This window comes from Malania oleifera, chromosome 7 (genome assembly GCF_029873635.1).
Source record: "Malania oleifera isolate guangnan ecotype guangnan chromosome 7, ASM2987363v1, whole genome shotgun sequence".
Lineage (NCBI taxonomy): Eukaryota > Viridiplantae > Streptophyta > Magnoliopsida > Santalales > Ximeniaceae > Malania > Malania oleifera.
In genome coordinates, this window is record NC_080423.1 from 93,312,837 (window position 1) to 93,364,394 (window position 51,558).

General features: G+C 36.4%; 1 protein-coding gene across 3 annotated transcripts; it reads left to right on the forward strand.

Moving 5' to 3' along the window:
- Positions 1 to 34,159: 34,159 nt before the first annotated feature.
- Positions 34,160 to 51,134, forward strand: LOC131160200 (histone acetyltransferase TAP1). 3 transcript variants are annotated; one of them, XM_058115604.1, is made up of 8 exons: positions 34,160 to 34,240; positions 34,491 to 34,576; positions 40,389 to 40,449; positions 46,988 to 47,171; positions 47,754 to 47,853; positions 48,010 to 48,110; positions 50,285 to 50,378; positions 50,481 to 51,134. In XM_058115604.1, exons 1-8 carry the CDS (start codon positions 34,206 to 34,208, stop codon positions 50,531 to 50,533), a joined length of 714 nt encoding a protein of 237 aa, XP_057971587.1. In that variant the 5' UTR covers positions 34,160 to 34,205; the 3' UTR covers positions 50,534 to 51,134. The 3 variants fall into 3 exon arrangements, with proteins under 3 accessions (XP_057971587.1, XP_057971586.1, XP_057971588.1); XM_058115603.1 differs by having other exon boundaries at positions 50,766 to 51,134; XM_058115605.1 differs by having other exon boundaries at positions 50,782 to 51,134.
- The last annotated feature ends 424 nt before the right edge of the window (positions 51,135 to 51,558 follow it).

The window sequence follows — 51,558 nt, forward strand, 5'->3', positions numbered from 1 at the left end:
TCGCCACTAACCTTTAGTGTGGTTAGAACACATAATTACTACCCCGTTAGGGGTAGAATGGGTTTATGTTACCAGAGTTAGGCTCGGGAGTTCGGTTACGCGAGGGGAAGGTACAAGCACCCCCTACGCGCCCGTTCTTACGAACGGTACCTAATTAATTTGAAATTATCCCTAAGTTAATCTAATAAGTCTTTAAATTACTCCTTTTTATGAATTTATAAATACATATGAAAAATAAATAAATAAATAAATAAATAAATAAATATAATATAATATATATATTCCCTCAGAGCTTGAGGTACGTGAAGCCCGAAGGCTAATACCCTAGCATTAAAATCATAGGGATAAAAAAAATCAATAAAATATTTAAGAAAAATACTCCCAAATTTTGAAATTGTATAAAAAATTTATAGAAAGATACTAATATGGGAGGTTTTAATATATGGTAATAGAGTAATAAGCAACTTACACTTACTAAAATATCATAAATGTCAAAATAAGTAATTAGATACCATATTACTATATATATATATATATATATATATATATATATTAATATACTAAGGATACTATAATAAATCACATGTAAACATAATAGAAATACTATAATACTATCACTATATATATCAAAATACTAAAAATACCATATATGCTTAGATCCTAAAAATTCTAAAAATACCATAAACAATATGAATTAATCAAAATCTTAAGATATATACGCAATTAACATAGCAATAGGGAAAAACCCAAGGTATACGGTAGTAATGCAACAATACTAATAATCCAAAAGATACCATATTAACCAAATCATAATAATAGTTCAAAACATACAATATTAACATGAAGTAACCGAAGCCCTAATATATTATAATAATAATACACTACTTGTAACAATAATACTACTATAATAATAACACAACCAATATATATATATGTATATATATCATAGCACATAATTACCAATGATAAATGCTACTAGAATAATAAGGTGTATACATCATAATATTAATAACAATATAAGCCCTATACAACTTTAATCTGATCATAAACAATAATATCCAATAATAGGGAAGTAATCAAACCCTAAAAAAGAAATCAATGTGTAACAATATGGAAACAATAAATACACATATAGAAATAGTCAAACTATGGAAATCAATACGTGATAAAATGGAAACCCTAAAAATCCAAATAAGGAAACCCTAAAAATGAATATGAAATTTAATACATGCCCTAAATACAACAAAAGTATAAACTTGAAGATTAAAACAAATTTTAATTGTAACGCTTCTACAACAATAATAATGTTCATTAAATAATATGCACAACCAAAATACAAACAAGAATATCAACTAACAAACGTTAAGAACCCTATAACAATATTATAAATACTTTAATGTGTAAAAGAAGAGTTTAAATATGAAACTAAATATATATTACACTAAGTAAAACATTATAAGAAAAAAAACTCAAAATATTAAATATACCTGTATAAAAAAAAACAAATATTTTGTATCAATATAAACCAAAATCAGCAACAGAAGAAAGAAATAAAATAAAATAAAATCGCATATCTGTGTGTGCGTGTTTGTGTGGTGCATCTGAAGCAGAGGATGTACAGAGGGCAGCAGGTTGGCAGCAGGGTGTTCGGGTCCTGGAGTTGTTGCAGACAATGGGAGAGTTGTCGGAGCGTGTCTGTGCTGGTCGGAGTGGTGGTCGGCTGCTTGTAGACAACAACTGTGGAGCAGAGGAGCTCTGGTGGTGCTGTGCTGGGCTTGAGGCAGCAGAGAGGGGGTACTCGGGTGGCTGTGTTCGGCTACTGCTGGAACTCGAGAGGCTATGCTGTGGTGTCGTATCTCGTCGTGGTTGCTCACGGATGTGGCTGCTGGTTGCTTTGGTGGTGGCTTGGCAGCCAGACTGAGATGGCTCGGTGGTGGCTGCTGTGTTGCAGGAGGGGATCGGGTGCTACTGGCTTGTGCGTGGCTGGCTGGAAGATGGAGCGAGAGGTGTCTCGTGGTTGTTGTGGATGTTGGCCATGATGGAGAGATGGGAGAATGAAGGAGATGATTGAGGGTAAGGCCGTGAGGGGGCTGCCGGGGCTGTGCAGAGAGGGTGATGGGAGAATGAGGGAGACGGCTGGGGACCTATAGGTTTTCTTTTTTTTCTTTGGTCTCTAACCTATGCCCCCTGCGCTGCTGTGCGCTGCCTCCCTGTTATATAAAAAAAAAAATTTTGAAAACCCTAAGAAACTTTCCTTTCTTGATTTTATTTTTTCTTTTTCTCTTTTTTTTTATGCTTTTATTCTTATGGTAATAATGAAAAAGGAAATAATAATAATAATAATAATCATAATAATATAAATATTAATAAGGTAATAATAATAATAGTACTACTAAATAGTAAATAGTAATAAATAATTATAGTAAAAATAAAAATAATAAAGATAAAATAATAATAATAATGATAATAATAAATAAATAATAGTGATAATAATAAATTACTTATAATAATATAGGAAAATAAATAATAATAATAATAATAATAATAATAATAATAAACAAATAAAAATAAAAATAATAATAATAAAGTATCAATTTTGAATAAAATAATAATAATAATAATAATAATAAGGTAATATTAATAATTATAGTAAATTAATAATAACAATAATAATAAATAAATAAATAATTATAAGAACGTAATAATAAAAATACTAATAATAATAATAAAATAATAATAAAAAGGGAACCCCTTGTTCTATTTGGCTAGGGCAAAAATAGGGTGTCTACAGCTGCCCTCTTTGTAGGCTTAGTTGTTTCAATGTAACGGTAGGAACTCTCCTACGTTTTTTGTAGTAACAAGCCTACAAAGATAAAAGACACCTATTTTAGCCAGGCCACGCAACTGTCTAGGCTTTTAAATCAGGTGTTGTTTGCTTTTGCCAATCAGGAATAATTTGCACTGAATGTAAGAATCCAAACGCCAAAGTATGTGAGAATGACTTGCACTGGGTTTGAGAACCCGAGCGCCAAAGTACAATGATACTAACTTGCACTGGGTTCGAGAACCCGAGCGCCAAAGTATATGAGAATGACTTGCACTGGGTTTGAGAACCCGAGCGCCAAAGTACGTGAGACTAACTTGCACTAGGTTTGAGAACCCGAGCGCCAAAGTATATGAGAATGACTTGCACTGGGTTTGAGAACCCGAGCGCCAAAGTACAATGATGGCTTGCTTCAAATGTAAGAATCCGAGCAGTAGAGATATGATGATCCAGCCATGGGACACAATGATGGCTTGCTTTGAATGTAAGAATCCGAGCCGTAGGGACACGATGATCCAGCCATGGGACACTGATTACACGCTTAAATTGTGTAATTAGGTGCTTTAATTCATGCATTGCAAATGATATTTTGTATTTAAATGCCTAATTACTCTCAATATTCTAACATTGTGTTCTATTTATAAAATTTGGGTTTTATTGAGTAATGTATGAAATTTTGGTGTTTTTTTATTGCAGAGCAACTGTTGGAAGCTAAAAAAAACCGACAGTACTTTGCAATCTGTGCGTAACTCTCTCATCCAACCTCTGATTCAGATGATTCAAGATGCCATAGAAAGATAAGAAAACAATCTACAATTTTTGTGTTTTGCGTTTTGCAAAATACTGGCAGCATCAAGGCAGAAATCAGACGTGAAGTTAGCATACGCCGTTTTATGGATTTTTTCAACAATTCTTCATAATCTTGACATAACTTTCTCATACAAGCTCCGATTGAGATGATTCAAAATTCTGGGAAAATATGAAAAAGAGCTCTACATCTTTTATGTTTTAAGATTTGAGAGTTATGAGCTGTAAGAGGGTCGAAAGTGGGCTTGAAAGAGGAGGGCAGTTCATGTACCTTTGAAAAAAAAAAAGAAAATCAAAAAATCAAAAAATAAGATGTGACCCAGCCATGCAGCCGGGTCATCTCATAAGGGCAGTGTGAGCTGGGTACATCCAAAGGAAAGACAAAAGAATGGAAAGAAAAGCAAAGAAAGAAAGGACAAAAGGAAATGATGGAAAAGTCAACAAGGGAGGGTTTCCTTGTGGGGGGAGTGCCGTGTGCAAGAGGAGATTTGGAGAGAGCAGCGTGCGCTGGGGGCTGGAGGAAGAGAGGCCGCACCATAGGAAGAAAAAAAAGGATTTTTCTTGGGGAGAAAGAGGAGGGAGGCAAAAGCACATAGGGTTTCTTGGAAAAATTATTTTTTGGAGAGCTTTCTTGTGGTTTTCTTTTGGGGGTGCTGTGAAGATACATACACAGCTAGCAAAGGAGAGTTGGAAGCACGCAAAAATACTATCTTTTCATAATTGAAAGGCGGCGAACAACGGCGGTGTTCGGGGTGTTCGTGACGCGCGACGGCGGTGCGGCGAGTGTTGATCTTTTCTGTACGCTCCAAATTGAAGAAAATATGGTGAAATCTGTTATGTTAGATTTTATTTTTGGAATGAACTAAAATTTTGAATTCTAGGAAAACGATGTAGCCAGTTTCGAACTATACTTGCTCTTTGATGCTAATCTGAAATAGTTTTCATTAACGTTTGTTTGAGTTATTCTGTGCCTAATGCTTTTAATTAACTGGTCATTAATTAAATGATTTTAGTCTTGTGATTTGCTACCGAAAGGGGGGATTATAGGATAGATCTTGGATAATTCAGCGTAGGTAAATATAGAGATCGAAAGACTTGTATGAACCTACGTAGCATAAAAAATCGAGGGTCTTACTGCGTTCTTGCGTTATTAATTTGCATACTCTTATGTTAAATAATAAACAAGAATAGGTTCCGATTGACTATCAAAAGAGGCTTTTGGAAAAATTGACGATTTGCTAACAAATAGAGAAAACGAAGTTAAATTAACTAAATGAGTAAAGCATAGTGAGAAACTAGGTGAAATCGGTTTCCTAGAAGTTTTCACCATCATCAATTTGACACGCGGTATCCAGTTTTAAATTCTTCTCAATAGTTTATTTAAAGTAGCTTTGTTTAAATTTTGCAGTCTAAAATTATTAATTTTTCTAAATAAAATCAAGGTCAGTAAAATTTCGGTACTTGGTAAAATTAAGACATCAATCCCTGAGGACGATACTCTACACATCATTATATTATAAAACTACGATACTGTGCACTTGCAGTTTGCACCGGTCAGACACAATGATGGTTTGCTTCAAATGTAAGAATCCGAGCCGTAAGGACACGATGATCCAGCCATGGGACACAATGATGCCTTGCTTCGAATGTAAGAATCCGAGTCGTAGGGACACAATGATCCAGCCATGGGACACAATGATGGCTTGCTTCGAATGTAAGAATCCGAGCCGTAGGGACACGATGATCCAGCCATGGGACACAATGATGGCTTGCTTCGAATGTAAGAATCCGAGCCGTAGGGACACGATGATCCAGCCATGGGACAAAATGATGGCTTGCTTCGATTGTAAGAATCCGAACCGTAGGGACACGATGATCCAGTCATGGGACACAATGATGGCTTGCTTCGAATGTAAGAATCCAAGTCATAGCGGATACGATGATCTGAGCCGCCTCAACCAGTAACAAGGTGTGAAAGCAAAGCTTGGAAAGTTGTTACTCTATTTGGAAAATGCACTTAGGGTAAAGGCCGAATGTCAATGAATGAATCCCCTTGTCTTTGGGATCTATTGCCCTAATTCAAAATAAATCAATGTGTGTTTGGGGTCAACTTGCCCCAGTTTTCCAAGTAAATCAATGTGCGCTTGGGGTCAGTTACCCCAGCTCATAATTAAACACAACAGGATTCTCTCCATCAAGGATGTCAAATAATCATTCAAAAGCTCAAGAAAAGCATGAAGGATGCTCTATTGCTGCTTGTGATGCTAGAATGCAATGATATGTTGCTATATGTATGCATGTTGCTAACTTATAATGCAGTGATATGTGGCTATTAATATGCATGTTACCAACTTGTGATCATATGTATGCATTTTTTATTTTTTATGTTTTTATTTTTTTGGGTAATGTACGAAATGCACAATGGTGATGCATGAGATGTATTGGTAATACATAGAATGTAGGTAATGCATGCAATGCATGGCGATGCATAAAATGTATGATAATGCGTGAAATGCAGGACAATGCATAAGATGCATGGTAATACATGAAATGCATGATAATGCATGAGATGTGTAGTAATGTGTGAAATATAGGGTAATGCATGAAATGCATGGCGATGCATAAGATGTATGGTAATGCATAAGATGTATGGCAATGCGTGAAATGCAAGGCATTGCATAAAATGTATGGTAATACGTGAAATGCATGTCAATGCATAAGATGTATGGTAATACATGAAATGTAGGTAATGCATGCAATGGATGATAATGCATGAAATGTAGATAATGCATGAAATGCATGACAATGCATGAGATGAATGGTAATGCATGGAATGCATAGCAATATATGAAATCTAGGTAATGCATGAAATGTATGACAATGCATGAAATTTGGGGTAATGCATGACAATGCATGAATCTTTTCTCCCAATGCACTCGTGATCAATGTCCTTATCTTTGGTTTCCACATGAAACTCGTCATATTTGAATGGATCTGTAACTGATCTTGGCTTAATCTTCTTTATTCATCCAGTCATGAAAGTGATTGACTCAGCTCAAAATCCACAAAATCTGCCCCAGTTGAATGGACCTACAGCTGATCTTGATTCTGATTTCCTATTCCAATCCGATAAGAAAGTGCTTGAATGGGACCTATTAGAGACTCAACTCGGAATTTGCCCCAGTTAAATTCATCTACCACCGATCTTGACTCTATTATTAGATTCCTTTTGAACTTGACATAACATTTGCCCCAGTTTGACTGCTCTTTCTCCACAAGGATCTTCTTTATAGAAAATTCTGGTGATTCTGAAACTCTTTGACTATCCATCCTCTTTTAATGCTCTAAAGAATAAGAAGGGTTCCTTTTTTTTTTTTGTGATTTTAAGGAACGAGACATGATTATGCAACTATGACATCAACTTGCTAAATCAAAAGACCATCCGTACAAAATAAATGTTTTACCATGTTTCAATGCTATCATAGGGAAAAATTCATACCAATATTCAAAAGTCATGTAACGTTAATTTCCCAACCTAGATGACTGTCCTTCTCGTCAACTGCCCCAGTTTCATCAACCCATGCTTTGATCTCAAGATGGTCTTTAAGACTCGGGACGAAACGTAGGCTTAGGAATGTAGGATTTCAGAATAAAAGGAAAACTAAGGCTCAACAATACCACCTCAAATAATGTTTTATGCCCCTAGTTCGAGTTGAGGCGTTTTTGCAAGATGTTGACCGAACTTGTTATTTAAACAAGCTGCCTACGTACCTTTTCAGGATCAGGTCATTACATAGTTCAGACTCAGCATTGAGTCTGACAAATCATTTAAGACAACAATGTATACCAATCTGGTCAGGACTTTCATTTGGACTGTAATGTAGGCTAAGGGTATGGGTTGAAGAAAGAAAGATTTAAATAAGGCTCAAAATTTATCGATTTCATTGAGGGTAATTAGGTCAAAGATCACATATGTAGTATGTCCCATATTTTTCTTTCTTCTCCCTTTTCTTCTTCTTTCTCTTTCCTTTCATTATTCAATCTTCTTTTCCTTCTTTTACTGCAACTTTCATTTTTCCTTTTAGAAAGGAATCTAGACTTCATTTTCATTTGGACTTCATTTGGGACTGATTTTTTTTTAAAACTGCCCCAGTGTGGGGTATGATCCTTTGACAGGTTAATCAAGAAATGAATCTTTCAGGCTCAAAAAGGGTTTGCAAGGGATTTCTTCTTTGACTTTCTTTTGGGTAGCAGAACAATGGTCTGCCATCATTTTTGTAATGACTATTGTCTTAAATGATTCGTCAAACGCTAAGGGACCCAAACCCAGGTTAGATTTCTGGTGATCGGACTTTTAAGAAAAAATTGGTTTAACATTCAGGCTCAATTTGGTTAACAAATGGTAAATCATTGTTTGGGTTCTTTTAGGGATAACTAGTCGGCCAAAGAGGGCCATCCATCATTTTATCAAAACATGGGTGATGAATTGACAGGAAATTATCAGAACAACGCACCGCTTCGTTAAATTCCTTGGAAAGTGATATACTTCTCCATAACATTTGAATTTGATGATTCTTTCATCCTTCTCTATTTTCTCCTCTTGGGTTGAATTTTCAAAATTAACAACTCTTTCCAGCTTGTGAATACTGGCAATATTACTTTCCCTATTCCCGCATGAAACATAAGCAAACAATATTTGGCAACTGGACTCATGATGCAAATGAGATAACTAAATGCATAATTCATTTTTATTGAAGATAGAAAATCTTCCGAGACACAGGCGTCCACGGATTACAAAAGGCAAATAAGTTGAAAACAAAAGAACATCAACTGAAAAAGATTAGATAGTCAAAAGTTCGCTACTCCATCACTTTAGCCTCGGTGGATAACGACTGAAACCATTGATTTGAGAACCTCTCTGATATGTTAACCACTTCCTTCCTCGTGTTTGGGCAAAGGACTCCTCTGGATTCCCGGTTGCTTGTCGTCGAATGCTAACCATCCAGCATCTCTTAATGATTGCACCTTATGCTTGAAGGCCCAACATCGGTCAATAGTATGGCCGGGAGAGTTAGCATGGTACTCACAACGAACCCCAGGATCATATCACTGTGGAGGAGGGTTCACAACGGGCGTCCTAGGGATTGCAGATACCATCCCCCTTTCCCGCAGTTGAGGAAATAATTCGGCATATGTCATGGGAATGGGGTCCACCCTTCGGAAGTTTCTAGTCACATTCCTATCTTGTGCTTGTTGATTCGGTGGACCAGAGTGAACAATCTGGGGCCTTGTACCTGTATGCGCCGTTTGATTTACCATGGGCTCAAAACCAAAGTTTCTCTTGGGCCATTGGTTCCCACCTTTGGTGTACTGATTCTTCCAATTAAACTGCTCCTGTATCATTTGCGCCTCTTCCTCCTTCTTCCTATTAGTCCACCTTTTGCCCTAAACCAGTTTCCGAGCCACTATCCTTGACTAGGCCTGCCTTGATATCGCCTTCAATTCTTCCTCCCGCAGCCACAATATCCATAAAATCATGGGGAGTTGCTCCCCGAAGGTACGTACGGTAGAGGTCTTTTAATGTGCTCACGAACAAGGAGATGGCCTCTCGGTCACTCACCGGGGGGTCCACTTGGATCGACATATCCCTCCACCTATAAGCATATTCTCTGAATGTTTCGGTGGATTTCTTCTCTATCTCTTGTAGAGTCATTCGATCAGGCGCCATTTCCGTCACATGGCGGTAGTAAGTAACAAAGGCGTTGGCCAAGTCCTTCCAAGTGCGGATCCGAGCCTTATCTTGCTGAATGTACCAACGGATGGTAGACCCGGTCAAACTGCTTTGAAGCAATGCATCATTAGTTTTTCATCGTCTAAGTACGCAGCCATTGCTTGGCAGTACATCACTAAATGTGTTCGAGGGCACCGGGTCCCGTCAAACTTTTCAAAGTCTGGCATTTTGAACTTTGGCGGCAGGGTGACTTTAGGCACCAAGAAAAGGTCATTTGGATTAACTGAATTGAAAGTATTAGAACCTTCCATTACTTTTAAGCGCTCTTCTAATACGTCACAGCGACGCTCAGCCTCAGATTTGCTGATCCCCATATCAGAAGGTATTAATGGAGGAGTTCCTACTACTGGGAACCCCTGTGCTGGCATAGTAGGGATGAAAGGAGGCATATTTGGCGGTGGACCCCCCATGACACCAGGCGGTGGAATTGATGTTTGTCCATGATCTGGGGTGAACCCTGGGGGATGAGCGGGGTCCACATCTACTTCAGGATCAACATGCACTGCCTTTCCCTTGTTCATCAGTAACTCCAGAACCTTACTTATTTTGTCATTTATCTCTTCTTGTCCTTGTTCTAGACCCAGGACTCTATTTTCCATTTGTTCACTCATTTCTCTCGCTCTTCGCCTGGTATTGTATTGATGCGCGGTGGTCTCAATTATTGCTTTATATTACTCAAACCACCTCTTTGATTAGGAACTGAAAACCAACAAACTTCCTTTTAGAATCATGAATGCATAATTATGTACTACATGAGTGAATGTGTTTTGATGCATGATCAGGATATGTAATAGGTGTTTATGTATGGATGCAATTAATGTACTTATACATATAAACAAAGACATGAGCGTGCATACAGCCTATCATGCATGACTATGTATGAAATGAAGTGCATGAATATAATGTAACCTAAATGACAACTTAGCCAGGATTCTAGAAAAATTCCACTAATGAGAGATTTCAAGATTAACATGACCACTGATGGGTCGTGATTTCAATTCAAATCTTCCCTTAACCATTCCTTTCCTAATTAACGGTCCATGAACCTCAGGTTCTATGAAGGGTCAGATTATGTTCTGAGGTTGGGGTTGACCTAGGCTAGTCAACCTGTTGGATTTATTCAATGTGGACTTGTGGACTTTAGTGTGCACTTGGACCTCAAGTATTTTAAAATATGGGCTTCGACCTATTTAATGATGGGCTAAGGCCCTAGTTGAAAAGGAATTGGGCTTGGATTACTTGAAAAAATGTTGGCCTGAATTTTTAGGTGATAGAGCTGAAGCCCATTTTTGGAAATCTGGGTTTGACCCTCTTTGGAAATCATGTCTGGGCCAAGTTTTTACTTAGGAAAATGTCGGGCCTAGGCTTGTTTTTAAAAAATTGGGCCCGATTTATTTGAAAAGGGTTGGGTCGACCCATATTTCATGATGGGCTGAGGCCCTAGTTGAAAAGGAATTGGACTTGGATTACTTGAAAAAATGTTGGCCCGAATTTTTAGGCAATGGGGTTGAAGCCCTCTTTTGAAATCTGGGTTTGACCCTTTTTGAAAATAAGGCATGGGCCAAGTTTTTGCTTAGAAAAAGGTCGGGCCCAAGTTTGTTTTTAAAGAATTGGGCCCGAGTTATTTGAAAAGGGTTGGGCCGACCCATATTTTAAAATGCTTGGGCCAAGTGCTTCATTTTTTGAAAGGATGGGCTATGGTCTCATTATTGGGCTTTTTCAGAATACCGGCTAAGTAGTATGTAAGTCTAAAATGGATGCAAAATGCATGGTATAATACAAGGTATCTCACAACATATATACAATAGACGGTATGGGGATAAGGATGTCCCAACCCAGGGTAGGTATGTATATACAGGGTTCTTCATGGCTCTATCCTAGTTAGGGAAAACTATAGACAAGTATGTGTGGGTAAGCTCTAATCCCTATATACAAAGGTTCCCAATCTAACCTCCATCCTCACCCAAAAGGGTGTTTGGACGAAGTTTAAATTGAGCGGAGTCATTCGAGGGTCCCCACAAGCCCTGCCACGTGGGGACAAACGCTATTACACCCCTATCTAATCTTAGCAGGTAAAGCCTGGGTATAGAGCATGAGAGTGTGTGAATTTAAATTTAACCTAATCCCGCTATCCCCACATTTATTCACATGCTATAAACAATATGGAAACAAGATATCTACAATTAATATATATATTCAAAAGATAAGAAAACACAATATATGCAATTAATATGTTTATTCACAAAAAATTTGGAAACAAAAATAAGGAAACAAAATATTTACGATTAGTATACAAAATATCGGTAATTAATATGCTTATTCAAAATATTTACAATTAATATGCTTATTCAGAATATTTGGAAACAAAATATCTACAATTAATATTCAAAAAAAATAGGAAACAAAATATTTTTAATTAATTAAGGTTATTTATAAATTATGGAAGTAAAATATTTACAATTAATCAAAGTTATTTACAAATTACAATATTCACAAAATATAGAGTAATTAAAAGATTTATTAAATTTGAACTTGGGATAATTTCTAATTAATTAATGGTTCGACTCTCTAAAGTCCCCAGCGGAGTCGCCAGGCTGTCGCGACGTCCCGGGAGCGCGTGTGCCTCGGGCGGCGAAATTAAAAATCAATTTTAATTTTCAAAGAAAAATCAGGAATGTCGGAGTCGCCACTAACCTTTAGTGTGGTTAGAACACATAATTACTACCCCGTTAGGGGTAGAATGGGTCTTTGTTATCAGAGTTAGGTTCGGGAGTTTGGTTATGCGAGGGGAAGGTACAAGCGCCCCCTACACGCCCGTTCTTACGAACGGTACCTAATTAATTTGAAATTATCCCTAAGTTAATCTAATAAGTCTTTAAATTACTCCTTTTTATGAATTTATAAATACATATGAAAAATAAATAAATAAATAAATAAATATAATATAATATATATATTCCCTCAAAGCTTGAGGTACGTGAAGCCCGAAGCCTAATACCCTAGCATTAAAATCATAGGGATAAAAAAAATCAACAAAATATTTAAGAAAAATACTCCCAAATTTTGAAATTGTATAAAAAATTTATAGAAAGATACTAATATGGGAGGTTTTAATATATGGTAATAGAGTAATAAGCAACTTACACTTACTAAAATATCATGAATGTCAAAATAAGTAATTAGATACCATATTACTATATATATATATATATATATATATTAATATACTAAGGATACTATAATAAATCACACGTAAACATAATAGAAATACTATAATACTATCACTATATATATCAAAATACTAAAAATACCATATATGCTTAGATCCTAAAAATTCTAAAAATACCATAAACAATATGAATTAATCAAAATCCTAAGATATATACGCAATTAACATAGTAATAGGGAAAAACCCAAGGTATACGGTAGTAATGCAACAATACTAATAATCCAAAAGATACCATATTAACCAAATCATAATAATAGTTCAAAACATACAATATTAACATGAAGTAACCGAAGCCCTAATATATTATAATAATAATACACTACTTGTAACAATAATACTACTATAATAATAACACAACCAATATGTATATATGTATATATATCATAGCACATAATTACCAATGATAAATGCTACTAGAATAATAAGGTGTATACATCATAATATTAATAACAATATAAGCCCTATACAACTTTAATCTGATCATAAACAATAATATCCAATAATAGGGAAGTAATCAAACCCTAAAAAAGAAATCAATGTGTAACAATATGGAAACAATAAATACACATATAGAAATAGTCAAACTATGGAAATCAATACGTGATAAAATGGAAACCCTAAAAATCCAAATAAGGAAACCCTAAAAATGAATATGAAATTTAATACATACCCTAAATACAACAAAAGTATAAACTTGAAGATTAAAACAAATTTTAATTGTAACACTTCTACAACAATAATAATGTTCATTAAATAATATGCACAACCAAAATACAAACAAGAATATCAACTAACAAACGTTAAGAACCCTATAACAATATTATAAATACTTTAATGTGTAAAAGAAGAGTTTAAATATGAAACTAAATATATATTACACTAAGTAAAACATTATAAGAAAAAAAACTCAAAATATTAAATATACCTGTATAAAAAAAAACAAATATTTTGTATCAATATAAACCAAAATCAGCAACAGAAGAAAGAAATAAAATAAAATAAAATCGCATATCTGTGTGTGCGTGTTTGTGTGGTGCATCTGAAGCAGAGGATGTACAGAGGGCAGCAGGTTGGCAGCAGGGTGTTCGGGTCCTGGAGTTGTTGCAGACAATGGGAGAGTTGTCGGAGCGTGGCTGTGCTGGTCGGAGTGGTGGTCAGCTACTTGTAGACAACAACTGTGGAGCAGAGGAGCTCTGGTGGTGCTGTGCTGGGCTTGAGGCAGCAGAGAGGGGGTACTCGGGTGGCTGTGTTCGGCTACTGCTGGAACTCGAGAGGCTATGCTGTGGTGTCGTATCTCGTCGTGGTTGCTCACGGATGTGGCTGCTGGTTGCTTTGGTGGTGGCTTGGCAGCCAGACTGAGATGGCTCGGTGGTGGCTGCTGTGTTGCAGGAGGGGATCGGGTGCTACTGGCTTGTGCGTGGCTGGCTGGAAGATGGAGCGAGAGGTGTCTCGTGGTTGTTGTGGATGCTGGCCATGATGGAGAGATGGGAGAATGAAGGAGACGATTGAGGGTAAGGCCGTGAGGGGGCTGCCGGGGCTGTGCATAGAGGGTGATGGGAGAATGAGGGAGATGGCTGGGGACCTATAGGTTTTCTTTTTTTTCTTTGGTCTCCGACCTGTGCCCCCTGCGCTGCTGTGCGCTGCCTCCCTGTTATATAAAAAAAAAAAAAATTTGAAAACCCTAAGAAACTTTCCTTTCTTGATTTTATTTTTTCTTTTTCTCTTTTTTTTTATGCTTTTATTCTTATGGTAATAATGAAAAAGGAAATAATAATAATCATAATAATATAAATATCAATAAGGTAATAATAATAATAATACTACTACTAAATAGTAAATAGTAATAAATAATTATAGTAAAAATAAAAATAATAAAGATAAAATAATAATAATGATAATAATAAATAAATAATAGTGATAATAATAAATTACTTATAATAATATAGGAAAATAAATAATAATAATAATAAATAATAAACAAATAACAATAATAATAATAATAATAATAATAAAGTATCAATTTTGAATAAAATAATAATAATAATAAGGTAATAATAATAATTATAGTAAATTAATAATAACAATAATAATAAATAAATAAATAATTATAAGAAAGTAATAATAAAAATACTAATAATAATAATAAAATAATAATAAAAAGGGAACCCCTTGTTCTATTTGGTTAGGGCAAAAATAGGGTGTCTACACATGAGATTGTGAGAATGCACGGAGTACCGGTGTCCATTGTGTCAGATCGAGATCCGAGGTTTACTTCTCGATTCTGGATGAGCTTGTAGGAGGCATTGGGGACGAAGCTTACTTTTAGTACAGTGTTTCAGCCCCAAATTGATGGACAGTCGGAGAGGACGATATAGATATTTGAAGATATGTTGCGAGCGTGTGTGTTAGACTTCGGTGGTAGCTGGATACAGTTTATGCCACGTGTAAAGTTCGCTTATAATAACAGCTTCCAGTCTAGTATCGGGATGGCACCGTTCGAGGCTTTGTATGGTCGAAGGTGTCTATCTCCATTGTGTTGGGATGAGGTTGGTGAACGTCAGGTGTTAGGACTTGAACTTGTGCAGTAGATGTCTGAGAAGGTGGGTTTGATCCGGGAAAGGATTAGATCAGCTCAGAGTCGGCAGAAGAGTTATGCAGATGTTCGCCACCGTGAGTTAGAGTTCAAAGTGGGAGGTAAGGTATTTCTGCGTATCGCTCTGATGAAAGGGGTGATGAGATTTGGGATAAAGGGCAAGCTGAACCCGAGGTATATCGGACCATTTGAGGTACTTGAGTGAGTGGGTCCGGTAGCCTATAGGATTGCATCACCTCCAGCACTTTCAAGGGTCCACGATGTGTTTCACGTATCCATGTTGAGGAGGTATGTGTTGGATCTTTCACATGTTATTAGTTATGATGAGTTGGCAATTGGGGATACTTTAGCATATAATGAGATACCTGTTCAGGTTTTGGACCGTAAAGTTCAGAAGTTTCGTACCAAAGAGATACCGTTAATGAAGTTATTGTGGCGAAACCATGAGGTTGAGGAAGCTTCTTGGGAACTGGAAATGGAATTACGCCAGAAGTATCCACAGTTGTTTTGAGCACTTGTACATGATCCTACTGTGGGTTGGGATAGGTGGTTAGTCATCGGGAGTGTGTGTGTATTATGAAAACCTGAGACTTTTGTATGTGTAACCACAGTATTCCTCTGCCACAAGTGAGGATATGTATGTGCATGTGTATTATGGGACTATGTTGTAGTAGTCACCAGTTTCTTGTTGGTAGTTCGTATATGTGTATTCCAAGTATGACTTTGTGAATGAGAGATGGCAAATTTCGAGGATGAAATTTTTGTAAGGAAGGGAGATTCTAAGAACCCAAACAGTGATAAATGGGTTAAATAAATAAAGAGAGGGGCAAATTAGGAATTTGCCAGATTTCGTCAACGAAGCCTTTGTTCTTCTCATCGAAAAAATTCAGAGACTCATCGACGAGGAGAAGCCGAGGAGTCTTGGAAAAACCAGTGATCTCAGATTCTTCGACGAGGCCACCAATTCGTCGACGAAGTCAGTGGAAGATTCGTCGACGAAGGCACCATTTCATCGACGAATTGGGCTGGGTCAAAGGGCTATAAATATCAAATTTCATTACTTCTTCATTAAGAAACCCAATTCCTATCTCTCTCTCTCTAGAACTCTTCCTACTCTCTGTCTCTCTAGATTTCTTCGCCGATTATTGCTGGAATCGAGAATCTGAAGTTACCACGAGGATCTTGGAAGGATTCTCTATAATTTCTATGGATCAGAATCTTGTTTCGGGGATTTTTGGGTTTTGGCAAAAAATCGAGGTAAGGCTCGGTTTTCATTTATGATCTGATGGTTTTGTAGGTAACTGTCTTGTGAGCATATTCTGTACTGTAATTTGTAGGTTTTGGAACTCGATTCACTGTTTAGGGGCCTTGGAGTTCGGGATTTGTTATTCTGGGAAAAGGTAAGGGAACTATGTTTATATTGGTTATTTTTGAAATCGGACTCGGTGGAACTGTGGTTCACGGTCCTGTGTGTGTTTTGGCTACTCATTTGGGGGGATCTAACGGGGAAAACTATAGGTTTTTCATTATTACAGTTTTGGGAAAAGGGGGCGACAGGCTGCATCTCTGGTTTTGTTGAAAACTGTAGGTATATGTTGATTTATACTGTGATATTGGGATGGTCATGCCTTGACTTGTTTAAACTGTATTTATTTGGAAAATCATGATTTAGATTACCAAATGAGTATGGTTTGTTTGGTTATATGAGCATGCACGTGTGTGTGATATGTTGAAATGCTAGTAGGAACGGGGTTTCGAATTGTTCCAGGTACTGAGAGTGTCCGGCTCTATATCCGAGGGCATGTGTTTATCGCCTGCCATGTAGGCAAGAGTTTCTGGCTCTATATCCGAGAGCGTGAGCCTATACCGGTAGATCAGGAAGAAGGGTGTGGATCCATCAGTTTAGCGCCGGTACGATGCCATGGGAGTTAGGGACTAGCCATGTGCCGGTGTCGCCGTGTTCGCGGGTTGGCTATGGGCTAACCCCATATATCGCAGGTCGGCTTCGGGCCAAAGGGTGTGATGACACCAGGATTGCTGATAATGTGTATGTGTATGTGTGCATGTGTGCACTGTGGAAATTAGTACTTGAATGCATTTAACTGCGTGTATGTTGTATCATGATAACACTCAAATGCCACACATCGATACAATCTGTGTTCCTCCTTACTGAGAGGTGTCTCACCCTTGCTGTACATATATTTTTACAGGTCCTTCGAGTAATCGAAACTAGCCACCTGGTGTAGGGAGCATAGTGGCCGATGTACTGCAGTTAGCACTAGGTAAGTGTTAGGACTGTAATTTTGGTGGGTTGCCATTTTGAGATATATTTGGGCACCTGTTTGTACGTTTGATAGAGCCTGTTTCTACTCTTGTATAGACTCTGGTATGGTACTATATATGTTAATATAGAATGACCTTTTTCCGTTGTGTATATGATTGTGATTGGATGTGTTTAGGGTGCCTGGGAACCCCACGAGGTCGGACCCTCATCCATTGTACTGTATCTTTGGATGTTTTATCGGATACAGGGACAGGTTAGATTACATTTTTACCCTTGGGTCCCATTTCGAGGTTCGGGGTGTGACATACACCACCTAGTTTCCAAGCTGAGGTCAATCAGGGGTCAGGGAAGAAAGGAAAAGATGTAGTGGGTCTCATTTTTTAGGGTCATCAGTCTTACCCCGTATGTTAGACATGTAACAAGAGGCATAAGGGTGAATGCTGGTTTAGGACTCCTACCTATTCAGGTGTGGTAAATCAGGGCATGTTAAGAAGAATTGTCGAGAACCGTTGCCGATGGTACCTGCACAGAATCAAGATCGAGGAAAACAGTCAATACCACTTAGCAGAGGTGGTCTAGCACGAGTTTACTCGTTGATCCAGCCTGAGCCAGAGAATCCCAATGGGGTAGGTATGAATTTATGTTTAAGATAATAATGATCGTATTTAATTTTAAATGATACAACAGTTTATTTGGTAATATATATTAAACTGCATGATTTAATAAATTTTAGTGATATGAAAAGATGATTAGTTAGTAAAATTTCAAGGATGAAATTTTTTTTAAAGAGAGGAGAATGTAATGATTCAAAAATAAATAAATAATAAATGAATCAATAAATAATTAAAATAAAATAAATTAAAATAATTAAATATTTTATTATTAATTAAATAATATAATATAATAATATAATATATTAAGTTTTATATATATATATATATATATATATATATATATATATATATATATATATATAAGTTAACAATCCTTCCTGACTCTTGAAGAAGGATTGAAATTACAGAGCATTCACGCCCCCCCCCTCAGCAAATTCCTGCGACCAGCGGCCGCCTCCATCTGTGTCCTTCTTCTCTCAATTTTTCGGTGAATTTGTAACGGATCGGGAAACGGAAGGTGCTATTGGATTCCTAGTTCCGTTACCAACATTTCTACTAGAGTAGATTTGTCGTGGGAATGACTTAGGCACTGCTCCTTTAGAAAGGTAATTTTTTCTCATTTTTCCAATTTCTCTTTAAATATGCTGTTAAATCAACGATCAGTCACCACCACGTGGTCCTAGTCGCAATTGTCGTCATTTTGATGTAGGTAAACTTCCAATTGGGGTTTTCTATGCCCCACTCCAAAGCAAGAGTGGGATTTAGGAAATTTGGCAAATTGGTTATATTTTACTTAGGGTTAATTTAATGGAACTAGGAATTTAATTTCAAGGTCCGGGTGAGCGCTGCAAGCATTTTTTCGGGGTTCCTGTTGGTGTAGTGTAAGAAATCAGGCAAGGGGAAAAATATATATTAGATCATATTTTTTATGAATTTAATGAAAAATAAATTGTGTTATATGTACGTGTATATGTTTCGGTATGGGTTTAAAATGCCAACTGTTTAAATTATATTTTTTCGAATTTAGGGCTGTTTATTGGATACGTATATGTGAAAACGAACTGATGAAAGTGGAAATTTATTTTCAAGGTAATTATGTAAGAAATGAAAGATATTTTCAGTATATAAACATTAAATGTTGGTTGGCTTATTTTACAGGCAGTGTATGAATTTTATTGCTAAATTGTGTGGCATGAGTAAGTAGGAATGTTGTGTGCAAATATATGTTAAATGTATGAGATGCAGGTTAAGTAAGTAATGCATTGTGAATAAAACATGATATGAACTATGTTGCTTGTGTGTGTTAATGCAACCATGTAAATAGCTAAAAAATGCTGGGTAAAATAGCTGAAAAATGCTGGGTAAATGTGTAAAAGCCGAAAAATACTGGGTAAAACAGCTGAAAGATGTTGGGTAAATGTAAAACAGTTGAAAGATACTGGGTAAAACAGCTGAAAGATGCTGGGTATGAAGTGAAATGAAATGAAAAGGGAAATGAATGAAATGGAAATGAAATGTGAAATGTGAACAATGTAAAATGGGAAAGAGTCACTTAAAGTGAAATGAAATGTGATGTTTAAAGTTATGAATATGAACAGATGTGCATGAATGAATAATGACAAAAATAATAATATATTATGGTATTAACAGTATTTATGCTAGTAGAATATGCTACGTTTAGGCGAGACAAACTCTTCGCCTGAGGGCTTGCTGAGAAAGGCGAGTGCCCTGGTTGTATCAAGTGTAGCAATAGGCTGCATAACGTGTTAAGGTAGAGGGAAACTACTTGTATGGGCAGGTAGATTTCCTTATTCTTGGGAGCCTTCACCGGCAAACTTTTGTATAAACTGTGTGAGTACGAGCTCAATTTATCACCTGAGGGCTTACTGAGTAAGGTAAATACCCTGGTATGCTTCAGTTGTGACCTTTGGGTTGCCAAATGTATCAGAGTAGATGGGTGATACTTGTATGGGCGGGTAATCACCCCTATCCTTAGGTAATCTCGCTTGTAAAATATCTTGCATGTGTTTGAATAGGATCAGAAAATGATTTCAGAAATTATGTTAAAGATTTGCAAATGTTAAATATTATGTTGATTATAAACTCATGTTGACCACACACTGTTTTAATATATTGTTTCTTCCCTTACTGAGACGTATCTCACCTGAATATAAATGTGTTTTTTTTTAAGACCATATTGAGGTCGAGCTTAGAGAGCTCAAGATTTTATAGTACGTTTGGAGGAAAAAGGGTATAATTTTGATAATATTTTAGGATGTAGATATCTTATGTTTTATGTTTTAAGTCTTCTGAATAATGGATAATTGTGAAACATACTGGTGTTTGTGAATATTGGAGGTGTAGGTTATGTTTTGGAGATATATATTTATGTGAATACAAATGGATGTAGAAAACTCTGGTGTCGTATTTGTTGAAAGATTTTAGTTATATTTTCCACTGCATAAATGATATTAGAATGTGGATTATTAGGTAAATGAATTGATTAGTAGCACTTTGGGCCCACTTAGGGGATCGGGCCGTTACAAGTTGAGTTCATATAAGTAGATATAATGTCATATTCAAATTTGGCTTGACTTGAAAATATTAAGTTCAAAACTTGATTCAAATTCAATTAGTCATAAAATCATTTAATTCAAACTCGACTCAATGGTAAGTTCTTAAAACTCAAATTTGACTCAATCAAAGTAAACTCGATTGTAAATTAATATTAAAATAATATAAAAACAATACAATGTATACACAATATTAAGTATATGTATAGATATATATTACATGACATTTTGATCTGGGTCGGCCTAACCATTAGGCGGCTGAGGTGTTTGCCTAGGGCCCAAAAATTTTGGGGCCCCCAATTTTTTTTTTAATATAATAATATATTTTTGGGACTCCAAATTTTTTTTAATTAAATAATGTTAACATTAATTATTATGCTCTCTTCCCATACATTGACTTCCCAACTAGCAACTTTATTATGTTTCTAACCATCTATTACTCTCATCTCTTTCTCTTAACCTCTCTAAAAAAATCTTTCTATCTCTCACTCTCATCTTTTAGCCTCTATTTTTGCTCCCACTCTTGTGTTCATCATCTTCGGGCCTCCGATCCTCTATAATTTTCATCAACTCTAATTTTGATTTTAATGTTTGTGCATTATTTTTCTATTATTTTCACTCTGAATTTTTTTTCCCTATTTTTTCCTAGATTTTAGAAGCTTTGAGGTTAGAGCGTTGTATCCGGAAAGAATTTGATATCTCTAAAGCTTCGTTTGCCTATCGATTTTCAATAATAATAATAATCAGGTTATATTTTCTCAATCTATAATTTCTATAGATTTATTAAATTTATTTTTATTTGTTTACATAATTTGTCAATTTATAGTTAGTGTTAATTTTGAAATTTAATTATGTCAAAGAGAAAATATGAATTCGGATATGAAAAAAGAAGAAAGAAAAAGAAAATATTAAGGGTCCCTGATTAAATCATTCACCTAGGCCCCATATTATGAAGAATCAGCCTTGCTTTTGATGGAGAACCACCAATTGAAAATTTTAGATGTATGTTTATTTGATAGCTAGACTTTTATTTCCGGTTGAGATATTTATGATTGTTTTTATAAGTTTGGCTACTTTTGATTTATTTAATGCATTTAAGTACTTTGAGATTATTTTGTTAGGATATTTATATAAATATATGAGTGGTAGTAACAACAATATTAGTGTTTGATATGTAAGTTATTGTGCAATTAATTAATTAGAATTCATACTAATGTAGTTCCCCTCTCCCCCCCCCCCTCCCAATAGTTCTTGCCTTCTTCTTTTTTTCTTTCGCCATCTTTATTTTGGTTTTGTCTTCCTTCTGTTGTCAGTTGGAGTTGATGGCTCATATTGAGTGGAACGCATGCACAAGGAAAACATGGTGAGCAAGGACAAGGAAGCTCAGCTGCAGGAAGACATCATCGATGGTTACATCGATGGCTTGCCCTCGAGAGAAAATCATCGACGGTTTCAGCAAACTGTCGACGGTTTTGTTCGACGCTGCTTTTGAATTTGGAATCGGGAAGATCAGAAGGCTGGGGATTCGAAGGCAAAACCTCCAAGGATTTATACATGGGTATTTTAGGAAATTTCTAAGTCCTTTGTACATGTAGGGTTAGTATATAAACTATATTGTAACCCTTGTTTGATGATAAATAATGAAATTCAGCCGCTTGCTCCTGTAGGTGTAGGCACATTGCCGAACCACGTAAATTCTTGTGTCGTGTGTTTTATTGCTTTGATAATTACTTGTGTGATTGTGTTTTCTATATTATTCATCGTTGGTTGTTGCACTGCACGATCGATTTGTGTTTTCGCTGCAATTGGTATATTTGCACAACAAATTGGCACCAGAGCTATTGGTTACAATGACTGAGATTTCTTCTGCAAAGTTTGATATTGTCAAGTGCGATGGATCAGGAAATTTCAAACTATGTTAAAAGAGAGTTAAGGACTTGTTGGTGCAGTAATGTATGGTGAAGGCATTATACAGGAGGCATCCATAAGGCATGGACGACATGAATTGGAAGGAATTGGAAGTGAAGGTTGTGGTGACTATCAAACTTTGTCTGGCTGATGACGTGATGTGTCACGTCATGAATGAGGCATTGCTGGCTGTAGTTTGGCTAAAATTGGAGAACCGGTACATGTTCAAGTCATTGACGAACAAGTTCTATCTTAGGTAGAAATTGTATAGGCTTAAGATGGAAGAGGGTTCGGATCTGAATCAACACATCAACTTATTCAATCAGATCATTAGTGATATGAAGATGGTTGATGTTAAGTTTAAGGACGAAGACAAGGTGTTGATGCTGCTGAATTTGCCACCTACGTCTCCTGTGTATGAAAATCTGGTTACGACTTTGACATGGGGAAAAGAAAACTTTGGAGTTAGAGGCTATCATAAGTGCTTTGTTTGGTTTTCATCAGAGGAAGAAAGCTAGTGATGAGAATTCATAAGGTGAAGGGCTTGTGGTGAAAGGTAATCAGGATCATAAGAGGAGCAAGTTCCAGAGTGGACCGCGTAACAATAAGGCTTGGTCCAATTCCAGGAAGAGGAAGGACGTTCGGTGTTTTAAGTGCGGGAAAGAGGGGCACATAAAACTAGATTGTCCAAAAAAGAACAAGGGAAATGCATAAAATAAAGAAAGTTCATCAAAATCGACAAATGTAGTGGAAGAAGGAGATTCAGGGAGCGGTGATGGTGATATGATTTCGATTTCATTCAGTTCAAATGGTCTCATGAATTCTTGGATCTTAGATTTGATGTGCTCTTATCACATGACGCCCAACAAATACTGGTTCACCACTTACAGGCTGGTAAATTTTGGTTATATTCTAATGGGAAATGATGCATCATGCAAAATTATTAGAATAAGGAATATCATAATCAAAATGTTTGATGGTCTAGTGAGGACGTTATGTGATGTTAGGCATATACTAGAGTTAAAGAAGAATTTGATTTCATTGGGCACTTTAAATTGTAATGGATTTAGTTACAAGTTTGAAAGTGAGGTAATGAAGGTGAAGGGTGTTCAAACCGTGATGAAGGGGTAGAAAGTACCAAGGAATATCTATATACTGCCAGGTACCACAGTTGTAGGTGGAGTTGCAGCTGCAAAGTCTAAGTCGAATAATATTGTCTTGTGGCATATGCAGTTAGGGCATATGGGCGAGCCTGGGATGATGGAGTTTCATAAGAGAAATATTTTGAAGCAGTCAAATCATGCAAACTGGATTTATACAGGTATTGTGTGTCTGGGAAACATAATAGGGTGCAGTTCAAGGCAACCATGCACAAAATGGAGGGAATCCTTAACTACATTCATTCAAATTTTTGGGGACCGATGAGAGTAGCATCATGAAGAGGGCATATGTATTTCGTGAGTTTTATTGATGATTACTCATGAAAGGTGTAAAGATTCGGTGAATTATATGAATTAAATAATAATGGGAGGAGAGGAAGGAAATTGATAAAGGGGTCACAGCAGCGTTCGTCGATGAAGTGGCTTATTGGGATCGTCGACGAGGACACGTGTCTCATCGACGAGGAATTACCAAGAGGCTATTTTCAACTCTAAATTTTCGTCGATAAGGAATGAGCATTTGTTGACGAACTTCCTTCGTGGCCTCATCGACGAAGTGACGTGTCTTGTCGACGAAGGCCAGTGTATAAATAGCCCTAAACTCGGATTTCAAATTGTTCAATAAAATTATATTTTCTCTCTCCTTTTCGATTTTCCTTTCTTCTCTTTAAGATTTTGGATCTATTCTTCGTCGAATCGACGATTCGAAGCTGCCACGACACTCCTAGGGAAGTTTTCTTCAAGTCTGCTGGACTAGATTGTTGGCAAGGTTAACTTGAATTCCATCCAAAATTCAAGGTAAGGTTTTTTTATTTGGTAATTGACTTTCCTACAGTTGTAGAAAATGTAGTACTCAAAGAAATACTGAAGTTTTGTTTAGGGAGATGTTGTTTTTAGGGTGTTGAACGGGGAACCCTGTGGGTGTAGGACTAGTCATATTAGGGGTTTTCCAGTAGTCGGGTGAGGAAAATATGTTATTCCAGTTAAAATAGAGATTTTTACCATATATTTATGGGTTTTTAGAGTAGGAAATTATACAGTTTTATAAATAATATTTAATGAGTTTTAATTATTATGTGGCATGAGAATATTGATATAGTACATAATTCTACATAGTTTTTTTTACAGAATTATGATTATATAGTTTCTACAGAATCATGATATACAGATTATATAGTTTTATTACAAAGCTATGGCCACATAGTACTTACAGAATCATGTTTTATAGTATATATACAAAAAGATGTTTTTACAGGATTTTCAAGATCATGATTTACAGTATATACAGACAGGAAGATTTTTTTACAGTTTTCATAGTACCATGATTATACAGTTTTACAGAACCATGATGTAAACATCAAAGAAACATGACATACAGAAATACAATTGATACAAAAATATAGTTTATTATAGCGTTATTGTTAATACAATTGATACAGAATCATGGTAAAACAGATAAATTTTATATAAAAATGTATTAAATAGTATAAGACCTTGATGGACCAATACAGATCAGTTTATAGAGCACGACGCCATAACTATTTACAGTTCAGAGTGCAACCACATAACTTAGATAGTATGTGGATTTACAACAGTCGATCGTGCATATGTAGTGGACAAGCTCCTCGTCAACTAGGGTTGAGGAGGCCGATTTGACTTTTGGAGTATAGTGACTTATCCTGGTGGGCCAGCCAGTGATTGGTCCCGCCCATGAGCCGCACAACCCTATCATGAGGGGTTAAATCATGACATACAGTTATCCATTCAGGGAAATTTTCTCAGTTATTATATGTTAATCAGATTTATAGAAATAGTAGATATATCTACGAATATTAGAAGTATTATGAATAGAAAATTCATAAAGATAGTTATAATAAGTAACGTAGGTATGAGCTATACTATACGTTATTTATACATATTTCCTCAGATTCAGTTATCTATGATATTTCTAAATCAGATTTTACAAATATGTAACTCATTTGCCACACACTAGCAATAACATATTTCGTCTTACTGATCGTTGTCTCATTCCAGTGACTTAATATTTTTCAGGTGATCCAGTTAAGCGAGCAGATCGGGCTCGCAGATAGAAGGGACTAATAAACTGCCCTATTCGTAGGGTAAGTATTTTTGGGAAGTCAGTTTGAGTAGTCCCTGGGTTTAGTTGAGGGTATTTTTGGAATAATTGTGTATGTATATTTTGGAAAATATTTTGACACTCTAGTATTATATATATTGACCTGGTTGTATGAATTATGCTTCTTGCTGTTTAGGTGATTTATTGAGTCTCAGATTCCACGGGTCCTATCCAGTCCATGATGTGGGTTTGTTTTATATTAAAAGGTATTGGAGCAATATAAATTTTACATTTAATTTATGTAGGAAAAAAAAATATAGCATGAAAAAGCAGGTCGCAACAAAAGGTCTAGGTGTACTTCATGTGGCACAAGTCAAAGACGCCTGCCAAGTTTAAATTGTAGAAAATTGAGGTGGAAAATCAGACCGAGAGGAAGATTAAATGCCTTAGGGCAGGCAATGGAACTAAGTACACTAATTTGAGGTTCATGGAGTTGTGCAAGCAGCATGACATTAGGAGACATTTCGCTATACGCAAGACACCACAACAAAATGATGTGATGGAAAGGATGAATTGAACCATAATTGAAAGGGTTCAATGTCTCAAGTTTAATATAGGGTTCGCGAATAACTTCTGGGCAGAGGCAGTAAATATGGCGTGTTCCCTGATTAATAGATCACCAATGGTAGTACTAGATGGGAAAGTTGCAGAAGAGGTGTGTACAGACAGGGAGGTGGAATACTCTGGTTTGATAGTATTTGGAGGTCCAGCCTATGTGCACGTTTTTATTAAGGAGAGATCAAAGCTTGATGCAAAGTTTAGACTATGACAACTCGAATAAAAATGAAATTTAAATAATAAAGAGGAAAGGAAACTACTAGAGGATTCGTCGATGAATACAATGGATTCGTCGACGAAGGTTTAAGAGAATTCATCGACGAAGACTGATTTTTGTTGATGAAGAAATACTGAGAGAGGTTTGAGTCGACTGAATTTCATCGACGAGGATTGAATTTTGTCGACAAATTTATTGAAGGATTCGTCGACGAGTGACGTGGCTCGTCGACGAATCTAGTTCTATAAATATGAAAAATCTGAATTTTTAACTTCATTGTTAAGCAAGATTTTTTTTCTCTCTCTCCCCTTCGGTCCTCTCTCTCTCTCATTGATTTTGGGCCGGATTTATGCCGGATTGACAATCCGAAGTCACCATGACGCTCCTAGGGAAGTTCTCTCCTAATCTGTTGGAGCAGATTGTTGGTGAAAGCAAGTTGGAAATCATCCTTAAGTTGAGGTATGACTTTTTAAGTCAAATTTGATTTTATGGTAGTTATAGGAAATGATGTATGCATGAAAATACTGAAGTTTAGTACTGTGAGTTTTCAGTTTCAGGGTATTGATCAAGAAATCCTACGGGGGGTAGACCAGGATATTTTAGGGGCTTTCTCAGTAATCAGGTAAGGGAATAAATTAAAGCAGTTAATTTTCAAGCAAATTATTATTATTTATGAGCCAACTGATTTCCTGAAAATATGTACGATATTTGAATAATATGGAATTAATGTACGTTTGGGAAAAAAATACTGTTATTATGTTGAAACGTGTATATATGCATGAGATGCCAGAAATCATGATTTTCAGAATATAATGCATTATTTTATACAGCAAATGTGTGGCATGAATGTTATTTTCCATGAAAGAATATTATGATACGACGATGATATGAATGAAATACGTTTTGAGAAATTATGAAAGAGTACAGTACATTACAATGTTGAATTACATGATAAATAATTTATTTTTAGAATGATACATATATGATATGTTCGGCACGAGGCCATAATTATGATATGTTCGGCACGAGGCCGTAATTATGATATGTTCGGCACGAGGTCGTAAGTATGATATATTCGGCACCAAGCCGTGTGTATGAAATGTTCGGCACGAGGCCGTAATTATGTAATGTTTGGCACGAGGCCGTAATGATGTTATATATATATATATATATATATATATATATATATGATCATGTATTATATGTTATCAGAACCCGTATGTTAGTTTAGTTCAGTTCAGGGGCTTGGTGCCGTAGCTTATAGATCAAATGTTTGTGATTAGATTAGTGCTAACCACCCCACGAGGGGGTGGGAGATGGATAGTCGATGTGGCTTGCAGTAGAGTGTGGACGTCCACCTGAAAGTCTGGACCAGGGTGTGGCGGGCCCATTGTACTTACAGACATATTTGACTCGGCAGTAGTCAGCCAACCATTGTCAGGTCCCGCCTTCAAGCTGCACAACCTATCATGGGGGGTAATACATGACACCAACTAGCTATTCATCCTAGGTATGTTTTCAATATTATCAGTTATAACAGATGTTTTATGTACGATATGATTTATTAGAAAATATGAAAGCATGTGATTTTTTAGTATGATATGATGAACGTTTACGAAAATATGGAATGTACTGTATATGTATAATTGCAATAAATTTTCATGTTTGCCACACAACTGTATTTAGTTTATTTCCCTTATTGAGAAGTGTCTCACCTCCGAACATTAAATGATTTTCAGGAAACCTAGAGAGACTGGCGGGTCAGGGCCGCCGTTGAGTGATTGGAGCTTCCCTACTAGAAGGGTAAGCGTTGAACTAGGATCGGGAGATTTTTGTTATATGATCCTAGTGTTATTTTGACTTTTTGGAGGTTGTATATAGTAATAGTATTTTGATGATATAATGAACTATGGTATTATGTTTTATGGTTGGATGTTCGAGATTTTATGTTTGCTGCTGCTTAGGTTTCCGCTGTGATTGATAGGTGTCCCCGTTACCCACGGGTTCGGGTTGAATTTTTCATTTAATTTGTTACATTATATATTGAGAATTTGAGGTCGTTACATAGACAGTGTATCTTTTTAGGGTATCAGAAAGAGGTGAAAGGATTCAAGCTGTGGGATCCGAAGGCAAATAAGGTGGTGATTAGTAGAGATGTGGTTTTTGATGAGAAATTCATATTGCAATGTACTCAATAAGAAGAAGAGAAACAAGTGTCAGAAAACTACAGCAGCAATGAGTGTGTGCTGTAGGTGGAGTTAGAGACTCAATATGGAGATAACAATGTACCGAATGTAGGGAGTTGTAGCTCAAAAGATCAGTAGTAATGCAATATAGCTATAGACAGACCCAAACACACTATCAAGCCACCGCCCAAGTATGGATTTGATGATCTAGTGTCTTATGCACTTATCACTAGTAGCAAGGATCCTATTGCTTTTCAAGAGGCAGTGCACAACCAAGAGAAAAGTAAATGGATGAGTTGTAATAACCCAAGAAAATTAATCAAGGCCTCGTCGATGAACACAGGAGATTCGTCGACAAGGGTACATGAGGATCTCGTCGACGAAGGCACGTCTTGTCGACGAGAAGATACCGAGAGGCTATTTTCCCAAGTTCCGAATTTCATCAATGAGGAGATAGCATTCGTCGACGAACCTCCTTCTTGACCTTGTCGACGACAAAGTGACGTGTCTCATTGACAAAACCCAGAGTATAAATAGTCTTAAACTCATATTTTTATGCAGAAATCTCAGCAAAATTCTCTCTCTCACTATCCTCTACGGTTTCTCCCTCTTCTCTTTTCGAGCCCGACCCAATTCTTCACTGAATCGACGATCTGAGGCCACCACGATGCTCCTGAGAAAGTTCTCTCCAAGTCTACTAGAGCGGATTGTTGGTGGGACTGAGTTGAATTTCATCCCAGATTTATGGTAAGGTCTTTTATTCAAAATTAGGCTTTCCAACAGTTGTAAGAAATGTAGTAGTCGAAAAAATAATGATGTTTTGTTCTGGTAAATGTTGTTTTTAGGTGTTGAGTGGGGAACCCTACGGGTATAGGACCTGTCACAGTAGGGGATCTTACTAGGAATCAAGTAAGAGAAATATACTATGCTAGGAAACCTTATTATGATTTCAGTATAATTTATATGTTTTTATCGAATTATTATTCAAACCATATATATATTTTTTAGAGCCTAATAACATTAATATTTATTTGTGTGGCATGAGTTGATAACAGAACAATACAATATTTATACAATTTATGAATATCATGTTTACAACATATTAGCAGAAATAACATGAAATTTATATGTTTTTAGAAATTGTATAGTATATTCAAAAACATATATTTCTAGAATTTTCATAATATCATGATTTTAGTATCATAACGCCCCAATACTCAGTTATTTAGATAGCTATTCAGTTATACAGAAACCAATTATTCAGTCAGTTATTCAGATTTTCGGGTAAGTTTTACGGGGTTATGGTTATTTTCAAATCATGGTAAAAACAGTATCTTGGAGATATCAGCTACCTATATAGCATCAGACCCTGATGGACCAAATTCAATCAGTAGAGCTTGGTACCATAGCTATATTCAGTTTAGAGTGCAACCACATTACTCATATAGTATGTGGTATTCAGAAGTCGATCGTGCTTATGTTATAGACAGGCTTCCCATTAGATATGAGTTGAGGGGGCCGATCTAACTGTCGGAGTTCAGTTGACTTACCCTAGTCGGCTAGCCAGGTTAGGTCCCGCCTACAGGCCTCACAACCCTGTCATGAGGGGTTAAATCATGACTTTCAGCTATCCATCCAAGGAATTTTCTCAGTTATTATATATATATATATATATATATATATATGTATGTATGTATGATCAGATTTATAGAAAATAGACATACTTATAGATATTAGAAGTATTATGAATAGAATATTCAGAAAAATCAGTTTATGTTAAGCAACATAGGTATGATTTAAACTGTAACAAGTATATGGTTTTCTCAGTTCTCGTACTTATGGTATTTTATAAGTCAGATTTTACAAGCATGTAGCTCACTTGCCACACACTAGCAATAGCATATTTCGTCTTACTGAGCATTGTCTCATCCTAACGGTTTAATATTTTTTAGGCGATCCAGTTAGGTGAGTAGATCAGACTCGCAGGTAGAGGAGCTACGGTGCTGTCCTGTCAGTAGAGTGAATATTTTGGGAGGTTATTTTTGTATACCCCTAGTTTCAGTTGAGGGTATTCTGAGAATAGTTGAATATGTATATTTTGGGAATATTCTGGCACTTTGGTATTGTGTATATATATGGTTATGAATATATGATTTCAGCTTCTCGCTGCATAGGTTGATGGTTAGTCTTAAATTAGAAGGTATCAGAGCAGTGTAAATTTCAGTATACATGGATATAAATATATAAAAAAAAAAATTATTAGCAGGTCATTACATGGGTGCTATGGTGGAGGAGATGAAATCACTGCATAAGAACTAGACGTGGGATTTGGTGGAGCTTCCAACAGGGAAGAGGATGATAGGATGCAAGTGGGTGCATAAAAAGAAAGAAGCGGTATCTAAAAAATAAGGAGAAAAATTCAAGGCTTGGTTAATAGCAAAAGGTTACTCACATAGGAAAGGAGTCGATTATGATGCGATCTTCTCTTCTATGATCAGACACACTTCCATCAGGGTAGTGTTGGATTCGGTGGCACATTTCAACATGCATTTGGAGCAGATGGACGTAAAGACAGTGGTCCTCATGGTGATTTAGAGGAGTTGATTTACATGGCACAGCCAAAAGGGTTCAGTCAGCCTAGATAGGAACACTTGGTCCTTAAATTGAAGAAATTACTTTACGGGCTAAAGCTATCTTTGGGGCAGTGGTACAAATGTTTTGACTCTTACATGATCCATATTGACTACAGAAGGTGTGAATATGATTGCTATGTTTATGTGAAGTGTCTTGAGGACGGTTCACTCATTTTTCTATTGCTTTATGTTGATGACGTGCTGATTGCTGTGAATGATGTGATTAAGGTAAATCATTTGAAAACTTTATTAAGTAAAGAGTTTGACATTAAGGATTTGGGTGCGGTCAAAAAGATTCTTGGGATAGAGATTTTGTAGAGACATAACTGCAAGGAAATTGTGGTTATCTCAAGGTAGCTATGTGGAGAAGGTGTTTAAGATGTTTAACATGGTTAATGCAAAATCGATGAGTACATCGTTAGCAAATCATTTTAGGTCGTCTACTGCCCAGTGCTCAAAGATAGGTGATGACGTCCGTGACATGTCAAAGATCCCATATGCCAGTGCAGTGGGGGTGTTTAATGTATGTTATGGTATGTACGAGACTAGACCTAACACAAACTATTAGTATGGTGAGCAAGTATTTTTTGAATCTGGGTCAACAACATTAGGATGCAGTCAAGTGGATTCTTAGATACTTGAGGGGTAACAGGGTGATCCTTCAGTGGTAGGATATGCGGATGCAGACTATACAGGGGACTTGGATGATAGAAGGTCTATTATTGGGTGTGTATTCACCCTTGTGGGATGACCTATTTGTTGGAGGTCCATGATGTAGTCACTTGTTACACTTTCTACTATTGAATTAGAGTATTGCGACTGCATTGTAATAGTTAGAGAGCCATCTATTTGGCAAAGAATCAGGTGTATTATGCGAAGACCAAACACATAGATGTGCGGTTTCACAGGATCAGGGAAGTGGTTGCTTCTGATGAACTACTACTTGAATAAGTTTACATGTCTGAGAATGCAACATATATGTTGACAAAGCCTGTTACAATGGACAAGTCCAAGTATTTCTTGAACTTGACCAATGTCTCTAGTTGTTAGATGGGAGGAGTCCCAACCTGCTGTCCTAGGTGGAGCTGCAAGTTATGCTTTCATATATCTCCTAAGGGGTGAATATTCGTCAAGATGGAAATTGTTGGAGTTTGTGGCTCATATTGAGTGGAACGCATGCATAGGGAAAGCATAATGAGCAAGAACAAGGAAGCTGGGCTGCAGGAAGACACAGTCGGCAGTTTGGTCAACGGTTACATCAACAACTTACCCTAGGGAGAAAACCGTCGACAGTTTGCTTGAAATTGTCGACAGTTTTGGTCTTTGCATTTTAGTTTCAGTATTAAACCGTTGACGGTTTTAGCAAATCGTCGATGGTCTTATTCGGCGGTGATTTCGAATTTTGAATCGGGAAGATCAGTAGGTTGGGGATTCGAAGGCAAAACATCCTGGAATTGTTACAGTGGTGTTTTAGGAACTTTCTAAGTCTTTTATATGTGTAGGGTTAGTATATAAACTATATTGTAACCCTTGTTCAATGGTAGCCAGTGAAATTCCCTCGTATGCTCCTGTTGACGTAGGCACATTGTCGAACCACGTAAATTCTTGTGTCATGTGTTTTGTTGCTTTGATAATTACCTGTATGTGATTATGTTTTCCGTATTATTCATCGTTGGTTGTTGCATTGCACGATCAATTTGTGTTTCTGCTGCGCATTGGTATATTTACACAACATTATCTTTTTTATTTTTTCTTTTCTGATTCTCTCAATTATTTATTTATATCTAATTTCTCTCAATTGTCTTATATCAATTATTACGAAAAGCTCGATTAGACTCACACGTATTATTGTAAAACTCTTATTAGGCTTATTAAAATATTCGAATAACTTTAACTCGTTTCAAACTCGAGTAATATCGAGTTAAATTATAAAATGAATTATAACTTGGGAATAGACTTTAACTTTTTTTTTTTTGGATCAAATGGGTAAATGTATTGATCAAACTGAATGTACAACTACTCCGGGAATCCCCAGGATCAAAGGAAAACATATCTATCTAAAATACAACCAAGAGGCATCCTGCTATTTACAACAAAACCTGGGCATTCCTAGGGGTGAAGATGGCTAGATCCAGAGCTTCAGGTACAATATAAAGTTCCCTGTATCTAGTCTACACCATATATGCTAGTCAAAATCATACAATTCAAATTTATCATATACTGCACTATAAGTATGTCTTTGAATCACACTCACTAACTCCACAGGGTTAATGACATGATTTTCAAATCTGCTCCTGTTCCTAAAGTGTCACAAGAAATAAGCTGTTGCTGCCAACCCAATTTTCTTTGTTGCCGAGTGTATACCATTTTCCTTAATTTACTTACATTTTTAATAATCACATGTCTATCAAAATACAAAGGAATATAAACATAAAAATTTATAAAGATATCGATTGCTTTTACATATCCGACCTTATTCACTAAATATAAGAGAGTTGCAGTATATTATTTGTTTGATTACTAATTTTTTGGGCTTTTCATAGGGGTTTTGTTAAAACCAAAATCTGTCAGGGCACGTGGCAAAATATAATCGGCCCGATGCACCAATAAGCGAATTTTCTCACCGTGCGAAGGCCAATATCCACAAAATGCAGTCGTGGACATATCCACGACATCTCTGTACAGCCTAAAATGGTTGCCAGCAGCGTGCTCTCACCTTCGTCTCTGTAAGTCCCTTCGAATTCTGAGAAGTTCTAATATCCTTCTTCAATAATTCTTCAATTGTTCTCAACGAACAAGCAGCCTCTCAGTTCTGTTTCCACTACAATCCGTGAGAAACAGTGTGATATTTGATTCGGATGTTAATAATCGCGGCACTGGTCTTTTGTCAAGCTTCACTTGATCGTGCATTTTCTCTTGTTACGTCGCAGAATTAGGGTTTTTTTTGGTGAATAATTGCGTTTGTGTGCGTTGCAGGTGCCCTAGCATTTCTACTAGTTGTGACTATCAAGTTCCAAATCGGTTGTCGTTTCCTTACGGTTCAAACTATGGGCTTGCTGGAGGTTTGTACGAATTTATCTATACATTGAAGTGGCTATTCAGTGAATGAATTTGCTTGGTAGGACTGTGCTCTCCTGCATGTTTAGTACTGCCCTTGTTTGCCCTAAAAATTTATATCTGCTCACTCAATTACCCTTGAAAAGAAAATAAGAGCTCCATTGACATAGAAATCAATTGAAAGTTCTTAACTTTGAAAGAAAGTGTGGGTCCGGTGGTGCCTCAATATAAAGAACTTCCAGTAAAGGACAGTTATCACTAACGACAACAACAATAGTGAAAACAAATGAATTCAGATTAATTACTCAATAATATTTAACGTTCACTTTATTTGAACTGCCAGTTAAGTGACTCTATTGTGCATGATAATTAAGCATTCTCCTTCTTAATATCTCCTTTATTTTTGTATAAAGGTATTAAAGTGCTCTGTCCATTCATCTAGAAAATTTCTTAGTCTTATTTATTTTAAATAAACTAGGTAACCATGTTACTTTATTAGCATTTCCAAACTTCAATTGGGATGTCATCTAGTCCTAAATTTTTTTAATAAATATATTTAATGCATACTTAACTTCATTATCAAATGACAAATATGTCTGAAATTTTATTCAATTCCGATCCATGGTCTAAGAAGGCAGAACGAATAAGATTGGCTACTAAGTTAGGAATATGGAGAAATAAGATGCTTAGGACTATAAAATGGAATTTATGTGATTCTTCTTTACCATTGTCAGGGCCGCTCTTCACAATATGGGGCCCTAGGCGAATGTTTTAATTAGAACCTCTTTATATTTAGTTTAATTTTTATTTTTATTTAAAATTATTTTTTCAAATTTTTTGAGATGCAAAATCACAGAAAATCAGAGAATCTAAAACATTGAAGTGCAAATAAAATATCACAGAGAGTGAGAGAGATAAAGAGAAAGAGATGAGAGTAATAGAGAGTTAGAGATGAGAATGAATGAGAGAGAGGGCTTGAGACCGTGTGAGGGAGGGACAGTGTAATAGTCAATAGAATATTTAAAGACATAATAGATGTAGTCAATTTCAACTTTCAAGAATTGTGCCAAATGACCATGAGACATTACGACTTGAAAAAGAAAGAATTAAATTGCATTTACTTTACTTTTCAGAATACATTTTCATTTACTTTTGAGATAGTGGGAAAGTCAATCGTTAGTGAGAGAAAAGAGTATAGGAAGAGATGGCATCATAAATAATGTTAACATTAAAAAAAATTTGGGGCCCCCAAAATTTTTGGAGCCCTATGCAAAATGCTCAATGGCCTTATAGTCAAGCCGGCCCTGATCATTGTTAAAGGCAGAAGTGATGGAAGAGGGAAATTTGATTGTTAAAATGACATCCACAAGTGTCCTTAGTGTTATTTTCAACTAATCATCCACAAGGAATGGGGGATTAGAGAGAATTTACCTTAAAATTAGAATAAATTGTCTTCCAAATATTTCTCATATGTGCATGTGTTGCACACTTTCATAATGGTTTCTTCCCCTTAATAACTGTTAATGGTTATTTGGTTATTCAGTATTATTAGTATGTGTTAGAGTTGTGTTAGTAGGTGTGAGTTTGTAAGGGTACTATGGTCAATGGTATTGTGCTTGACATATATTACAAATAGAGGAAGCCTATCATTGAGGTTAGATCTTCCATTTTACCTAATTATTCAACATGGTATCAGAACACGATCCAACCTAAACCCTACCACCAAACCTAACTCAGTTGTTGCTGGAAAACACCCTCCTCATTGCTGCCCTTTTCAAAACCACTAAAATCCCTCAATATTTCACAAAACCAACCATATAGCCAAAGACAGAAGCCTTTGAACTATAACCCTACCAAAATCCCATTGTTGGAAACCTCCCCACGCATTCCCATGTGTTGGTTGACTACCGTCAGTCCCAACTCAACGTGCTGGCGTGCGAGAGAGTTTTTGGTCACCTTTTTCTGCTTTTTTCCTCTAGAATGTTCTAATTCCTTCCATAGACCATAATATCAAGCTATAGGGAATGCTTTTTGTTGAAAAAATCCAACCTTTTTCGACCACACAATTGTGGCAACCCAGTGTTGTTGTTCGATATTAGTAAAGTTCATAAGTTTCTTGGACCTGTAGCAATGTCATACATTGATTTTGTAGGGCTGTGATAGTGCTATGTCTAGTGTTGGTGACTCGTTCATGGTTGAATAAGTGGTTGATTCATTTGTGTTTGTTTTAGTTGGTCTGGAAGTTCACTTGTAGTTGTTTCGGTTGGTCCAGAAGTTCACTTTTGAAATTCAAAGAGCATTTTGTTTCTGCATTTTTGAATTGTTGTTGTATCGAGGTTGTATGTGTGTTGGGATGGCATCCTCAAATCCCAAAAGTGTGTTTCCATTGTCAGGCATTTGTTTAGGTGAACTGGAAAATATAACTATCTCAGAGGAGGAGCATTCAAGGTTCCTATAGTATCTAGCATCCCAACAAGCATTTCATCACATTGCATCTTTTGCTCAGAAGGGTAATCTTGTAGTTTGTATGTGATATGGTATCACTCTCACAAGTTCTTGGATTATTGACTTTGTTGCTCCTAGTCATATGACAGATGTAATCAATTCCTTTTTTGCCCTCCCTCTAATATCCTAAAATCTACCTCAAATTATCCTTGCTGGTGGGTCCACAACTACAACTAGGGGGATAAGAATAGTAAATCCTACTCATTCCATCTCTCTTTCTATTGTTTTGTACATTCCTAAGTCCCTTTTCAATCTCATGTTAGTTAGTAAGCTTACAAAGTCACTGAATTGTTTTGTAACCTTCTTTTCTAATTTTGTGGTTATTTAAATTTGAAGACGGGGAAGACAATTGGCACAAGACATGAGGCTCGTGGATTTTACTACTTTGAGTCGCTCTTTTCTCCCATTGCTTGCACAACCATTGCTGCACCACTTGAAATCCATTGTCACCTTGGTCATCCGTCCTTGGACAAATTGAAACGGCTAGTTCCTACCTTGAGTTTTGTGTTTAGTCTTAAGTATGAGTGTTGTCAGCTAGGAAAACATCATTTGTGTTCCCTTTGCTTCATAAGCAACAAACAGATGGATAGTCCATTCATGCTCGTCCATTCTAATGTTGAGGTCCTAGGCATGTCATGTCGAAATTAGGGTTTTGGTACTTTGTTACATTTTTTGATAATTACTCTAGGATGACTTGCTTGTATTCAATGAAAAATTGTTTTGGGTTGTTTAATATCTTTTGTGCCTTCTATTCTTAAATAAAGACATAGTTTGATATGCCAGCAGAATACTTTGTAGTGGTAAAATCCCGTATTCAGTTATCTTTCCTAAGACTCCTTTTTTCTCCCTTCCTCTTGTATATTTGTTTGCGTGTCTTTTGTCCATAAGCTAATTCCAGGAATAGATAAGTTGGATCCTTGTGCTATCAAATATATTTTTCTAGGGTATTCCTATACTTAAAAGGGATGTCGATGTTATAGCCCTAGTTTACATCGATTCTTTGTCTCTGCTAATGTCCCCTTTTTTTAGTCCACACCATACTACTCTGGTTCCTTGAGTTTTGTTGGTCTTAATGAGTCCCTTCCTCTAGCTTGCCTTCCAAATCCTAACATAATATTTGTGCTCAATCCTCCTAAGTCTTCATCCAATTTGAGTCCTTGTTGCTTGAATCATTCCAATTTTCAGGTATACACACGGTAACTCAAGGGAGGAGCGCTTCCTCTAGCTTCCACTTCTATGCCTTTAGTTCCTCATCAAATGATCCTATTTCCCTAGATTTTGATCCTCTCATTGTTGTTTGAAAAGGTAAAAATAGTTATACCCAACATACAATCTCTAATTTTGTTTGTTATGATTTCTTGTCACCTTCTTATTACTGTTTTGTTAGTACTTTGTCTTTTGCTACTTTTCCAAAATTTATTTTTGAAGCCTTGCCCCATTTTGGGTGGAGGAATGCAATGATTGAAGAGATGCATGCACTGCAAGATAATGATAATAGGGAGTTGATACCTCTCCCTCTTGATAAGTTTTTGATTGGTTGTTGTTGAGTGTATACTATGAAAGTCAATCCAGATGGTTTTGTGGTTTGATTTAAGGCTTGCCTTGTTGCTAAGGGATATACTTAAGTGTGTGATTTGGATTATTCAAACACATTCTAGTCGCTAAACTTGCTTCAGTATGTTTGTTTATCCCTTTAGCCACACTACTTTTTGTTGGCCTCTACATTAGTTAGATGTGAAGAATGCTTTCCTACATGGTGATCCTCAAAAGGAGGTCTATACGTAGCAACCACCTAGGTTTTGGGAGTGAGGCTTAGTGTGTCAACTCAAGAAACCATTATATGGTTTAAAACAGTCTTCGGGAGCATGGTTTGGTTGATTCAGTGTTGTCGTACTTGACTTTGGCGCCTCCAACGGTGTGTAGCGGACCACTTTGATTTTATTGTCATACTCCATTTGACAGGATTTTTGCTTATTGTGTTTGTGGACAATATTGTGATTACTAGAGATGATGATCAAGACATCTAGGATCTAAAGTTTTTCCTAAATACTATATTTCAGACCAGGATTTGGGACTATATTGAAGTACTTCTTGGGTATAGAAGTATTGAGATCTCGTATCAAAATAGTTTTGTCATGGGGAAAGTATGTTATTGATCTTTAAGGTGAGATTGGGTTGTTGATATCCAAACATGTTGATACTCCCATGGATCCTGACAGTAAGTTAGTGCTAAATATGGGTGATTTGTTGCCTAACCGAGGACGGTACCGAAGACTTGTTGGAAAGTTGAATTATCTCACATTCACTTGACTGGATATATCTTTTGCAACTAGGGTTGTGAGTCAGTTTCTTGATTCTTCGAGAACAAGTCACTAGATGCAATAATTCACATTTTGAGATATCTAAAAGGTGCACTAGGGGGAGGTCTCTTATATCAAGATCGAGGTCATGCTTATATTAAGGGATGTACAGATGCAAATTGGGTTGGCTCTCCTTTCCACTGAATATCCACAATTGGGTATTGTATCTTTGTTGTTGTTAATTTGGTTTCTTGGAAAAGTAAGAAACAAATTATGGTGGTCAAGTCAAGCGTCGAGTCATACTATAGGGCTATGACTCACACTACACGTCAAGTTGTTTGGCTAAAGAACATGTTGGAAGAGTTGGATTTTTCACATTTCAGCCTGTGAAGTTGATGTGTGATAATTAAGTTGCTATTCATATTACCTCCAACTCGGTCTTCCATGAGCAGACAAAGCACATTGAATTTGATTGTCACTTGGTTTGGGAGAAACTTGTATAAAAGCTCATTACTACCACTTGTGTGAAGTTTGATTTGCAGCTTTCTGATTTATTCACTAAATCCTTGGGAGGTACTCGCGTGAAATTCATTTGTAACAAGCTAGGACCATATAATATATATGCTCTAGCTTGAGGGGGAGTGTTAATGGTTATTTGGTCATTTAGTATTATTACTTTATTAGTATGTGTTAGTTAGTGAGGATATTATTGTCATTGTTATTGTACTTTGACATATAATATAAATAGATGGAGAGACCTATCATTGAGGTTGAGTCTTCCATTTTTACCCAATTATTCAACAATAACAACTTAGGTAATGTCTCAATTGCTCGCTCTTTACTTCATGTATCATTTGTTCACTCAATTCTTTGTGAATTCATCTATATTTGAAATTTATTTAGTTGATCTCTTTTGTTTTCTTTGGATATTGTAATGCAAGGTTGCACTACAGTAAAAATATGATTTTTTTTTAAATTTAATAATTGTGTACTTCTAATGTTGTTTTTGTAGGAAGTAGAGAGCTTAAGGTTGGTCAATTGAAGGCTAGCTTTTGGGACTCCATCAGAGCTGGGTAACCTGGACCTTCTCTGTTGTTTTATCAATTTCAAAATCCTTTAAACATTACCCTATTTTGCAGCTTGTTAAAATACTACCCCTCCCTACCCCAAACTGAAAAGCATTATTATGCCCATGGATAAAATATTGATTTATACGCCCCACTTTTAAGGTCTGCTGTTTTTTAGAGAGGCAACAAGCAGTTGAAGTAGTATTTTTTGATTTGGGTCATATGTTATTATTTTTCAATTTTTATTTTTTATTTTTATAAAAAAATTGGGCACCTTTGGAGTTCTAGCTGGTGGTACTGTTTTGGGGATGGTCGAAAATGTGGTTTGTGAAGACTTGTGCAAAGGAATGTCCTCTTTGTGATGCTTTCCCTCTTTTATTCCACATTTCTATACTCTGAACTTCTATCATCTGGATGGCCCTTCTATTTCTAGGAATCTTTAGTTCGCTTTCCATATGATAGTTGGCTGAGTTTAGCTCTTTAAGTACTATTTTTGAATCATGCTGACTTTCCTTCTCTGATGACAAAAGGCTTTGGTGTCCTATTGTAGCTTTGTTAATGCTTCTTGCAAATCTTTTTATGTGCATCTAGTCTAGCCCTCACCTGATTTTTCTTTCACTCTTAACAAAATTTATTTGTGTTAAAGTCTGTTATACATTGTTTGCCGACAACCTTACAACTTAAGCTTTCAGGTGAAGTAGTAATCTAATAATTTGGAAGACAAAGGTTCCTTTACCTCTTCCATTAAATAGCCTATTTGACCTCTGCTATTTTTATTTCATCTTAAGACTGTTAAAAAATCAGAAATGAAATGCTCCAAGGCATGCTCAAATAACACTCTCCTTAAGATGAAATTCGCCTCCACCAAGTAGTCTGCATATTGGTTCCACAATGAATCATGAGACAATGGGATCCAACCTTTTTTATTGTTTGCAGATTGCATGTATGGAAACAATCTGAATATCCTACTTTAGTAATAAGCCTTTCTAAATAAAAGAAACTTATATTTGCAGTAAACAAATTCCTAGGGGGTAATTTTAAAATAAATTAAAGCACAGAGATAGTCCTGGAAGTGTAGGAAGAAGAAGACTATTTTCTCATTTGCTTGTGGGTGTTCAAATAAACTTAGTAACACATTTCATCAAATGATTGAATCTCTATGAGTTTGAAATGAACAATAATTTTCTGTAGAGCTGTGTTTCTAAAAATTTAAATTTAAATTTACTTTGTAACTATCAATTACAACATTAAATTTCTGGATGACCCATAATAAAATTGATGACTCGGGTTATAAAATGGAATCCCATTAATGGATGTTCGAGGACTTTTATTGTATTTGAAGATCATCCATTATTCTTTAGGCTGCTGTTTTTTTAAGAATATTTTGTGTTAAAGCTTGATATACATTGTTGGCCTACAACCTAATAGCTTAAGCTTTTAGGTAAAGTGGTAATCTAATACGGTACTAGAGCTAGTTATCAGGAGGTCTTGGGTTTTAGTTTTGTTGCATGCATTTATTTTGTGGCGATTAAAAAATTATTATATTTCCTATAATGGGTGTTATCTACCGTGTGTTTATCTCTCCAAGCATTAGGTTGCACGTGTGAAGTGTTGTTAAATCTTGATATTGTTGGCCCACAACCTAATAGCTTAAGATTTTACATAAAATGGTAATCTAACAATTTTAATGCAAGTATTATTATTATTATTATTGAGATTGTAACTTTTCATTCTTTGCTCTTGTTAATTCAAGCAAGGTAATAATAGTTAATTAATTAAAAATCAAGCCATGTGAGCTTTATTTTATCTCTTGATATAAGACTGATATCTACTCCTAAATGTATAGTTTTGAGGCCATAATAATGCCTTGCCGAGAAGGCTACAAAGTTAAACATTGAGGACATGGAGAAAATTTTGACATTAAACTACTAAATAGTGATATGGTAGCTTGTTGGTGCTTTAATCCTCCTTCCTGGCTAGGCATGTGCTCCCCCTTTCTTACTTAGTTGATTGGCAGGTCATCTCTTGTCAATATGCTTATCAAGTAGCATGAGAGCATGGGGTCTGAGTGCTTTGGCATGGGATGAAATGCATGGTGTCACAGTTTTATGTTCTTGCATCTATGACATGAGCATGAGGGCAGCATGGGCAGCCTTGGAAATACACAATCAACATGGAGATGTGTATTAGGAGTAATTATTTTAAATTTGGATTTGATCATGGAGATGTCATAGATGGGCTTTAAGTGTTGTTTTGGCCTTATGTTGTGTTTAGAATTATCTAAATGATGTTCTCAGACAAGTATGATTCTTTAGACCTTTGGATGGTTCCTCATGCTAGAATTAGAATGGTGCAAAAAGTTGATTATCTTGTGGGGAGTCCCAAGTGAATGTTCTACCACGCACTAATGGAGCACTTTTGGGCAGGTTTTTGACATCGTCAATGAATGTCTTGGGCTTTCGTGTGGGATTGGGAGTCTCATGGAGGACCCGTTGGAGAATAGTGTTTTGTGTTGCTCTTGACTTGGAGCTTGGAGGTTAGGGTAGATATTCATGCTGGCCCTTGGTTTTACTCACAGGTAGTGTCATCTTAGATCGATTGAACTATTGAAGGATGATGAACTTTTTTATGTCTGTCTTGAGTAGTGTATGACGTCACTTCCCTAGCTTCAACTTATGTGTGTTCAGTGGTAGTTGTTCTTACATGAGATATGTGTTGTAGAGTGGGATGAGAGATACTCTTAGTGCTTGTGTATGTGAGTAGAACACCCTTACCATTTGAGTCTTGGTTCCCATCTTAGTTGGGACAAAGAGTTGTCATGCCAATAATACTTTGTCACGTTTTTGTGTATTTAGATGAGTGTGGCAGGATGGGTCGCCACATGGCAATGAGTCTCAAATATTTGGAAAAATGATGCAAAAGTGATTCTTTTTGCCTTGTAGGGTGAGGTTGGATTAATGTTGTTGGAACTTGAGATGTGACATTGAGTGGGAAATGATTAGCTTGCCATTGGTTGTGTATTGGTCTCCCTCTCTCCTTTTATCGTGTTACATGTTGTGTAGATCGGCTGATGTTGGCCTTCAATATCCTATCTTATGGAATAAGGATGCTTGAGTTCCTTACACCATGAGTGCAAGGATAAGTGTTTATTCCGTGGGAGGATGATTTTAGATACCTTATGCCTCTGGGGTGGGTGTTGACCCCACACTATAGGATGTCTCCTATATTTTGGCACTTCAGTCTGGATTGTGATCAACTATTATTCTTGTGGTGTCCTTGCTTCATTGTTAGAGGTGATATACTTGGATCTATGGAAGTGGACAATTGTGGGAGCTTTTGCCAAAGGTGTCTTTTGTTCAACTTTGAAAATTTGTATTCCATAAAGAGATGTGGGATTCTTGGTCTATAAGAAGGTAAACCTCAAGCCATATGAGTGTGGCTTGAGTTGGTCACGTTGTTGATGGAAACCCTATTGGGTGTGGACTTGAAGTGGACCATGAATGTTTCTTAGAGGACTACATTGGAACCCTAAGAGGCCCCCGAGTGTTGGATTCTTGTGGGAAAACACAGCTGTGAGGCTAAAATGTTGAGGAATTAATGGTTCAACATATGTATGCCTAGTGCCCAAGAGGGCCTTGTTTTTACCATTGCCAGAGGGCATTGGGATTTCATTGCCTAAGAGCATATTACTTATTTTTGCTAGAGGGTGTATGTTCTATGTTGGCTAGAGGTCCTTTTGTGATTCTTGCAAGTAATCTCTGTGCAACTCGGCCAGCAGGCAACCATTCAAAATTGTTTGATTTTGAGACTTGAAAGTCGAAGGGCATTTGAATTGAAAGTTAGCTGTGATGAATTGGGTTTAAGGCTGGAAGTTGGAGGACAATTGAAGCATGAACCAATATTGAATGCTTGTGCTTGAGATGGGAATCAAATAATGAGCCTTGGGGTACAATTATTGAATGGGAGCAAGGATTTCATAAGTGGTATATTACACTACTAGGATGGTGAATATATGGAATGGATGATTGACTTTTGAATTGTGATTTAGAAGAGGATGGTTACACTTTGAAAAAATTGGGGATGTGTTCTTTATCTTTGAGGTTTGAAGGTTGCAAATAACTTTGTTTTTGTACCTAGTGTGGAAGCCATCTACTAAGATGAAAGAGCCTTCACTATGAAAGTCCTTCGGGAAGAGGGGATCCAGAATGAACATCTTTGCTCATGAAAAGAGGTGGGAGCAACCTTTGAGTGATTGTATCATGCAAGGTTATCAGTGGTAGATTGGGAGAAGGGAACCATCAGTTGAACTTCCTTTTCCATGGGGTTTCCTTGGGTTAGAAATGGTGAAGTAATGTTGCTTTCAGGATTAAGATTGATATTGGGAAGATGTTTGCATTTGGAATCCAAGGAATGGGTCTTCTACTCAAATTGTAAGGGGATTTTATGTTACTAAGGTGCAAAGAAAAAATAGGATGTATATTGAGGATTGTTGAGGTGGAATGAGTTGGATGAGTGTTCACTAGGGTAGCTACTTACTTTGGAGGAATTGGAGGTCTAGACGTGTTTTCAGAGGAAATTGAATATCTGTTTGGGAGTGTTTTGAAGAATATTTTCTACTGGGGAATTTGTTTGCTGAGGATCTTTTGGAAATATCAGTTATACTTTACTTTGGAAAAGGTGATGCAGTTGCAGATTGCGTGCAATGGAGATTAGCTTGTAGAGTTCATTGGTTTGAATAGTGTTTGCGTGGAGTTTGTTGAAGTTTTAGCTCAAGAACAATGTGTCTTTTAATCAACGAGGATGTTGATAAGATGGTGTTGGGAGTCACGATCTTACATTCTTGCATCCATGACATGAGCAAGAGGACCATGGCAGCCTTGGAAAAACACAATGGGCATGAGGATTTGTGTTGGAAGCAACTATTATAAACATCGGTTGGAGATGTCATAGATGGGTTGTGAGTGCCACTACGGCCTTATGGTGTTTAGTTATCTAAGCAGTGTTTTTGGTCAAGTGAAGTATGATTTTTCAAAGCCGCAGATGATTCCTCATGCTAGAATGAAAATGGTATGAGAGCTGATTACTTTAGGGGGGAATACTAGGTGAGTGTCTTACCACCCTTGGAGTCCTTTTAGGCACGAAGTGAACACACTAACCCTAAGGAATGCTTGGGGTGAGCTCTTGACATCCTTGAGGGGTGTATTGGGCTCTCGTGTGAGATTTGGAGCCCCATGGATGACCCATTGGAGAATGGTGTCGCACATTACTATTGATTGGGATGTTTGCTGGGCATTTGTGTTGGCCCTTGGGTTTACTCATGAGTGGTGCTGTCTTAGACCAATTGGACTATCAAGGGATGTTGAACCTTCATATGTTTGTCTCGAGAAGTGTATGATGTCGCTTTCCTGATCTTCAACATATGGGTGTTTAGTGGCAGCCAGCAGGTACTATTACACAAGGATTACATTTGGGGATGAAAGTTATCCTCTGTGCTTATGAGATGTGAATACAAGACCCATACCATTCAAGTCGTGGTTCTTCAATGACCATTTTAGTTGGGACAAGGGCTGTCATGCCAATGATTGTATGATACTTGACCTTTGATTGGATTATGAGTGTTTTTATGTATTTGGATGAGTGTGATTGGATGGGACTTGGTGTAGTCCTGTCGCAACACAAGTGTGACTCTGTTGCATGTTTGGCTGAATAAGGCAGAGGTGTTTCTTTTAGCCTTGGGATTCTGCCGCCCTGTGGCACATAGCAAGTAGAATAACCATATTTTACATGCATGTGTTGATACTCACAATTAGGTACTCCATTGCAGACATGGCACGCCCAAAAAAAGTTTCTCATCGAGACTCTATGAAGTGCCTTCAGGAAAAGTTTAGGCAGGGGGACCTGAATTCAAGAAAGATCTTGTGATAAGAGCAATGGAAGCATAGTACTTGGTCATCATGGTTTGTGAGTTTACTTGAAAAGAAACAATTACACTTGTACATGCAAATCAATCGATTCTTATGGCAGTGTATGCGCACTGATTATAAATTTTAAACAATTTACATGTATACATTTATAGAGGTGTACTGGTACTGCCGTGAACTTTATTTTGGAAATTCAGTACTTCGGGTTCTTGTCCTCACTGTTGCTTGTTCTCCCTGCACTTTGCATACTTAACTGATACCATCCAATTTTTTATCTCATCCTAAATCATTATCCTCCCTTCACTATCAATGATGAAGGATGAATTGATGGAACAGCTTACAATGGGCTTTTTTAGTTCACAGCTTGTGTCTTTGCCTAATTAAATTTTATTGCACCAAGCAGTTGGAAACTTGCAACTATTGTAGCTAACCCCAAGGAATTGGTAGTAATAAACTGTCATTCACTGTTTGATCTGTTGTTCCTGCATCCTGAATTAATTTATTAACCATTTTCCTACATGTGAGTAGCAGATTGAAGACACCATCCTCCCATTCAGTCTCATACTACCTAGACTACCTAGTACGTATAATCTAGCAGGGCATTAACTTTCTCCCTGTTGCAGGTTATTGAAGAAAAACACGGCACAGGTAATTGAACCACCTCCAACACTCCAAGAAGAGGAAGAAACCTTGCCCCAAGAGTTTGTTCTAGTTGAAAGGACTGAACCAGACGGAGCAATTCAACAAATTATTTTTTCTTCTGGTGGAGATGTTGATATATATGATCTTCAAGCCCTATGTGATAAGGTGATTAATTTTATTGCCATGAACTTTTAAACGTGAACATGCACATGTACTCACTGTTGAAAGAAAGATAGATTGTTTATCATATAGTTGTTTGTACATAGTTATAAAAAAAAAAAATTTTTATAGTTGTTTGTACATGTGAATATCTTACTGTGTGCATGTATTCTATGGAAATATAGTTATTCTTAGACATGCATATATTGATTTGTGTGACATTGTATATTTGAGTTCTTGTGGGCTGAGTGCTCCTCCTACTTCCAAGATCAGGAGTTCTAGATTCATAAATTATTTGAGTTACTTGTTGTATTACAATGGAAAATATCTCTTTTAGATTGATGTATACTGGCTGAACTGACAATAGTTTTATGGTTAGTCCAATGCAGTTAATGCACCCCCTCCTACGCCCTATCCCCTTTTCAATCAATTTCTCAAAAATAATATTAGCTAAAATAAATACAAAAAGTAGTTCAATGCCAATAAATTTTTTATTTTTAATTTTTTAAAAAATGTTTATATTTTAATTCACGCAATTTATTTCTGCTTTAAATATTTTATAAACTGCATCATGTCACTCGTTCATAGGTGGGTTGGCCTCGGAGACCATTGTCAAAGCTAGCTGCTGCTTTAAAAAATAGTTACATGGTAGCCACATTACATTCTGTAAGGAAATCTGAAGGAGGAGGTATTTACCAAATAACACATTGCTGTGTTATTCTCCCATTTCTTTATAATTTTGTGTTACGTCGAACTTCTGCAGCTGAGTTTATTCTTTCTTTTCTATTTCTTTTCAAAAGTAAATGATGAACAACTTAGTGTATTTGGAAAAGTTATTTGACAGAGGAGATTGACCAGAAGAAGCTTATTGGCTTGGCTCGTGCTACATCAGATCATGCCTTCAATGCCACAATTTGGGATGTCCTTGTTGATCCTTCCTATCAGGTACTTCAATTGGTTGGCATATGCAGGCATGCTGTTGGTAGGTTCATAACTTGAGAATTTTAATTGTTCTTAATATTCCTAGTGTATTGAAGTAAATTGTCAAAATTGTGTTCCAAGAAGAAAAAGATGTTGGTTTTAACACTTGTGCAAATGATGTTGTTTTTTCCCAATATCAATTTGCTTGCGCCTGATCTTTTAAATCATTAAAATTACCTTAAAGTTGCTTCCGTATGCATTATTGGTAGCATGTATTGAATACACTTATTGATTAGATATTCTAAATAGCATTCAAGAGAGTCAGACTCGGGCCCTAATCATATAAAGTAAGCATGCCACAGACTGGGTTGGGATAAGAGGATATAACTAATAAGTGAGCAGGAAACCACAATCCCTTGCTCTAGGTTGCTTTATTCTTAAGATTCTAATACACTTCTATTTGGCAGTTGTCCTTTTGGTGTATCCTTGGTGTAGGGCTTTGTACTGATTGAATCCAAATATTATTGCTTAAGCATTATTGGCATTCATAGACTGATTGATATAGAAAAATCTTCCAACAGAATTGCATTCCAATTCTGACTCTACTGATGTATTGTATAACATAGGCATTTAATAGATATAATATGTTTGAGAAACAATGAAACAAAAACAACAGCAATGACAATAAACCAAGCCTCATGTCCCATTAGGTGGGGTTGGCTACGTGAAACCTTTTCGGCCAATTCACATTATCTAGGGTGATTTTCTCTGACAATTTGAGGGATTTCAAATCCTTATCCATTATTTCGTTTCAAGTTATTATAGGTTTATCCCGATCCCTTCTACTACCACTAACAATAACTAGCTTACTCCTCCTCACTGATGCACTATTTATCTTACATTGCTGTCCCTCATCTAAAGAAACCTAATAATACTGGCCTACTTTTACTTGCCAAATGATTCTGTCCAGGCTTCCAGGGAAAATAAGGAAAAGAAAAGGCACTTGACAAATCCTGCAAGAAGTATTTATGGGGAAACTCACCAGGACTATTGTCTTTCCTATTTTCACATCCTACCTAGAATGGGGAGTAAAGGAAGCAAAAAACACAAGTTTTTGCCCACTCTGCTTCTCTATGATTGGATTTTTAAAGTTAAAGCTTTCATGTGATTTTGATGCTTAACATAATTAATACTAATATTATGTTGCATGTGAGAAGGATAGACAAAGCTTCTAGTCTGAATATATGTGTAATGCGCAAGTGCTCTCACAAAGATAATGCCCGTCCCTTTCTTTGTGAAGTTTCTAGGCTATGTTGTATAATATTTTGGAGTTTTTGGTGAGGTGTAGGCAAATCCACCAAAATGTGGAAGATATTTTGAGGATAGAGGTTTTGGGAGAAGTAAGAAGAAAATGTTTCGTGCAGATGCTTGGTTTGCCATTTTTCAGGTTCTGTGTATTTGGAATGAGATGTTTTTTGCTCATAGGTACTGTCCTCATTTTATTTGGAATAGAGTTGTGTTTTTAGAATCTTAGCATCACTTTGTGCTTTTACTTTTGGTGTTTTTGTGGGGTATTTCTTTGGGGGACTTGCAATGTTACTGGAGGGCTGCATTGATGTAATTTTTGTTTTTTTATTTCCCTTTTTCTCCAAAGGGTGCTCCCTCCTCATCCCAGCAACACCTGCATAAACAAAATAAATAAATAAATAAATAAATAAACAGCTAAACAACACATATACTATAACATCTTTAGAGAACAATACAATAAATTTGGACAAAGGAAAAAGGAAACAAATATATCTGTGAAGACTTGTGGGGAAAAAAAAGGGCTGAAGATTCAATTTCAAGACATTTGAGATTTTTTAGATTTTTTTTTTAAAATTTATTTTTCTATTTCTTTTGTAGTGCATTTCTGGAAGATGTTTCCTTAGGTCGTAAATGAATAGGTACTAGGGTATTATCCATTAGGATAGTGGTGTTGTAGCCACTTTCAAGATTCAAACATGCGAGTTTGAGCTTAAAAGTTTCGGATTTTGACCATTGAACCAAGTAAAGGAATGTGGTGGATCTATGTTTTGTGAAGGCTAAAAAAATTGAGATTATTATGGGGAATTGAACATTTTTCATAACATGATATAATGGTTATTTTAGATATTTCATTAACTCCAGCACTGTTTTCTGGTTGTGTTCTGATTCAGGGCCAAGGTCTTGGAAAAGCCCTTATTGAAAAGCTTATAAGGGCTCTTCTGCAGAGGGATATTGGCAACATAACACTTTTTGCAGATAGTCAAGGTATAATCACTAAATCCTGCTTTTTTTGTTCGTAATGGTCAGAAGCATGCCTACATGCCAAGATGAATGATGATTCTACGCTTCCATCATTTTCTGTGCTAGGCAATAAATCAAATAAAGGTGCCTCACCCAAGTCTCTGGTGTTTGCAATGTAATCTTGTTATACTATGTTACTAACTTGTAGAAAGTCACATTTTAAGTTAAGATTTGATTTTGGATTTCAAATTTCATGATGCCAACAAACTTTCTTCTTCTTCCTTGGATTTTATCCTGTTTTGAAATTATGATCTTGTAGTTACTTTTGACTTTGGCAATGGCATGCTGATTGGTAACGAGCTAGAATTTGATGTTGAGATTTTATTGTATTTTGTTAATCCATGGTTGCAGTTGTGGAGTTTTATAGGAATTTAGGTTTTGAACCTGATCCAGAAGGCATTAAGGGTATGTTCTGGCACCCAAGGTAACAACTCAAACAAGGGGAAAATTGTGCTTTTGTTACATTGGTACATCTTTGAAACTTTAGAAGAGATGAGGAACCTTGGTGGTGGTTGGTGGATGATCTGATGCACTTCTTTAGAAGAGATGTGGAACCTTGGTGGTGGCTGGTGGATGATCCGATGCACTTTGTATACATGTGCTATTTATGTATCGTGTTTTTAGCTTAGTAAAATCTCAAACGCTTGAAGTCAAGACTCGTAATTATTTTATGTTGCATGCTTCCTGCTTATAAAATTATAATTGTTTACTGGGACAGTATTTATGATTTTATAGTGCTCAGTATGTGATTCATTATGACATTACAGTTACAGAGCAGTTTTCTACTACCAAGCGTAAGATTCAAGGTTCTCGCTGGATGAAATCCAGAAATATGGCAGCTGGTTAAAGAGCTATTGCATTTTTAATATTTTTCATACTGTCGTTTAAGAATTATACTGTTTGAATGCAATGTTTTCTTTTTCTCACATAGTGCTCCAGTGAAAAAGAGTGAGTAGATCTAAAATAACTTAGAATGAGATAATAAAAATTTAATAGTCTTGAATTTATCGACAGAAATTGTCCATAATCGCATAAATTGATGAAAAAGGATTCATGTTACCGATCTCACCTAATGGGATTTAAAGTTTGGTTTTGTTGTTGTTGTTGTACTATGAAATTTAACATCAAGTTGCCATTATGGAGT

What these genes read in the sequence shown, in the direction of transcription:
- LOC131160200 (XM_058115603.1), top strand. Translation starts at nt 34,206, where the DNA reads ATGGTTGCCAGCAGCGTGCTCTCACCTTCGTCTCT. An exon ending in AAACTATGGGCTTGCTGGAG is followed by an intron (nt 34,577 to 40,388) that starts GTTTGTACGAAT and finishes TTGTTTTTGTAG; the next exon opens with GAAGTAGAGAGCTTAAGGTT. An exon ending in ACTTTTTGCAGATAGTCAAG is followed by an intron (nt 50,379 to 50,765) that starts GTATAATCACTA and finishes CCATGGTTGCAG; the next exon opens with TTGTGGAGTTTTATAGGAAT.